Below are 72,089 nucleotides of genomic sequence, written 5' to 3'. Positions count from 1 at the left end.
GTTTTTCTTTTAAATTACTAACAATAGTTGCAAAGTAATTCAAATTTATCTCTTTAGTTATAATTAACAAATGTGTATCAGGAATTGGGGTTGGCTCAAGTGAAGAATTTAATTTTTCCTAGTAAAGTATATGGTTCAATCCTACTCCAAGGATTTGGGGGATGGGGATTGAAGGGTGGGGTCTGGCCGCCTGGAGTGTATGGTTTCTAATGAGTCTTTGGATAAGTGCCTTGTGTAAGGATATTCCAGATGAATTTCTTCCTATCTTACAAAAAAATTCAACATATATGTATAATAAGGGGGCGTTTGGTTCACTAATTTTGGGTTTCAAGAAACGGAATCAATTACCGATTCCTTTTTTTCTTGTTTGGTTCAACTACTCATCAATCCATTACCATTACTTGATGGTAATGGATTCCCCCAATTTGTTAATGGTAATGGATTCCCCCAATTTGTTACCTTCCCTCCCCCCTCAAGTAACAAAATCCATTACATGAAGTTAATGGTTACCCTTCATTTCCATTCCGTTGCTCAAACCAAACACTTAATAAAGGTAACCATCTTTGTTACCATTTCCCTCCTCTATTTGTATCCATTCCCTTTCCATTCCATATCTTGAACCAAACAACCCCTAAGCATATTTATGTTTATATGAGATCAATGAATTTGCTTCATTTGCTTATAATACACAGAAATATGCTTATTAAACACATAATTAAACCTTGCTACTAGAGTGAAAGCAAAGGATATATACGATATAAAGTTGAGCTTAAATTAAGTAATCATCTTTGTCTCTTATAATTTGTGTTTGTGATTCTTCTCATTTTCAGGGGGGAAAACTACTTTTTGTGTCACATTTACCAATTATTTGAATGATATATATTCCTATAAGCCAGACATCTCTATATATATTTTTCTTACATTATTGACTTATCTACACTATTTTTAGCTTTGCAAGTGCAGCACCTTATTGCTTTGGATAAAGTGGTGGTGCATATCCATATTCGAAGGCCATCTTGTATTCTTGTCTACTTTTCCCCTCATGCACATATCTCTTTCTTAAATAAAACGAACATTTGAATTTTGATTGTGTTTAGTGTATACTTACAATAATGTAAATTTGTTTGTGCTAATTAAATGATTAATATTCATAATCATTTTAACTTACTGAACAATATGAACATGATTTATAGGTTTAGGGTTACAGATAAGTATTATTTTAAGAATTTATGATATAAACACGCATCAATCGATGTAATTAATGCTTATATATTGTTCAATATTTTCATTTTAACATTTTTAACTTCTTATATAAAGTCCTAATTCCTATGAACTAAGGGTTATATCCAACATTTCCGTATATAAGAATCCTCATTATTGTTATGAGATAGGAGACCTTTACATGTGCTTGTTTACCTTCTAATGGGAAAAACAAATTCTGACTATTTGATTCTCAAAGTGATGCCTGATCGAATTCTTCTTATCTTTTGTGCATGAGTTTACAGTCTTCTTTTGCTCCATACTCATCTTAGTATTATTCTGGCATATTCCTCCAAATTATTGTCAACTTGATGTGTATATCATGATTAGATGAACTTGTTATGGACAAGCAAACATTAAATCATCTCTAGAAATATTATTTTCTAATATGTCATATGTAATATAACAATTAATTCTTGTTCATCGCTATTTATACTAATATATTGAAATGTGTTTTTAAATAAAGAACAATATCATACGGTGTTCTACATTAGGCTAATTTACTCCATCTAATCTATATATAATATTAAGAAAAAAAATTAAAAAATGCATTGCATAAGACAAATATTCTTCGAGATTATTGATTTGTAATGGATCAATAAAGGAAATATACTCATCCTTTTCCTTCATCCCATAACCTTGAACACCATTGTACGTTTTTCTTGAACGCGTGAATATTGAACTGAAATAACTCCTACTAAGTACTAACGACCTAGAACTACTCTTATTTTTTTTTTCAGGGAAACCCATAAGAAGGGATCATGTTATAATACGTAATAAATGCTGGATTTTGGGAAAGATTGTCAAGTTGTCATTAGTTATAAGAGTTCAAAAATATAAGGTAAATTTTTGAATAGCTATAAAAAAATATGTAGAAGTCAAAATAGTTATATATAACAGAATTTTTCACCATATACATCTGAGTAATTTTTTTTCACCGTATACCCTCGCACTCTTCAAAATTTATCATATACCTTTCAATATCTTTAAAATCCAATGTATCCTTAATGATTAATGATCGTCAATATGTTTAGTACTTAACCCCTAATTCTAATACTAAACCGTAATTGACAACTATTTGTGTCATTAAAATAAATTGACCACTATCAAAGCAACCATCTATTGCCCCTTTTATCTATCTTCCTCCATAATTCTTTTTCCTCTTCTTTAGCCATAAGTGATATTATTTCAATATCGTTTAATCTGAGTTAACGAGTTAAATATGTGATAATTAGGGGTTAATGACTAAAAGAAACGGATGGTCGTTAGTCCTTAAAGCATGCGATGGATTCTAAAGATATTGAGGGATATATGGTGAATTTTAAAAAGTGTGAAGGTAAAATAGGTAGGCAAAGAAATTTACTGATCTTTCTTAAAACGAGGTCCTATTTCCTTACTCTCTTGAGTAAGCAAGCAAACTACTAATAACTCCATTTCTTTTTAATTTTTACACGTTAACAATTTACACTATTTACAAATTTCATTTTGACCATCGTTTGTGATTTATATATGAATAAAAATATAGTCACATGGAATCTTGTTAGATTTATCTTAACATGTATTTTATTAATATGCAATATTTATAATTTTACAAATGCAAAACTGAAGATATATACATTGTCATGCGTGAAAAGGTGCAAGTTTAACAATTGAAAACAAACATACAAGGCATATGATAAAAAAAATTACTCATTGGTATATGGTGAAAAGTTCGTATATATAAGGATAGAGTATACACTGTTTCTGGGCCCTCAACCATCAACTTAAGCTTTTGATTGAGTTAGTCCTTTGACATGGTATCAGAGACAGCGTGACAAAAAAGTTACGATGTCGAATCTCATCCACCCAACCTTTCTCAGTGGAATATCTAGCGCCAATTATGAGGGAGGCTTGTGCTGCATCCACACTTCAAGTCCAAAGGGCTCTTACATGAAAGACCGTGATAGAGTATAAAATTATTTCTGAGACCTTAACCATCAGCTTAAGTTTTTGGTTGAATTTGTCCTTTGACAATAAATAATTAAATTTTAGGAGAAGAAGGTAGAAAGTTAGGTAGTATAAAAAAAAAGAACTTTTAGTTAGATTTTATAACTAAAAAACGAGATCATATGTGGAAACGTTAAGAATTTGGTATTGCTCCATAGGATGAGCAAGACTTTTAGGTGGTATCCTTAACATTACTCAATTTTGTGTTTATCAAAAGAGTGGCTTTTAGGTAGTATCCATGAAACTAGCACCGTATCATACTATCATGTGGCAAGTCAACCACCGCGTTATTATGTTTGCTTGCTTGTTCTTGTTCCTTCTCTTAATCATATATCGCCTTTCAATTCGTTTTGCTCGACCCGAAAAATTAACGGTTTTTCTAACCTACGTCCTATTTTAACAATATTTTCGGTGATGTTAGTAGGTGTTACTTGTTAGTCGAACCGATCCTTCTCTATTCAAGTCAGCATTTTTTATAGAGGTCATTATATCAGCAACAATGTCCCTACTTATGATAACTAAAATACGTGGTGCCTTAAAATTTTGATTTCAAATATATATATTTAGCTATTTGTTTCTAATTTTATTCAACAAAGTTGATAATTATGCATTTGGTGCATAAGTCAGAAAATTTCAAAAATTAATAAAGCATATTAAACTTTTTTTTTGGAAAAAAGCGTATCAAACCAATCTTAAAAGGTAGATTTGGAAATAAAATAGCAATCAAGTTTCAAGAGTTTGACGTGGTTTCTTCAAAAAGAAAAAAATGAGTTTGATGTAATTTTCTTAAACAGACATCTTAAATTCTAAGACTATATGTTAATCTTAGTTGTTCATTCAATATCTGTAGCCTCATCCAACAATTATTTCCGTTTGAAAAACCTAAATTGACTAATCACAAAAATTACTATAACATAATTACTAAGTTTTCTAAGAGATTAACGGTAATAAACAAAAGATAAGTAATTTATTGTCATTATTTTAGATTTTAGATTTTTGATTCATTATTTTTTATCGTTCTCACTTAGAATATTGACCCTATTCATACTTAGGGTCCGTTCTCCCAGTTTATTTTCAGTTCAATTAAGTTCAACTCCAATCAGTTCAGTTCAGTTGAGCTCCATTCTTTTATAACCATTTTGTTAAATATTATTATTATGTTGGTATACTTTATTTTACTAATTACTCTTATTATTATTATTATTATTTATTTATTTTTATATCATTACTATTAAGTATTATTATTGTTGTTGTTGTTGTTGTTTCTATATATTATTTTGTTTATTATAGCTTTACTCATTATTATTACTATTATTATTAGGAGAAACATGGTTTAGATCAAAGCATAAATAAACCCACGTTTTTTAGCCCATAAACCAATCAAATCGCGTCAAGACGGTTTATGATGTAATTTTCGCGGTCCAACCCAATCATTATTTTTATTACTAAATATTATTATATTATTAAAATAGTTATATTAATTTACTTCTTAGATATTATTGTTATTATATATCATCATCAAGTATTAATATATTAATACAAATAATATAAAATAATTATTATTAATTATCATTATTATCATTAATTATTATTATTATTATTATTAAGTTATCATTATTAATATTATATATTTATAATTATCATTTAAAAATATCCAAAATACTATTATTATTATTCATTATTATTACTTATCATTATAATTATTATTTAATATTTATATTATTATTGTTTAAATATTATTTATATATTTATTACATTCAATTCAATTCAATTTAATTTAATTCAATTGAATTTAATTCAGTTCAGTTCAGTTCATCTCCAATCAGTTCAGTTCAATTCAGCTGTTTTATGCCGGAGAGAACAGGCCCTTAGAGAGAATCTTCTCAATTTTTTTCAATTTATAAGAAAAAATATAGTCATGTGAGGTCTTGTTTGATTCGTCTCAATTAGTACATTATTAATGTTTTCAATCATTATAATTTTTGCTAATATATAATAAAAGATATTTAAAGTTCAAAGATGTGCATTGGGAGATGTGCACATGAAAGTGAGAAAGATAAAAAAAAACAGAGGGAGTATATCATTGGTTAAAGATAACTAATTTATAGGTGAACGCTTAAGTGATTCTTCGGCTCATACTTCCTCCGTTTAAAAATAGTTGCACCATTTGCATAGTTTTTACTATTCACATCTTACACTTTGATTATCTTTTGTGATTTATATTTTAGGAAAAAATATAGTCATATGGGATCTTGTTAGATTCACAATTTTTTTTAATATTAACTTTTTATAATTTTTACTAATTGATAATTGAAGATATTAACGTTTGAAACTATGCATCGACAAAAGTGAAAACATGAAACGGTGCAGTTATTTTTTTTTTTTTTTTGAGGGGAATAGTGAGCTTATATTAAATCAATCTCCACCAAAGTGGTGAGACTTTGAGGAAAAGAGTCCATCCAAACAAACTCAGTATTACGCTCACAATCCCAACGAGCTAACAGATGGGCAACCACATTACCCGCTCGTTTTACATGAGAAAAAGAACAAAACTGAAAACCCAAACATAAACTATTAATATCATCAAAAACATGAAATAGAGGTGCACTTCCCACAAGCTTGTTCTTTACTGCATTAATCACCACAAGAGAGTCTCCTTCGAACGTGAGCTTTGAGTAGCCCATTATGCGCGCCAATTCCACCGCATATAAGGCCGCCATAGCCTCCGCTGTCGTGGCGTCCCATTTGACCCCGACCCGTCGAACTCCCATCAGTACTACCTCGCCTCGCTAGTTGCGAATCACCACACCCAACCCCACATCCCCATTGACTGAAATATGAGCGTCAAAGTTTGCTTTAAGTATTTCTTCAAGGGGTTTACATCAGGTAGCCATAGAATAGGGCAGCCCACTTATAGGTTTAAACACATTAGCCGCATACACGCAATAATCAGTGACCAGCCGCACAAAACCCGCCGCCACACTCGGAGCATCAGCCACCGGCTCCTCAAAAATGTGTTTATTACGGCAGAACCACGACGCCCACAACAATGCGCATACAGTTGGAAGGTCCTCTCTTTTGCACTGATCCACCAGCCAAGAGAATACAGCCTCGAAGGGGAGAGAAGAAATATTTGAGATCAGTGGGCCGAAAGAACTAACCTCCCAAATAGCGCGTGCATAAGTGCATGAAAAAAGGGAGTGCACGATAAAGGATGAGGAGTTAGCTCATGTGGTAGAGCACTCCCCTCTGATCCTTGAGGTCAGGGGTTCGATCCTTACCCCCAGCATTATGTTGGGGTATTTCCTTAGCATGCTTTGCATGCTTTACCAGCCAATGTGCTGGTAGTTCCTATAAGGCTAGTAGCCTTGGTAGGGGTTAGCCCTTGGGCTGACTTAATTTCCTAATCAAAAAAAAAAAAAAAAAAAAAAAAAGGGAGTGCACGATAGTTTCCTCCGCCACCCCACAAATCGGACACCCAACATTATCCCTCACATGACGCCAACATAGCCGTTCATACACCCAAAGGGAACCCATACACGCTCGCCACAAAAAATGGTTGAGCTTGGGTGGCCCAGACACATTCCATACATCTCGCCATAGTTTCACCTCACCCTCACCATGCTGTAGTCGCCAAGTACGGGAGTGGCCAAGCATACCCAGCCAGTAGCATGACTTCACCGAGAACAAACCGTTCCGGGTCGGCCACCAATATCGACGGTCCTGTTGCCTAGACCGAGAGAGAGGAATACTTAGGATTTTATCCCAATCCTCTTCATAAAACACCTGCTGCACCAACTCCACATTCCACCCACCATACACCTCATCAATCAAGTGATTCACTCGTAACTGCATATCACTATCCTTTTTCAGAGTTGGGACAATGTGTGCCCCCTCCCCACTCATCCAAGCATCATTTCACACCCGTATATTCTCCCCCGTTCCCACACGCCACTTTAGGCCTTCAAGTAACAGAGATTTCGATCCCCAGATGCTGCGCCACGTAAAGCTCGGGTTATATCCCCGTCGTGATTCCAAGAAGCCCGTGTTCTTGTAGTAACAGGCCTTCAGGACCCTAGCCAAAAACGACCCACCATGTTGGCTCAACCTCCATGCTTGTTTTGTTAAGAGGGCCATATTAAAACAATGCAAGTCCCTAAACCCGAGGCCACCCATAGATTTCGGCATACATAAAGCCGCCCACCTATGCCAGTGCATCTTTCTCTCCACCCCATTCGAGCCCCACCAAAAACGAGCCAACAATGTATGGATTTCATCAATTAAGCCGCTCGGGAAACAAAAAACACTCATCATGTATGTTGGGATTGCCTGAGCCACAGACTTAATAAGAATTTCTTTTCCCGGGCGAGATAGTAGCTTCTCCTTCCATCCTTGTAGCTTTTTCCAGATACGTTCCTTGATACAAGCGAAAGTAGCTTTCTTTGACCGACCAATAATCGTGGGGAGACCCAGATACTTCTCCTGTCGTTCCACTTCCTTCACCCCTAACACCTGTACAATTGCATTGCGTCGCTCCCTCTCTACACCTCTACTAAAGACGACTTCCGTTTTGCTTAGATTGACTTTCTGACCCGATGCTCTTTCGTATGTACTGATAATCTCAGCCACCTTAGAACATTCTTGCACGGACGCTTTAGAAAAAAGAATACTATCATCAGAAAAGAAGAGATGAGACACCATTGGTGCCCCACGGCAAATTCTTGCACCATGAATTTTATTCTCAACAGCTGCTTTAGAGATAAGTGTAGAAAAGGCATCAGCACACAACAGAAACAAGTAAGGAGAAATAGGATCACCCTGTCGAAGCCCCCGCGAAGGCTTAAGCTCGCCCTCCACCACCCCATTCACCTTAAAAGTGAAGGAAACACTAGAGATACAATCCATAACCTTTGAAATCCACTCAGCATTAAATCCCATCTTCAGCATAACCTTCTCAAGAAACACCCATTCCACCCGATCATATGCTTTGCTCATATCAAGCTTTAAGGCACACACCCCATCCCCCTTTATATCTGGTCTTTTCATAGCATGAAAAATCTTAAAAGCCACCAGCGCATTATCAGTAATCAATCTCCGGGGGACAAAAGCACTCTGATTTGGGGAAATAATAGACGGCAGTAAGACTTTAAGCCTATTAGCTAATGTTTTAGATAGAATCTTATACAACACCGTACATAGGCTAATAGGGCGAAAATCCTTCATTGACTTAGGATGTTCACATTTCGGAATCAAGACAATGCAAGTTTTATTAAGGGAACTCAAATCACCATCACCATTTCACCAATCCTGTATAAACCGAATAACCTCCGAGCCAATAATATGCCAGAATTTTTGAAAAAACAATGCATGAAGACCATCAATACCTGGTGCCTTGTTAGGGTGCATGGCAAACAATGCCTCTCGAATCTCCTCTCCCGTGGGCGGTTGAGTAAGGCCCATATTCATCTCAGCCGACACACAGTGGGTTAGCCCATTCACCGCAGCCTCCATCTCCGTTGGTCTGTCTGACGCAAATAGATCCGCAAAGTAATTTTCCACAATCAACCCAATTTCTTCGCGGCCTTTCTTCCAAACACCATTCTCATCAAGCAAACCATGAATTGTGTTCCGTCGTTTTCGCTGGCTTGCCTTATGATGAAAATATTTAGTGTTTTTGTCCCCGTCCCGAAGCTCATTAGCGCGAGCCCTGGCATGCCAATAAGACTCCTCCAACCTATGAATCTCATCAAGTTCCGTAGCCACCGAATTACATTGGGAGAGAACCGAAGCATCCGGGTCCCTTTGTTGCAGGACCGAGAGTCGCTCAAAGGCCCGTTTCTTCCTCTTTTTCAACACTCCGAAAGTCTGATTTGCCCATTGTGACAGGCTATGGGAAACCACCTCTAGTCGAGCCGTAATCTCCTCCCCAGCCGAGCCCTTCCACGCTTCATCCACAACATTCCCATACTCTTCTTTTAATAACCACATCGATTCGAACTTAAACAACTTATTCCCACGACGAAATGCATCATTAATTCCAGTTTTCAATAACAGTGGAGAGTGATCGGAACGATATCGCGGCAAATGAACAACCTCCCACGAAGGGAACAAATCACACCACCCGTCATCAGCAAGCATACGATCCAACCTTTCACGAATCAAAGTAGAAGGAGAAATACCCCTTTGCCACGTAAACCGACTCCCCCTATATCCCAAATCCTTCACCCCACAATCATCGATAGCCTCTCGAAATGCATCCATAACACGTTCACTCCTGAAAACACCCCTCTCCTTCTCCTCACCACTTAGTATCTCATTAAAGTCACCAAAAAATAACAAAGGGGCTGCACATTGGTGCCTCACTTGACGTAACAATTGCCATGTTAAATGCTTACTCCCCGCCTCCGGCCAACCATACACACCTACTGCATTCCAGATTGGGTTTTGGTTTTCATCTACAACAATAGCATGAATATGATGGGCAGAAAAAGATAAAACAGACACATCCAAATCGTTCCACCACAAACCAATACCTCCTGAATTACCATTACTACTCAAGCCTAAACCATTAGAAAAACCACAACGATTTCGAATTTTTTCCAACACATGAGAATCCAACATAGTCTCCATCAAGAAGACCAAATTCGGCCGTTCCCTCCAGCAGAGAGAATGGAGGGCACTAACTGTCCAAGGGTTGGCCAGACCCTGACAGTTCCAACTTAACAGTTTCATTGCTCTTCACGGGGTTGGACACACCCAACCTCCATTACTTGAACCACAGCCTGGTCCTGGCATAACAAGTGACGTTTTTTTAAACTAACATCAACATCTAGTCCTTCTTCATCTAACAGACTAATTTCCGGACATTTTCTTTTACTGGTATTAATAGCACTAGACATTACATAGTTCTTAGTGGAAGTAACAGTGCTAAAATAAGTCTCATCCATAGGCGAGGGGGCAAGGATTGGGGGGGACAGCCCCTGAGCAGGTACCTTTTTCCTCATTTTGACTTTTTTTGAATGGGACTTGGAGCAGCCTATATTAAATGACTGGAGTTGTGGACCACATGAGGCAATGGCCACCTCATCAACATTAACTCCCCTCCTATCCCCATGCACAGACTCCACAATCCCCACGTCACCTACCCTACCAGCCGTCTGCTCCTGTCCAGCTGCCACCTCATCACTCTTGGCCCCACTCCCAACATCTCCATGCCATTCTCCAGTCCCCAACACAGCACAATGTCCCCTGTCTGTCCCCTTATCCACCTCCTTCTCTGCATCCAGAAACCCCTCCTTCATAACAGTTTCACCCACCACTACTGAACCTGGCTTTGGACAAGCAAAACCCCCCTCTTCATCTTCGCCCCTATAAAGATCCCCTTCCCCATCAACTGCTCTCCCTGCTTTCCACCACTTCCCTCCATAGCCATCTGGTTTTGTTTACTAACCCCCGTACCACCCACCTCTTTCTTGACAAAAACTATTTATTTCCGAGCTTTCATAGCCATGGCTTCCGCCTTATCTCGGCCCCGCCCTTTGTGAGGAGACGCCTTCAGCCAAACTCCCCACCCCAGTTCATTTTCGTATTCCTCCGGCAGCTCAGCACTACAATCCTTATCGCTATGTCCAAGGACCCCACACCTGAAACAGAAATGCGGAAGCCTCTCGTATTTGTATTCGACCATCGTCACAACCCCGTCTTTTCGCTTAATACGTTGCGTTCGTCGCAAAGGTTTATGAATGTTTAGGACAATTTTCGCTCGACAGAAACGCTCCAGTCCAAATTCGTCTAGGTCAACCTCCAACACCGGTCCAAGACACCCCGCAATCGCCCTCACCTCCCCCTCCGTTCGACAATTGAACGGCAAATTATAGATACGGACCCAGAAAGGAGTAGTATCAAGAACCACCTGCGATGGCTGTTCGTCCCCCACAACCTCATTTAACACAAGTAACTTTTGGTCAAAACTCCACGGCCTACCCTCCAAGATTTTGGTTTTGTCCTTCCAATGAAAGAATTGAAATACAAACGTATTCGAATCAACAGCCCTAACAACCATACCGCGGCTCAGCGCCCATATTTGATTCATAGTTCGCTATAAAGCATCGAGATTCACCGCCCTTTCTGAAATTACCTTACCCACCAGCATCAGAGACGTTTTCGCCTTCGATTGTTCGGAATTGACCGAACCAAGATCCACAATTTCGTTTTCATCGTTCACAATATTCAGTCGAGAACACCGTTCTGCTAATTCATCGGCCATCGTCGTCACAAACGGCCACACTAAGCGACGACGAAAGCCAGACACGCTGGGTTTTTTTGCCCTATCTCAGAGAGAGAAGGGAACTTGCCCTTATTAGACCTTATTACAACTTACAAGATGTACAAACATCATAGTAGTAATATTTGATGATACTTACAAGATGTGCAGTTATTTATAAATGGAGGAAGTATTTGGTAATTAACAATCTTTATACTATTTGATGATGACTCAAATGTCGGTTGGTAATTTTCAAACATCATAGTAGTAATATTTGATGATACTTAAATGTACAAACACTAAAATATCACTGTAAAATTAAACCTTTTGTTACATTACCCCTTCTTTCTAGTGTTTGCTTGATGCCAGGAAGCCATCTCGAGATAAATCGTAAATCTAATTAAAATAGGTCAGTTTTCGAGATAACAAACGATTAAGAAATTCTCGAGATGACAAACGATTAAGAAATTCTCGAGATGGTGAATCTAATTAAAATAGGTCAGTTTTATTAGTTGTAATACTTATTTTTTCTCAGTATGCACAATTTTCATCATTAATATCAATAAGAAGTTTAGAAGCTAAATTTATATATGTATGTTGAGACAAATTCAACGAGATCATATTTGATCATTTCTTATTTGCAAATAAGTACAAAGGGCATCAAGATCAATTAAGTTCAACCTTAGTTAGGGCATAGTCCAACTTCTTGTAACTTATTTCCAAAAAAAAAAATTGGATAAGTAAAACTTAATCGAGCAAAATACATCTTAAAAAAGAAAACAAATATTGCGACTAATAAAAAACTGTTCAATCATTTAATCCTCAAATACACCAATAGAAAGAGGTAGATTGAATCTTAGATATGTGTGTTAGCATTATAAAAGAAGAAGAATATAGTTTTCGTAATTTTTTTTTGGTACAACAAGAGAAGTGAGGACATCCTTCTCTCAAGAGAGTGACCTAATAAATCTAGAATTACGAAATAAGTAAGTGTAAAATCAGTTCTAGTGTCAACGTTCACCACCGCAACAGAAATAGAATGACTTTTAAATTATAGTTTTCGTAATTAGGGAGTTAAAAGAAGTTACCAAGTACCTCAAATATTCAACCATATTATACAGTTGAATTTTTTTTTGGATTATCTGGTCAAAGTAGGTGTGAATGTATGATCAAATCGTAAGAGTAACAAAAATGCTAAGATCCTTCATTCCATCTCATCTAATATCTTTCATTCCATCATCTCCCACTTTTTAATACAACCCACCTTTTTCTTCCTTCTTCCCCCTATTTTACCATTTCCCCATTTTCTTCCTCTCTTTCTTTGAGTTTTCTTCAGTTCAACCAAAGATATACTACACTTTCTTTCTCTCTCCTCTCTTTTTTTATGTTCTTCTGAGCTTTTTATTCTCTTTTATCCACTACCCCTTTTAACTAGAAGCAATCCCATCAAAAAATTTTAATACCCTTTTTCTGATTTTATGTATTGATTGTGTTTATTGATTAAAGATTAAATTTTGTGAACTGGGTTTTTGGTTAAATTCACTTTTGTACTTCTTACTGATTTTTTGAATCAGGAAAATAAAAAAAGAGTAGGTCTTGTATAGTTGACTAGGAGATGGGGTGTTTCTCTTGTTTTGAATCAAAGGAAGAAGAAAGATTGAATCCAACTTCTGGTGATAAAGATTACAATAAAGATGCCCCTTCTAATTCCAATATCTCTAAATTATCATCTGGTAAGTTTCAAATCCCACTTTTTTTTTTTTTTTTTTTTTTTTAAAAAAATTGTATTATTTCATTGATTATGTGATCTATTTTATGTGTTTTTATTTTCTAGGGGGGAGGGTTTGGTGGGTAATTTTCTAGTTTGCTAATTAATTAGGTGTTTTGTTTTGGCTTTAGTTTATGTCAATAGAATAAGATTGCAATGGAATTTGATTAGTACCCTTTTTGGTGGATTTGGAATATGATATGTTGAATCAATAATTTTGGATTGTATGGATTATTGTAAAGTGTATAAAGTTGATTTGGTTTTGTTTCACTGAATAAGCATCATAACTTAATTTGGTAAAATTTCTCTTTTTTATCCAAGTTCAGTAAGTTTCACTTGATCTAAGCAACTTTAGGTGGTCACATGTCTAATTACAACTGTTCTTGATGAAATTTGAATGCCTGATCAATCAATTATTGTAGTAAAAGAATGATAGACCTATGATTGGGGTGGAAAGATTAAATCTTTCTTTGATATGCTGGTGGATAACTTGTTTCTGCATCTCTAGAAACAATCTGGCTTTATTGTGATTTTAGTGATCTTATCTATTCGATATGTGGATGGATATGCAGGAGCTGATCGGCTGAAAGCGCGAAACAATGTTGGGCCAAGGCAAGAATCTTCAATTTCTAAGGATGGACCGGACACCAATATTAGTAGTAGTGCCCAGACATTCACATTTCGCGAGCTTGCAATTGCGACTAAGAACTTCAGGGATGAGTGCTTTCTTGGGGAAGGGGGTTTTGGGCGTGTTTACAAAGGGCGGTTGGAGACTGGTCAGGTAGTCATTTTTCCCAATCATTCATTATGCCTTTTCAAGTCTGCTGCTTTGATCCACCATTTCTTAATGTGGATCTTATAAACATAGAGCCTAGTGTTTTACAACGGATCTTTACAACCTATGACTTTTAGATGTAAGAACCTTATTAAGAAGTTTTATGTGCAGGGTAGATGTTTGGTTTTGTAAGATTTGAAGTGAATGACTTGACTTCGAAGTCCAATCCTATCTATATATTTGAGTTGCTTTTTGTGTACGGTTCCCTTTGCTAATTAATGTTCTAGTTTACATGATATTGATTAACCATTTCAATCAAACCTTTTGGCTGTGCAATTTGTTTTACTTAATTTCAGCTCTGCACATTTTTTGGAGATTAACAACTTAATTTACCTCCCATATCCTTTAAGTTCTTTTGTAAAATTGGGTGGGGTGATGGGGCCAGAGAAGAGGGAGAACTCGGATCTAATGAATTAATATCATTATATGTCATCGCTGGACTGCAAAACTGGAACATGTCTTAATTAGTGTTACCTATTTTGCGGCATGAGAATGGTACGGGAACACAATTTACTATCTAGCTTTTTAAAATTAGCCCAAAAATATGACAGTTGCATGTACAAAATCGACCTTTCTCGGATTGCTGTTCGGGGGGGGGGGGGGGGGGAGAGGGAGATGAAAACACTGGTCTTAAGTTTCAATTCTTCACTGCTGCTGTTAGAGGATGTAATTTTGTTTTTTTTAAATGAATTGCAACTACCATGCTATCTTGCTGCATATAATATCAGTATTGTTTTTAGGGGTCTATACTTCCAAAAATTATACTGAGATTCAAACTCTTATTTCAACCACTTGAGCTTCATATGATTCCTTATTTAGTACTATCAGTTATGAACACAGAAAGATGTTGGTTGCTTGTAGGTAGTTGCTGTTAAGCAATTAGACAGAAATGGTCTCCAAGGCAACAGAGAGTTTCTTGTAGAGGTTCTTATGCTCAGTCTTTTACATCAACCGAATTTAGTGAATCTGATTGGATATTGCGCTGATGGTGATCAGAGGTTACTTGTATATGAATACATGGCGCTGGGATCATTAGAAGATCATCTACATGGTAAATATTTTCTCATCCTACAGAATTACCATTTAATTGTTGATAAATTTCACCTTCGGTGATCATAACCTAAGTAGTAATTGACATAGAGTACACAAGGATGAGGCAGTAAAATTCTGAGCTGCTAGTTTGTAAATATTGTTCCTAGGGGATAAGTTCTCGAAGTTAGAGAATGTTTGATTGAGAGGAAAACATTTTCCTAGAAAACAGTTTTCTCATTTTCCTTTGTTTGTTCGCAAAGGGTGGAACAATAATTTTCCACGGATGAAAAGTAATTGTCCCCTTCTCCCATCAATGTTATTACAATCGCGATTCAAATCTTAAAATCTTATGATTTTACGATTCGATTCACGATTCTATACATTTCTTTTGACTAGCAAAAACCTCGCAAATTTAAAACACGCTAACAAAACAAATCATACATATATATGTTAGTTATTGTCAATATAGTGGATAAAGAACTATTTTTTCAATTTTAAGATTTTTTATAATTTTAGCATATTCAATGAAGATTGAGTGTAATATATTGATTATACGTGCTCATAGAATCATAAATTCCTTGATTACTCGTGTTCGATTATACTATTCGATTCTAAAGGTCATTTCCGATTCAAACTAAAATCTTGATTTTAACAACTTTGTCTCCCATCCATCATCTTCCCTACATTTTCATTTTAACTTTTCTCTCTAACTTTCTTTGATGAACCAAAAAGGAAAAATATTTTAAAATTGTCTTTCCCCTTGGAAATTCATGAAAAACCATTATTGAAATTGTTTTCCTTCTAACTAAACACTCTCATAATTCATGGCTTCATGTATCCACTTGTCCTGAAATTTGTTTATTATGTATGGACTTCACTTAGGAGTCTTATGAATAGGCTGTGCTAGTAGTTCAAATGCATAGTTATCTTTACTACAACATATATCTTGGTTTTTACTTCCTTAGTTTCTAAATACTTGCAACCTACGTAGAATGACGCGAAAATAAGGAGGAAAAAGATGTGGAAGGGGCATATGATCCCCTCACTTATGCTTGATAGAAAGTTGTTGGAGGGTAATTAAGTTCCTTTATATAGTAGGACATATGCGCCTTCGGCTTTCTCTTTTCTCCTTGATTTACGTGTCAAACTACTTTCAAGCTTGTTCATGTCTGATTCGGGTATTCATGTTGGACATGGGTACCTGTCCATGTGTCCGATTGGCTATTTTATAACAAATTTCCATGACTTTAGCTGAAAATGAAGTGTCAAAGTCTGCATACGCATGTCATAGGGTTGACGATTTGACACGGGTAATTGAGGTAAAATGAAGAGTCTGAGTTACGGAACTTATACCATGGAAAAATCCAATGTTACTGAATGGATTTTGTTTCCATCAAATATTTCTGGATTTAGTTCGCTAGCTCATGGATTTAGAACTTGACTAATAGGTCAAACTTGTCCTTGTAGATCTTCCACCCGATAAAGAACCACTTGACTGGAATACCAGGATGAAGATTGCAGCTGGAGCAGCAAAAGGTTTGGAGTACCTCCATGATAAAGCAAACCCGCCAGTTATCTACCGAGATTTCAAATCATCTAACATATTGTTAGATGAAGGGTTCCAGCCAAAGCTTTCTGATTTTGGGCTTGCTAAACTAGGACCTACTGGTGACAAGTCACATGTTTCTACTAGGGTGATGGGCACTTATGGTTATTGTGCTCCTGAATATGCTATGACAGGGCAATTGACTGTGAAGTCAGATGTTTATAGCTTTGGAGTAGTCTTCTTGGAGTTGATAACTGGTCGTCGAGCCATTGACAGTGACCGACCTCATGGAGAGCAGAACCTTGTAGCATGGGTAAGATAATAGCTCTGCAACTAAGCTCCTCTTTTTCTGAAGTCGTTTAATTCTGAATACCTATTATATAATTTTTTATTTCCAAAAGAATTTGTCTTAGACCACTTTTTATTTATGCCAATGCCTATGCAACAACAATATGTTTTACTTCTTATGAACAAACCGACCTTGTTAGGTAAGTGTCAAAATGTCACTTAAAATGAACAAGCAAGGGGATTACAAAGGGTTCAGGGCTGTTAAGTATCAAGCTGTTTCAAAAAGTATAACATTTGTAGTTTAATGGAAAGTTGAAACATCAAAGGTTGTTTTATTGTTGATGATTTAAGTATGCATGGTTTAATATTACAGGCACGCCCATTGTTCAATGATCGCCGGAAATTTTTGAAATTGGCAGACCCCCGTCTACAAGGTAAATTTCCAACTAGAGGACTTTACCAAGCTTTGGCGGTTGCATCTATGTGCATACAAGAAAACGCAGCTGCTCGTCCTCTTATCGGAGATGTTGTTACCGCACTCTCGTATCTGGCCAACCAAGCATATGATAAAGATAGGAGCAGAGATGAGAACGGTGGGAAAATTGTGAGGGGTGAAGACGGGGCAACTTCAGGTAGAAAATGGGATTTGGAGGGAGGCTCAGATGATTCCCCTAGAGAAACAGCTAGAATGTTGAATAAGGATTCAGAGAGAGAACGTGCTGTTGCTGAGGCCAAAATGTGGGGTGAGAATTTGCGGGATAAGAGACGACAAACATTGGATTTAGAGGGCGGATCTGAAAAAGACGATTCTCCAAAAGAAACGGCAAGGATGTTGAATCGAGATTCGGACCGAGAGAGAGCAGTTGCTGAGGCCAAGATGTGGGGGGAGAATTTAAGGGAGAAAAGAAGGCAAAGCGCTCAAGGCACAGATGACAACTTGGACGGGTGATTCTGATTCACCCTTTCGAGCTTGTACAGTGTCAGAAACCAGGCCTGAAGTTGATGGTCAGGGCAGGCTAACTAGAGGGTGTACTAGTCTATGCTATGCCCTCGGGTTGCCACCTTTTTTTGCCTTGCCAAATTTACCAAACTTAGGAAAAGAGTGAGGCTAAATGGAGAACGGTTCTCCAGCGTACAGGCTAGTGAGGGCATTTTGGTAAATCCACTTGGTGTGGGCCGTAGACCAATTTTGTTCTCCATTTAGCCTTTTTTCTTACGGAAATGTGTCGAGGCTGTGTATGGAGGATCAGAATTGCCCACCATGTATGTTTGACCTTAGAATTTTTTTTTTTGGAATTTATATTTCTTGATAAGATTGGCGGATATCAGGAAAATGATGTTGAAGGGGGGGTATAATGCATAGAAGAATCAGAGTGTACATCTTCGGTATGAAAGAACAGGCACCTTTGGCTCCTTGTAAAACATTTCAGAATTCAAGAGTCGTTTTGCCAAATTTGTTTCTTTTTTTTTGAATCACATATTGGCATTAGTCCCGCAACTTTTAATCCCTCAGGAAATGCTCAAATGTTTGGTATAATGCATAGAAGAATCGAAGTGTTTTGATTAATACATAAGCTTGAAATTCTCCTTAAGACATTCATACATGTACCTAAGCTTGAAATTCTCCTCAAGACATTCATACTCCTTATTTAAATGCAACATTCTCCGTTTTGGGTTGGATTTTTGTTAGCTACTAGATGGTTCACTAAGTCTTTCGATCATAAGAAGTGAAAATCAACTTCGAACTTCTTTTTCAGAACTCGTCTCTTTACTATTAAATTTTCAATAGACATAAGCATTTTGATTTTCATCGGATGAGTCTAACTATTCACAAGCTTAACAGGGTTTCATTATAAAAGCAATTGACACGAGGGGGAGTAACACACGAGTTACTCATCCTTCTCTTTGTTTCTCAAAGCAGAACAACCGTTCTCAACTTATGTGGGGTTTTTCTCTTCAATACTTTTCTTTTTGACATAGACGACACACATGCTTTTGTTTTACTAATTAAACCAAACAACTAAGGACTAGGCAAATCTTATGATCCTTTCATTTCCCCATAGTTGAACCGGGAGCAAGCTTGCATCACCCATAGTATCATTATTTACTTTCTGATCTAGAAGTATTTATTTTTCTCCGTTGCATGCAATCCATATAGTTTTAATGAAATAAAGACGATTACTTTCTGAGTAGTAACTCTTTACGCAATTCATGAAAGTAGATAGCAGCAAGCAGAAGAAAATCAGGTACTTGCATTTAATATGTATCATAAATAGTTGTTGGAAGAAGAAGCAAATTAAAGCACCTAGTGGTTAGATGCTTTTGATCTTACCAAAGGAACCTTATGGTAAAATTATACTAGTAGTACAAAGATACATGACCAAAATTTTGAGGCTTATATTACTTTGGATGATACATACATATATATATATAGAGAGCCAGTAATACGGTAGCTACTAAAGCGTAAACTGCTCGTTTTTGCTTCCCCGCGATATATGTATATATAACAAAACTCGTAAGTATTTCATTCATAGGGAGAGAAATTTCATGGACTTTTAGGATTTAGAGTGCAGAATTAACAGTTGAGAGTTTACTTTAGACTCTATTACTTCTGTCCTGTGCTGCTTATATGTGTTGCTGACCATTTGCTTGTTGTTCAGAGTCTAATTGATGATGATCAACAGTTGACAAGTTTCCATTGACACGGTTGGTAGGATTGCCCATATTCTTGTGAGCTTCTTTTGAGAAGCAGCAATGTTTGCACACTATGTATAATACCATTTGGAGTAGTCCCAAGATGAAACCAAATACGTTCGGAATCTGATTTAGATAAGAGTGATAGAATATAAATATAGTCAGGATATATATTGTTCCTAGAATTATAGTTTGGCCAAATCTAGCAAAGAGAAAAATGAGTCTAGTGACTAGTTGTTTGGAGATAAATTTTGGGTTCGAATGGGGTGGGGGGTTATTATAGTATTTTGATATGTGCTAATCTTTTGTTGTGATGGGTTTCTACAAAAGTTTGGGTTAAACAGTTTGACGAAAGGTCTAAAAGCATTTGATTAAACCGATATTAGTCACATAACAAACAATAATATAATAGCTGCTGAGCAAAATAGGTAAAAAGTTAAATTTTTTTATTTAACCTGGTTTTATCATCCGTTGCAAAGAAATCGATTTTGTACATGGTAATAAATTTTGCTTTCATAAAAATCATCTTTACAATACCAAACAAACATGAGGGTCAATTGATAAAAATGTAAGGTGTCGATAAATGATTGAATCTATTGTTAAAATGAGGGTGCATATTGTTGCATATATTGTTGTTGCTGTTCTATGTCAGCAGTAGTGGTAGCATTCTCTAATTCCTAGGTTGATACTCTTTATTTTTTTGTCTACTTGTGGGACAGTTGTCATGATATGACTGGTCCTGTCTTGTAACCTAGGGATCCTAAATGATATATATAGGATGTAAGGCCTTGTGTGTCGTTCAAGAGAGAATGAATGAAAGACAAAGCTCAGTAAGAGAGCATGAGAGAAACAATGTGTTCATGGCAATGTTGTCAACATGATATCAGAGCTAGGTCGATGGCTGCTCAAAAATTTCTGCCATTGTCATGAAGCTTGTCATCAGTAAGTAGGTGTCATTCCAAAAAAACTTAAGCCTTAAAGTTTATGTCTTTGATATTTTTTTCTTCTATTTTTCTTTCTCTTTCTCTCCCCTGAGTCCCTGTGTTCAGTTTGAATAGTTGAGTTCTAAGATAAATTTCTCTTAAAGTTCCTTACTTTTCTGATAATCATGAGTCCTATAAAATCTACTAGTCCCCTGTATCTGCACCTCTCTGACGGGAGTAACTTCATTAGTGTTGACAAGCTCCAAGGACCAGCTAACTACAGATCATGGAAGCGTTCTTTGAAGATAAGTCTAGCCTCAAAACGAAAGCTAGGATTCATAGCTGGTGTAGTGAAGAGAGATGTGGCAAATAAGCTAAAACAGGAGGCTTGGGATATATGCAATAGTATGGTAATATCTTGGATATTAGCCAATGTAACCGAGTTTATTAAAAAGTCTATTATGTTTGTTGAGAGTACTTCAGCTATTTGGAAACAACTTGAACAAAGATACACAGTAGCTAGTGGTTCGAGAAAATACAAGTTAAACAAGATCATTTATGAGACTAAACAAGAAGGGAAGTGTGTAACTGACTACTACACTGATCTGAAGGGTCTATGGGAAGGACTAGAATCTTTGAATGGGCTACCTCCTATTACAAATGTGAATGCAGAAATAAATGCATTTGTGTCTGCCCTCAACAATCAGAAGGAGGAAATGAAATTCTTTCAATTCTTAAATGGCTTAGATGACACATACACAACTAACAGAAGCCACTTGCTCATGATGAGTGTGCTTCCAAGTGTAGAAGAGGCAGGTTCTTCTTTGCGGTACAAAGAAAATCAAAGAGACATGCTGAAATCTATGAAAGAAGAAGTGGAGAGCAGTGCCATGTACAACAAGAGTACTGACCTGAACTGTAGTGTGTGTGGTAAGACATGACATGTGAAAGAGAGGTGTTGGAGTGTAGTTGGGTATCCACCTGGACATCCCAAGCATCAGAAAGATGGCAAATTCAAGCAGAAAGAATTTGAAAGCTCCAGTAGAGGAGGAAGATGGAATAGAGGAGGTAGAAATGGAAGAGGTGGCAGAATAGGTGGAAATAGCTCCTACAAGGGTGAAACAGCTGCAAATATGAGCAGTGGTAGTGGCATTACACCAAAACAACCGGAGCAATTGATGAAGCTCATGCCTGCTCCTTCCAAAGTCACCCCTGATACAGAAGATGAGATGGATTATAGCGCGCTATGCAGGGATGGTAATATGCAACTTTGCTGGAGCAATAAAGGAAGAATGGATAGTGGACTCTGGTGCCTCAAATCACATGACAGGCAACTTTGAACTTCTTGTGAGACCATTCAAGATGAGCAAGGACCAGAATATAAATTTGCCTACAGGTCACACTTCAAAGATTACATATTGTGGAGATGTAATACTTGAGAAAAAGATAGAGCTGAAAAATGTGCTATATATATACCTGAGTTCAAACATAATCTTCTTTCAGTGCAAAAGTTGGCTCAGGACACCAAATGGAAGGTGAACTTCCATAGGACCTACTGTGTAATATATGAAAGTGTGAAGAATGAATTAAAAGGTGTGGGGAAAGCTGTGAGTGGGTTGTACTATCTAATAAACCAGCCAGTGAGTGTTGTGATAAAGGAACGGGAAAGTGAAATCAAGGGAGAAAGAAGTACAGTAAAAGAAAAAAAGGCAAAGATAGCACAACAATGAAAATCAACTTAAGCATGGATGTTCCAAGAAGAGTGAAGAGCCTCAAAAAGGTCATAGGAAGTGAGTTGTGGCATTACAGACTCGGGCATGCCCCAATGAAGAAGATAGAAAGATAGAGGGTATGAAAGGGTATATAGAAAGTGATGATGAAATCTGCTTGACATGTCCACTAGAAAAATTCATTAAACTTCCCTACAATGTGAGTGAATCTAGAGCTAGTGGAGTGTTTGATCTAGTGCACATAGACATCTGGGGTCCCTACAAGGTGAGCACTAGACATAATCAGAGATATTTCCTCACAATAGTTGATGATCACTCAAGAGTGACCTAGGTGAACCTATTGAAATACAAATCTGATGCATTCATAGCCCTGTAAAATTTTGTGAAGATGGGAAAGACTCAATCTGAAAAAGATGTGAAGGTGATCAGATTTGACAATGCAATGGAATTTCAAGACAAGCATTGCAAGCCATTCTTTGCAAAGCTTAGTATAGTGCATCGGACTTCCTGTATGGATATACCACAACAGAATGGAAGAGCTGAGAGGAGACATATAAATGTGCTCGAAATGACTAGGGCCCTAAGATTTGAAGCTGGCCTTCCACTCCAATATTGGGGTGATTGTGTGATGTGTGCAGTGCACATAACTAACAGATTACCATCAAATGTGTTAAATGGTAAAACTCCATATGAGGTACTCTTTAAACACCCTTCTGTCTATAATCATTTAAAATTTTTTGGGTGTTTGACTATGGCTAGTAACCCAAGTAGCGTGTGTGATAAATTTCGTGCTAAGGGAGTTCCATGTGTGTTTAGGATACCCACAAAATCAAAAAGGATACAAATTGTTGAATTTAACCAACAATGTGATGTTTGTGAGCAAAGATGTAAAGTTCTATGAAGGAAATTTTCCCTATAAAGTGTTTTAAAGAGATGATTTGAACACTGAGAGAAACATAGTTGTTAGCTCTCTGCCTGATGATATGACTGATGAAAAAGATAATGATGAAAATCATACTGAAATTGTAGCTGAACCCACTTTAGGAAAACCCTTAGACCAACATGTGGAACATGATGAACCTAAAAGATCTACTAGGACACATAAAAAAAACTTCCTAGCATCATGACTACATTGTGTCAAACTCAGCTACAAACACTAGCAATAACCTACCTAATCCAAGCCCCACAAAAATCCTTGATACAACTACAGCCAGTGTATCCAGTGCTTTCACCTGTTTTCTAGCCCGCACTTGTGACAATACTGAACCTAATACCTTCAAAGAAGCAGTTAAACACCCTCAGTGGGTAACTGCAATGAATGAAGAGCTTGATGCTCTTGAAGACAACCAAAACTGGGAAATAACTAGCCTACCACCAGGAAAACAAGCCATAGGATGCAAATGGTTGTACAAAAACAAATATGAGCCTGATGGTACCATTAGCAGACACAAAGCAAGGCTTTTTATCATGGAAAATAGACAGAAATATGGGATAGACTATGAGCAAACTTTTGCTCCAGTTGCCAAAATGACAACTATGAAGTCTCTCCTTGCTGTAGCTTCTATAGAGGGATGGTTCCTCCATCAAATGGATGTTAAAAATGCTTTATTGCATGGTGAATTGCAGGAAAGTGTTTACATGAAGATGCCAGCTGGTTACAGCAAGTATGGAAGCAGAGTTCACGTTGTCAAAGAGGGGGAGTTAAAAGCAGAACTGAAGCATGATGAAGGAGAACCATAAGTGTGCAAGTTGCTTAAGTCTTTGTATGGCTAAAAGCAAGCTCCCAGGAAATGGTTTGCCAAGTTAAGCAATGCTTTGAAAGAAAATGGGTTCACTCAGTCTAAGTGTGACTACTCCCTTTTCTTCAAACACAACAAGGACAATTTCACTGCCATACTAGTGTATGTGGATGACCTGATCTTAGCAGAAAACAACATGAAGGCTATTGATGAAAGCAAGAAATTTCTTGCAAGCCAGTTCCAAATGAAAGACATGGGAACTCTCAGGTATTTTCTGGGAATCTAGAAGTTGATAAATACAATGAAGGACTCTTTCTGTGTCAAAGAAAGTACGTATGTGAAGGATCTAGTTGGTCAATATGGGCTAAGAAACTGCAGAGCTGTGAGACTTCCTATGGATACACACATAAAGCAATCTGCTGATAGTGGTGAGCCTCTCCAAGAAGCTGATGTGTACCAAAGATTGGTGGGAAAGCTAATTTACCTGACCATTACAAGGCCTGATATTGCCTTTATAGTTCATGTTCCGAGCAAATTCATGCACTGCCCCACTAACATACAGTTACAAGTTGCAAAGTGAGTGGTGAGGTATCTCTCAGGTTCTATGGATCAAGGAATCTTGCTTGCTAACAACTCAAGTGCTCAATGTCAGCATTCTATGACAGTGCTTGGGCAGGTTGTGCTACAACCAGGAGGTCAACATCAGGGTTCTGTGTTCTTCTTGGGAACTCTCCCATCTCATGTAAGTCCAAGAGACAGTCTGTGGTAGCTAGGAGCAGTGCAGAGGCTGAGTACAGATCAACGGCACTTGCAGTGTGTGAAGTGATGTGGATCAAGCAGCTTCTCAAGGATTTGGGGATTAAGAACTCTTCTGCTACTTCAATCTATTGTGACAATCAAGCTGCCTTAGCTATAGCAGCAAATCCAGTTCACCATGAAAAAAACGAAGCATGTAGACATTGACTGTCATTTTCTGAGAGTTAAGACTAATGAAGGTGTAATTCAACCTGCCTATGTGCCATCACAAGAACAAGTTGCTGATGTGCTTACCAAAGTGCTTCCAATTCAACAACATGCTACTTTACTATCCAAGTTGGGAGTTCAGCATCACTCTTCACTCTCAACTTGAGGGAGAGTGTTGAAATGAGGGTGCATATTATTGCATATATTGTTGTTGTTGTTCTGTGTCAGCAGTAGTGGTAGCATTCTCTAATTCCTAGGTTGATACTCTTTATGTTTTTTGTCTGCTTGTGGGATAGTTGTCATGATATGACTGGTCCCGTCTTGTAACCTAGGGATCCTAAATGATATATATAAGATGTAAGGCCTTATGTGCCGTTCAAGAGAGAATGAATGAAAGACAAAGCTCATTAAGAGAGCATGAGAGAAACAATGTGTTCATGGCAATGTTGTCAACATCTATCAACTGCAAATCCTTGTTCCATAGTTCAAATCCGGGTGTTGCCTAATATTCTAATAAAAAAAAGACTCGAAATCATGAATATTTTAGAATCCATATTATGCAAGAGACATTCGTTAGCATGATTACTTATCAAGCAATCAAAAAAGCTAATTTTTGTACTTCCTCCGTTCCAAATTAGATGTTACACTTTCTATTTTAAGAAGTTTCAAATTAGATGTTACACTTTCATTTTGGGTAATAATTTCTCTCTATCTCTCTCCTATCACATGGGACCCTTTTGTTTTCTTTCTCTATCTCTCTCTTCTACAAAAGTTATCTAGGAGTCCGTGATTTTAAAAGTGTAACATCTAAAAAGAAACAGAAGAAATATTTGTTTTTCATAATCAGTGGTTGAACATGAAAACCTAAAAAATAAATTGTTTATTTTTTTTAATGTCTCAAGATTCTAAAATATGGCAGATAAAATTACTTACGGAAATAAAGAGGTCCCTCCGTAATAACCCATATACAAACCATATGACTGCACATAACGTGAGGCAAAAGGATAAGGTAAAAGGCATGAACTCAACACTCCTTGTTCGGATTACTTTCACCTGAAAGATTGAAAGTGTATAATGAAGGTTAGAAAAATCTATGCACAAAAATCTAATGTTGTGAAATGAGTGTAGGGAGCTATGCAAACAAATCCATGTATTGGAGATCAACCATATCTCGAGGAAGTGCAACCAGATGGAGACATTCTAGCTAAAGAAGCGCGAAGTTTAGATGTTTTCCACTCCTCCTAATTTTTTTTATGAATGTGTATATCTCGGATTGTAACACCTCTACTTTAAGTGCTATCTATTATGTTTCATTGTTCACAAAAAAAGAAAGGTGTCTTACCATGATTGTCAAAGGTGCTGCAAAAACAGTAGTGGAGACAACAGCACAAATAATACCAAGCACTTTTATCCGACTCTCTGAGGTATCACCCAGAATTAATTGAATGATGAGAACAATAACACCAAAAATCACCAAATTAAGTGAAAATACTAGCGTTGCAGTAAAAATCTGCAGCAAAGTAAAAGGATTGAAAGGGGTTAAATTCATTATTAAGAGAGCTTCCTAAAAAAATTTAAAGAGTGTTAGATTGAGAGAAAAATATAAAAAAACATAGCCGAGCATGTTGTTTGGTATGTAGTAGGTTTGAAATGTTTTTTGGTGATGGAAATTATTCTCTTTTCCAGAAGAATAATACCACATTGTTGTCTCAATCCTTACTCTAATTCATCTTTAAATAACCATGATAAAAGCTAATTTAAAATTTGCCTTCCATTGAGATATGATACCCAATTTTCCATGGAAAAACAATTTCTAACTAAATTAAACGAATTCTTTAATTTTATAGATACTTCCTCTATTTTTTTGGCTTTTTAATTGGAACATTTTAGTATTATGAATTTCTTTTTTGTCCTTAAAATTTGAGACATTATTTGATCCTTTTTCCTTAAAAATATTGATTCAGCTAATAAATAAGCAAAAAATAAATAAATTATGTGAGTCAACTTTTGTTTCTACTTTATTTTATTCTCCTTCTCTCCATTTTTTCTAACTAAACGAATTTTTATATAGATACATCCTCTATTTTTTTTTGGCTTTTTTAATTTGGACATTTTAGTATTATAAATTTCTTTTGTCCTTAAAATTTGAGACATTTGCACAATTTTCCTTAAAAAAGTCGATTTAGTTAATAAATAACCAAAAAAAAAATTACGTGAGTCAACTTTTGTTTTTACTTTACTTTATTTTCCTTCTCTCCACTTTTAACCCTTTTACCTTGGTCTAAGTCCCAATTTTAGATAATAATGAAGGGAGCATATATATTATTATGAAAATTAAAAATTTGATTATTGCAAAGGCATTGATGTATACCCTTGTCTTTTTGGACCCATAAGCATAGTGAACCGCAATATAAAGTGTCTCAATAAAGCAGCCAGCTGAATTTATGCTAATGAGGAAAACATCCTTCTCCTTGAGAAGTGCATAATATAACCAAAGCATAGCACTAAAGAGTGCTACCACATAAGGCAATGGTTGGAACCCCTCTGTCGATTTTTTCTTATAAATTCTGCGATATGTAGGCCTGCGTCACAATAACATTTCATCGTCAATTTTTTTTATATATATATGAGCTACGAAGTCAGTATAAAGTACAAAGAATGGGAGAGGGGATTCGATCCTGTTATTGAGCTGAGTGTGCAATTAGCCTCACTAATATGGCTTCATATGTCATTAATGTTAATGTTGTTCTAGGAAACTTTGACTTTCATATCATTAATGTTTTTGTGCTTGTATGCACTAATTGTCCAGGCTGTAGCAGTACTATGTACTAGGAATCAGTCTAGGGATCAGTTATTTTGTCTGTTTCCTCTCCCACTACTCTAGCTGCTGATTGGCTATAAGATGTATGAGGGCTGGTTCTATTTTTCTCACGCTGCTCTATTTAAAAGACAGCTGAGCTCAGAATGAAAGATATACAAAAACTAGGAGAACAAAACTCTCTCTAAAAACCTCTAATTGACGCTATTTTATCAGTCACTAAATGGAAGATCAATGACTCAAAAGTCATCATGGTATCAGAGCTACAGGTTCTCTTCTAGCTTTCCTCATTCAAAATCTGATAGAAACTATTCTTTACCTAAGTAGAAATATTCTGTGGTAAAGTTTCTTTGATTTTGTGTCAAGTAGGAAAGTTGATATCTTTCATTTATTTATGAGTCTTTCTTTGCGTCATTGTCATGGCAGGAGGTAGTAATCCTACTGTGATAGAACAAACCAACCCCTTATACTTACATCCTTCAGATGGATGTAACTCCATTAACATAGAAAAACTGCAGGGTGCTTCCAACTACAGATCTTGGAAGAGATCTCTTGAAATTAGCCTAGCTTCTAAAAGAAAACTAGGTTTTGTTACTGGTGTTGTAAAAAGGGATGCAAGTAATTCTGTAAGACAGGATGCCTGGGACACTTGCAATAGTATGGTGATTTCATGGATTATAGGAAGTGTATCTGAACCTATCAAAAGGTCCATAATGTTTGTAGAAAATGCTGCTGAAATTTGGAAACTCCTTGAAAGGAGATATCTGGTGTCTAATGGTTCAAGAAAATATAAATTGAACAAGGACATCTATGAAGCAAGACAGCAGGGAAAAACGATCACAGATTATTACACTGAGTTGAAAGGAATGTGGGAAGAACTTGACTCTCTAAATCATCTTCCACCCATTACAACTATGACCGCTGAAATAAACACATTCATCAGTGCTCTAAATCAATAACAAGAGGAACAAAAATTGTTTCAGTTCCTCAATGGATTGGATGAAGTGTACAATCTGCAGAGGAGCAACTTGCTCATGATGAGTAACCCGCCTAGTGTGGAGAGTGCTTGTAGCAGCTTGCAGCAGAAAGAATCACAGAGGGAAGTGCTGAAACCTGTGAAACAAGAAATGGAAGCCATGGCTATGTTTAGCAAAGGTGAAGTGGTGTGCACTGTGTGTGGGAAACTAGGGCATGTGAAGGAAAAATGCTGGTTTGTTGTTGGGTATCCACCATGGCACCCCAACCATGAAAAAGATTACAAGGAAGGAAGAGATGCTCAGAGAGGGAAATGGAAAGAGCAGAACAACTACAAAAACCAAAAGTGGAAAAAAGGAGGAAAAGGTGGTAAACCTACTGGGAAACTGGCTGCAAATGTGCAGGGAAAAAATGAAAACACTGCTCAGAACCTTGCTACCATTACCCCTCAACATCTTGAACAGCTTATGAGGCTTCTCCCAACACCATCAAAAACTGGTGGATCTGAAACAGATGAAGAGATGGATTGCTCCTATGCAGGCATGGTCAGCTGCTGCTTTGCAAACACCAGAAGCTGTGAGTGGATCATTGACTCTGGAGCGTCAGATCACATCACAGGTACATTTGAATGCCTCATAGAACCTGAGAGAAGTAAAAAGGAACCTAAACTGAACTTGCCTACTGGTGATACCTCCTTGATAACTCACTGTGGGAAGGTGATGCTTGCTAACAACTTAAAACTTGAAAATGTGCTGTTTGTACCATCTTTCAAGCATAATTTGCTTTCTGTTCAGAAACTGATAAAGGATACAGGGTGCAAGGTGGAGTTTCACAAGAGTTATTGTGTGATCTTGGATCCTGATAACTCAAAAATCAAAGGTATAGGTAAGGCAGTGAGTGGACTGTACTACCTGGTTAATGCTGAAATGAGCAAGATCATGAAAATGATGAATACAAGCAATGTGAAGGCAATGAGTGCTTCATCAAGCTTGCAAATGCCTGATATAATCTCTGATGCTCCAAAATCAAGCAACACCATCTTATGGCATCAAAGACTAGGGCATGCTCCATTGGCAAAGTTGAAGAAAATTGAGCAACTGAAGGGACTTGATGAGCATAATACTGACATATGCCTCACATGTCCTATGGCTAAGTTTACCAAACTTCCATATCAACTGAGTGAGTCTAGGGCAGCAGAAGTGTTTGATCTTGTGCATATAGACATATGGGGGCCATATAAGGTGAACACAAGAGGAAACCATAGGTATTTCTTGACTATGGTGGATGATCACTCGAGGGTGTCATGGATACATCTACTGAAACTCAAGTCTGAAGCCTACAATGCCATTCAAAAATTTGTGAATATGGCAAAGACTCAGTTCAATAAAGCTGTGAAGACAATCAGATCAAACAATGCTTTGGAGTTTGATGACAAGCAGTGTAGACCCTTCTTTGAAAATCTGGGGATAACTCACCAAACATCTTGTGTGGATAGGCCACAGCAGAATGGCAGGGCTGAGAGAAAGCACAGGAACATCCTTGAGATGAGCAGGGCCCTCAGGTTTCAATCTGGCCTTCCACTTCAGTTTTGGGGAGACTGTGCTCTAACTGCAGTACACCTGATCAACAGGCTTCCAATTCCAATCCTATGCAACAAGAGCCCTTATGAGGTACTATTTAAAACTGCACCTAAATACAATCATTTGAAAACATTTGGATGCTTAGCCATGGCTAGCAATCCAAGCTGAACAAGTGATAAATTTCTTGCTAGAGGTGTTCCTTGTGTATTTGTGGGCTACTCACAAACACAAAAGGGCTATAGACTTTTGAATCTCACTAAAAACATCATATTTGTTAGTAGGGATGTTAAGTTTTATGAATCAATCTTCCCTTACAAAATGTTAAACCTCTCTTCTTCAATCACTCACAGTACTAACCAAAACCTCCCTAGGGAAATGTCTCACACTGACTATGAAACTGAACCAATAGTTATGACTTCACCATCTGCTGATACTCCACCTTCTGAACATCCTATAGCACCACAAAATGAGCCCCACACACAAACAGCTGAACCATATGTTAGAAAATCTGACAGAATCCACAAACAACCTCAGTGGCTTGCAGACTATCATGTGAGTAACCACATTAATACTAGTAATCCTGCTTCTATAAAAAGAGTAGCCAACTCACTTGTTACTTCTCAAATCTATTGCTTTATGAGCACTTTAGAAAAGAATGTAGAACCTAGAAATTTTAAAGAAGCAGTGAAAAACACAAAGTGGGTACAAGCTATGAATGAGGAGCTTGATGCCTTGGAATTGAATCACACTTGGGAAATCACATCTCTGCCTGCAGGAAAGGTTGCCATAGGTTGTAAATGGTTATATAAAACCAAATACAACCCAGATGGAAGTATTGACAAACATAAATCTAGGCTTGTGATCCTAGGTAATAGGCAAAAATTTAGAGTAGATTATGACCAGACCTTTGCACCTGTGGCTAAAATGGCCAAAGTAAGATCACTGCTTGCTGTTGCAGCCATAAAAGGCTGGTTTATACACCAAATGGACGTTAAAAATGCCTTCTTGCATGGGGACTTGCAGGAGACAGTGTATATGAAGATGCCTCCAGGTTATAGTCATCAAGGCTGCAGGATCCAAGTACAAGGAGAGGGGGAGCAACCATCTCAACCATCTAACCCTCACAAGGTGTGTAGGTTGCTCAAGTCTCTGTATGGCCTGAAGCAGGCGCCCAGGCAATGGTTTGCCAAACTCAGTTCAGCATTGAAAAGCTACAACTTCATTCAGTCTAGATCTGACTACTCTTTGTTTGTCAAGAGTGAAGGAGAAATATTCACTACCATCTTGGTCTATGTGGATGACCTTGTTATAGCAGGAAACAATATGCAAGCTATCACTCAAACCAAAGTCTTTCTCTCATCTCACTTTCATATGAAGGACATGGGTGAGTTGAGGTACTTCTTGGGCATAGAAGTAGATAGACAAACTGAAGGGATCTTCCTTTCACAGAAGAAATATGTTTTAGATCTCCTTCAGGACTATGGCATGACCAAATGCAGAGCATTAAAGCTTCCTATGGATACTCATCTCAAGCTCACCAGTGATGTTGGTGATATGCTGCCTCACCCTGAAGAGTATCAAAAACTAGTGGGAAAGCTAATCTACCTCACTCTCACTAGGCCTGATATAGCTTACACTGTCCATGTGTTAAGCAAGTTCATGCATCAACCAACTACAGTGCATTTCCAAGCTGCAAAAAGAGTACTAAGGTATCTCTCTGGGAGTCCCAGTCAAGGCATCATGCTGACTACTCAATCCAAGGCTCAATTGACTGCCTTCTGTGACAGTGATTGGGCAGGGTGCCCATCCACTAGACGGTCAACTACAGGGTTCTGCATTCTACTAGGGGAATCACCAATTTCCTGGAAATCCAAGAGGCAATCAGTGGTTGCAAGGAGCACTGCTGAGGCTGAGTACAAAGCCATTGCAATGACTGTATGTGAAGTCATGTGGCTCAAACAATTGCTCAGGGACTTGAGTGTCAAAAATCTGGGCAACACACCTCTCTTATGTGACAATCAAGCTGCTCTTGCTATTGCCACCAACCCTGTTCATCATGAAAAAACCAAGCACATTGACATAGATTGTCACTTCATCAGGGATGCTACCAGCTCTGGCATTATCTCTGCCACTTACATTCCTTCCTGTCATCAAGTTGCAGATGTATTCACCAAGGTGCTTCCTACTCAGCAGCATCAGCACCTACTGTCCAAGCTAGGAGTTCAGCCTCCACCTTCACTCTCAGCTTGAGGGGGAGTATTGAGCTGAGTGTGCAATTAGCCTCACTAATATGGCTTCATATGTCATTAATGTTAATGTTGTTCTAGGAAACTTTGTCTTTCATATCATTAATGTTTTTGTGCTTGTATGCACTAATTGTCCAGGCTGTAGCAGTACTATGTACTAGGAATCAGTCTAGGGATCAGTTATTTTGTCTGTTTCCTCTCCCACTACTCTAGCTGCTGATTGGCTATGAGATGTATGAGGGCTGGTTCTATTTTTCTCAGGCTGCTCTATTTAAAAGACAGCTGAGCTCAGAATGAAAGATATACAAAAACTAGGAGAACAAAACTCTCTCTAAAAACCTCTAATGGACGCTATTTTATCAGTCTCTAAATGGAAGATCAATGACTCAAAAGTCATCATGAACTATCGTTCACAACACCTCAATCTTAACCACTAGGTCAAGACATCCTTGGTTTCAACGTCAAATTAATTCTAGATGAGGTGTATCTCTTACCTTTTATGTACTATACCTCCTCGGTTTTATTATTATTGCGACATAACTCATGTTAAATTTTAAAAAAACCCATGTGAAGAGGAGAAAGATATAAATAGATAAAAAGTGGGATCCATATGATAGGAGATCAGAGATAAGATATTTCTAGATAAGGGAACGTTGCAATTAATATGAAACTGGCACATAAGTAAAAAATTGCAATTTAGAGAAAATGGAGGAAGTATATTTTTGTCCAAATTTTTTTTCTATTTTCTAAATTTGATAACTAATTTTAGTATAGAGCATGGATTTATGTTAATATGATAGTATCTTGTTGTATTGCAAAGTACAAGTGAATAATCAATCAACATTGAACTAAATGAAACATGGTAATTAGAGAACTTACAATGGAGCTAGGTACACTAATCCTGATATTATGTTGCCTGAACCAATATATTTAAGAGGAAAAATAAAAGATGTTTAATTAGAACCTATAAATTTCATGATGAATACATATATACTATAAAAGACATGACTTATGCAGTTATGCTTATGTTTTGGAGAATTTATTTACTGAGAACGCAAGTTACCATGGCAATATATTCTTTGCAAGTGCCCTCAAAGACATGTTTGACTGACCTTGCCTAACCCAATATTACTGTTAGGTGCGTGCTAACAATAATCATAGTCACAAGAAAACTGTTGTGGATCAATAGAATCAGGTAATAATCATATTCTTAACCTACCAACATGATAGGTAACGAGCTAATTTTTCTTCTGATATATATATATATATATATATATATATGTGCGCGCACATGTGTGTGGAAGAGGAGATAAGTTACTTTTCAATTAACAAAATGTAAATAATGAAGAAAAAAAAAATACTTTAAACCTACTATCCAACTACATACAACCTGACAATTTTACATATGCATGAAGATACAATCTAAAGAATATAAGGAGAACGTTACTAATATAACCTACGTATGAATTGAGCCTTAAGTTCTATAATGATAAGAGGGAAGTGTGATTTATCTTGATACATGAGTTTAGAATATGTTAATTATGCTAATAGATATCAAATTATCTCTCTTGATTATCGAAAAGTAATGCTAACAAGAGAAATGATGGATCGATCCTTAGAAGTGAATGAATCATAAATTATATCATTTCATGTTATGATCAATTCATTCATTAAAAGTTGAATGACAAAACTTTTTTAACGAGAAATCATTTTAGAAGAGTATGTAGATCTTTTATCTGTCCATTCCAGACACTTATTTATATAAGATATTTAGATTAGGAAAAAAATGTCACTTGTAGTTATACACTTATACATGCATGCATATATAACTCTTGATGCTAAGAAGTGAAGATTCGAAATAGATTTTTCAATATATATTTAATTATTTATGTATGATTACTAAGAAAATACCAATTATGTATTGAGATAATAGAAACTTATGCATGCATGAATTTACCGAGAATGCCGACTATAGTGATTGACAAATTCCCATGTTGTGCCATATGTTGGTCACCTTTGTATAAGTGTGTAAGAAAATGAGGTGTATATGTTACAACTTCTCAAGAAGAAATCCCTAATAGTTTTATTGTCTCTCTTCTCTTTTTTTCTTCTGAGAAAAAGTAAACACTATAATGGAAAATGAGATATCAAGTGTTTAGTCATTTAAATAGAAAAAAAGGAGTAAGAGAAGTGTGTTGTGTGTGTGCTAATTGCATATTAGAGTCATCTTAGTTGCATGACAGATAAAGGCTAGGTAGGTTATGATGTGGCTCATGTCATACATTCAACTTTATACTTGTACAGTTATACTTCCTCCATTCTAAGATAAGTGAGAAATTTTTTTTTATATGAGAAATTTTTAAAAGAAGTGTTTCACCTATATCTGAATAGAGGAAGTACATAATTTAATTATAAATTTTTATAGTTTTTTTAAAAAAAAAAAAAAACCATTTAACTTAAGTTAAATCATGACAATATTTAATCATGTTTAAAAATGAGTTATATCATCCGAAAGAAAGAAAACAAAGGAAACTCCACCCAATAACTCACATATAATAGATTTCGAACCCCAATCGTCTCCAAAATAAGAGGTAATTAAAGTTGTAGAGATCGCACTACTTACATTAGGCGTGCTTGATTATATGTGCATTACATGTAGTTCGACGTATTTTAAAAATAGGTTATTTTTCTTACCTTATTTGCCATCTCATGATTTTTTTTACGTTCCATCACCATATATAGATCATGCATATCATACATAAATATTCAGAGTTGTGCTGTTGTGCACGATCAATGGTTGAAGCTGGCAGTTTCTATACCTTTTCTAATATATTTTCATTTTTTAAATACATATGTAGTATATTTCTACCTCACTTTTTAATTAATTTCTATATCAGACAGTGTTTTTCAGAGTTAACTACCCAATAAGGACCTAAACTATGCGAATTTTTTCTAACAAGGACCTCAACAATTTTTTTGATCTACTAAGGACCTCAAATTAACCATGGTTACATTTTCCATCCAATAGGTTACATTTTCCATCCAATTTTATTAACTTTGTTTATGTTTTGTTTAAAAAATTAAAAAGACCCACCAACTCAATTATTCTTTATCGCTCTCCATCTTCCTCCTAATTTGACGTTAACTCTTTTTTCATAAAACTATGAGTATTTTTGTCAAATTAGTACTTTAAGATACATTCAACTTTTGTCTTCATTCCGGAAGGTTACAATTGTTCACGTCTATCGGGAAGCCAACCGGGTTGCGGATTACCTCTCAAAGATTGGGCACCATCTCCAAAATCCATCTCAATTAGTTGATGTTCAGTCCGATATGTTTTTCAATTATTTAGTTACTTTAGATAGTTTAGGGTATACTCTTGAAAGAAGAGTTCCCTAAACTTTACTTGTATCTTTTCAAAAAAAAAAAGATAAAATTTTGAAAAATACTGTTATACCAGTATCACCATTTTTTAAAAATGCCCACATTGCGAGAGGATACATTTTAAAATTTGCACTATCAATGGAAAAAATTAGGCTAAAGAGGAAAAGAATTTTAACTTTTAGGATAAATTTTGGATTTGTAAAGATGGTGGATGAGAGCTACGACCTACACAAACATGATATATTTTAAGAGAGAGACAAAGGGTTGGACGGTTGTGTAGGGTCTGATTAGTAATTACCAAATGAGTATTTTAAAATATAACTTCTCGCAGTAATTACCAAAGGGTAAAGAATTGAGAGAGATATAATTATCGATTCTTTAGAGTTATTCTGAGACAATTACTCTAAGAATATATAAGATGTAAATAGAGGTGAATATATAACATTAGCTAAAGGGCTTATATGGTCAATGAAGATTTATTAAATACTTATAAGTAGTCCAAATTTTAAGAAATACTCATATGATTAAAGAAAATCTTTGAAAATACACACATGTGATAATTTTTTAAAATATGTTCATGTGATTAAATAATGTATCTTAAAGTACCAATCTGATAAAAATACTCATAGTTTTATGGAAAAAAAAGTTAAAGTCAAATTAAGAGGAATATGGAAAGAGATAAAGAATAATTGAGTTGGTGGGGCCATTTCAATTTTTTAAAACAAAAAGAAAACAAAGTTAATAATATTGGATGGAAAATGTAACCATAGTAGATATGAGGTCCTTAGTAGATCAAAAAAATTGTTGAGGTCCTTGTTGGAAAAAACTCTCATACTTGAGGTCCTTACTAGGTAGTTAACTCGTGTTTTTCACAAGTGTTGTGAATTTGTTATTCATCCTAATTAAGATACTCCCTCTGTTTTTTTTTATCTTTCTCACTTTCCATTTACACATCTTCCAATGCACATTTTTGAACTTAAATATCTTTCATCATATATTAGTAAAAATTATAACGATTGAATATTAATAATGTACTAATTGAGACGAATCAAACAAGATCCCACATGACTATATTTTTTCTTATAAATTGAAAAAAATTGAGAAGATTCTCTCTAAGTATAAATAGTGTCAAGATTCTAAGTGAGAACGATAAAAAAAAACAGAGGGAGTACTAGCTAATAGTCGAATACAATATTACTTTTTAGTTCTAACTTTCAAATACCTCCATGCAATAACTAATACTTACACATGCACTTTTTAGAGAGTATTTCAATTTCTATTTCAAATTAGTGAAATACTAAACCTTACACAGCTGACAGCACTGATATATGTGTGTTTCTAGATCAAACATGCCTTTTTACTTCTTTTCTTAGATGTTCGTTTTATTATTAAGATTTTGACTTCTGAGAGACTAAAGAAAATTTTAAGTAATTACGTACTATTACACATCAAGCTTTTGCATGGGTATAAAGCAGCATCAATCATGTGACACGATGTGCACATATCCTATCACACTCAGGTTGATATGGTGGAGTAGTGGTACGATATTGCTTCCTGTTTCAATCATATTCCTGAGATATAGGGATCAAATCTCATAGAATTCATTTGAGTAATTCTCCTTACCTCCCTCAAATGATAAGCCCCCTTCATCTTAACTTAAAAAAAACTATCATACTCTGATTTGAGTACTTGTAATATAGGTCGTGATCAGGTGTATCTTCCTTAAAATATACTGCCTGGATATACAATAACTTACCGATGATGAGAAATAACGTAGATTGCCATGACCTAATTCTTCTCTACAGAGGCGGAGCTAGAGTGGGTCACGTGGGGTCACGTGACCCCTCAAATTAAATAAAAAATTAAAGATTTTTCGTAAAAAAAAAAAGAAAAAAAAAAACAAACTAGCAGCGCAGCAGCAGTACAGGCGTGCAGCAGCACCTAACGACTTATGTTTCTGCTTCTTTTTGGAATTTGGCCCACTTGCATATATTAATATAGTGGTCCCCAATTTCCCAACTCCCAATTCTTATCTGATTTAAAATTAAAAACCATTTAATTTTGAAAACTATCAATTTCTCTCTCCTTCCTTTCCCAATTCTCACGCTTAAATTTTTTTTTACCTCACTATCACTGAGTCGCTGCCCAGTGCTCAGTCAACATTCAGGCACCGGCCCACCGCAGCCTTCACCGCCGCACTGCACCACAGCCTCCTCCGACTTCCGACCAGCTGGCAGCCATCACCCATCAGGCATAAGGTATTATTATAAAACTATTTACAGAATTTAAATTTTAATTCTTTTACATTATTTATTTTCTAATTCCTAAATTGTATATTTAATTAAAATCTTATTTGGTTGATATTAATTGTAATATTTGCATATATGTGTGAATTTTCGAATTTGTAAGGTGTGACAAGTGATTGATGCATTTAGTTAGTTTGTTGTTTATTTTTTTGTGAATGTTGAAATTGTGAGATGTAAATTTGTATAAATTAGGTAGTGTTAATTAATTTATAATTTTCTATGATGATTTAGTTTCTTTATGATGGTAATTTATTGATTGATTTTCATATAGTTTAATAGTTAGTTCATATGTGTTAATTCGTATTAAATAATGAATATAGGAAAACCTATATAAAAAAAAATCAAAGGCAATGGGAAAACAACCCGATCTTCGACAATTATATTCAAGAAAATGAAATTTCAATATTGAATATCTTTTGTCTTTTTTTGTGACCCCTCAATTTTGAAATCCTGGCTCCGCCACTGCTTCTCTACATGCTACTCTATGTGGCATGCGCAATAGTATTAGGTTGTGTACTTGTGTAGGACACTTGCATGAATAACCAAAAAGATACTACGTAAATTACACCTCAAAGTGTACATAAACTGCAAAAGGTGGGGTGTTCTCCTATTCTCCATTTATACGTAAGATCATTTTAGAAAGGTGTCTTTTGAAAAGGTTTGATTTTGGTAAACCACAAAAGTTCCCTTTCAGTGAGGTATTAGTGTATTACTTTCCACATGATCTATCTCATCACTCATTTTAAGCACAACTGAAGGCCTCTTATTACGTTGGCTTCAGGTTTTCATAAAACTATCTACAAATATCTTAAATTCTTTTACATATTAAGTGCTAGATTTAAATTTCACATCTCAAATAACTCGTGTTAATTTTGACAATTACGTACATTAAGTATAAAGACTAATTTATTCTTGTCCCGAGCCATATCCCGGATTATTTACCAACGTGCATTTGAAGCTTTCAAATATAGAAATAGTATATTGTGTTTAAATGATTTTTCCCCTCACAATCAACGTGCATTTGAAGAATATTAGCATATCAAATGAGAGGTCATGGGTTCGTGATAGGAATATATATTTAGCGACAGGAGCAAAAGTCTCAGTGTAATCAATACCAGCCTCCTGATGATTACCCTAACACAACCAGGCGAGATTTGAGGCGCTCAACCTCACCAGTAGAAAGAAACTTGGTGCGATACACCCACTGACTACCCAAAGCACGTTTGCCAGGACGAAGCTCCTCCAGTGTCCAGGTACCATTAGCCTGTATATCATCCTGCATGGATGCTTTCCAACCATCACATCGCATAGCCTCCTTGAAAGACCTCGGTTCAGAGATAGAAACAACAACTGCAACAAACTTCAAATAATTTGCATAAAATATTTGTACAATTTATATAATGAGCTATAGGATAAGGAGTACCTGAAGGAGAAGATGGAGAGGAAGTAGAGAGAGACGGGCAATCGGAGACAACAGTGTGCGTAACATAATCTTTGAGCAAAACCGAAGGGACCTTAGTCCGTAAACCACGGCCCAAATCGGGAGAAGGGGCTGAAGTGACAGGCGGCCTAGTAGAGTCGGCTGGACCGGGCGAAGACAAAGGGGACGACCCAGACGGACTTAGCGAAGAGAGAGGAGATACGGGTGGGCTGGGCGTAACAATAATGGGCTGGACAGGCTCATTTGTGGGCTGAGATACGGTAGAAGCAGGGCGAGATTTAGAGAGAGGCGTGGGCTCAGTTGTGGGCAAGGGAGACATGGGAGAGTTTGGGCGTGGCATAGGCTCAGTTGTGGGCTGATTTGTGGGCTCATGCGGAGGCTCATTGGCGGGCTCATGGGGAGGCTCAGTGGTGGGCACAGTGAGAGTAGGAGACAAAGGAGAGATAGGAGCAAATTCAGCAAAATCAAGGTGTACCAAGTCATCATTATAAGGCACCAAATGTTGAACATCAATATTAACATCATCAGGAGAAGCAAAGGGATATACATCTTCAAAAAATTTAACGTCCCGAGAAACAAAAAATTCTTTGGTGTCAAGATCAAACAACCTCCATCCCTTCTTCCCAAAAGGATAACCAACAAATACACATTTCCGACTACGACTAGCAAACTTATCACCTTTAGTTTTGTGATTGTGAGCAAAACAGAGGCACCCAAAAGTACGAATAGCAGCATAGGCAGGAGGAAAGCCAAATAGAACATCAAAGGGAGATTTGTTTTGTAAGAGAGGAGAAGGAGTACGATTAATTAAATGAGCTGCAGCAAGAATGCTTTCTCCCCAAAAATAAATAGGAAGGTTAGCTTGAAATCGTAAGGTACGTCCGACATTTAATATATGTTGATGTTTGCGTTCTACTCTCCCATTTTGTTGAGGAGTAGCAACACATGAGGTTTGAAAAATAATGCCGGAAGCAGAAAAATAGTCAAGCAAGCAATTGAATTCAGTTCCATTATCACTTTGAACAACTTTGATAGTATGAGAAAATTGTCGATCAACCATGGCTACAAAACTCATAAACATGCCAAACACCTCAGTTTTATCCTCCATTAAATAAACCCAAACAGCTCTAGAGAAATCATCAACAAGAGTAAAAAAATAACGAGCACCACAAGAGGACACATGCCTGTAAGGGCCCCACAAATCACAATGAATCTTTTCAAATATTCGACTAGCTTTATTATCACTCAAAGGAAACTTGTCTCTAGTGTGCTTAGCACGAAAACAAACTTCACATGCTTTATTGGACAAACTACCCACATGACCACAAAGAGGAGGAAGTAACTTCACCACTTTCTCTGAAGGATGACCCATACGACGATGCCACAAATCGAACTCCGTAGAAGCATCAGTCACAGCCGCTACATGCACACTGTCACCTCCATTGAAGTAGCAAAGCCCATCCACCCTACGACCCGTTCCAATCAGCTCCTTCATGCGGTCCTGTATAGCACACATGGAAGAGTTAACTTGAACAAAACACTGCAAATCATTAGTCAGTTGTGCAACCGAAAGTAAACTACAAGTAAACTGAGGAACACGAAGAACATTAACAAGAGTAATAGAATCCGACAATCGCACCGACCCCTTTTGGTTAGCCACAACAGTACTACCATTAGGGAGACCAACAGGACAGGGAGAAATAGAAACCAAATCAAACATGGCAGAGATATCACCAGTGACATGATGAGTAGCGCCACTATCAATAATCCAAGAAGTGGAAAGAAACGTACCACTAAGACGATCATCAGAAACCTTAGCAGAACCAAATATACCAGCCAAAGCTTTCCACTGCTCGGGAGTGAAAACAGTAGAAGCATCAGTCGAAGAAGAGGTAGACACGGCATTTGCCGTGGCCTTAACTACTCCACGCCCACGACCGAGAGACGGCTTAGAGGCACGAGCCTTAGGATCCATACCCTCAGGATAACCCACCAATTCATAACAAGTACTAACATCATGCCCATGCTTTTTACAGTGAGAACATGCTAACAAAGTCCAACAACGAGATACGTCATGACCCATTTTGTGACAGTGAGAACACGGTGCCCGGTCCGTAGAACCCCTGCCACGGCCAGCAGTGGCGTGGACAGAGAACCCGAGAGCAGGTGGGGCTTCATCCACCATGGCCTTGGCCGTGCGTACACGCTCCTCTTGCACCACTAAATGGTACGCACGGTCAAGGGAAGGGAGAGGTTCAGTAGACAAAATTTGAGTACGCAAACGAGCATAAAATTCAGAATATAAACCCATAAGAAATTCATGTAATTTCTGTGTTTCCCGGCGAGCCTCATGATCGGCCCCCGCGTGACAAGCCGCACAACAAGTACAGGTAATTAAGGGTTCATGTTTTGATAATTCCTCCCACAATACATTCAATTTGCCATAATACGTGGAAACACTCATAGACTTTGTTTGTTCACACTTTGCAATACTAGATTTAAGTTGATGAATTCGGGGGCCATTAAGAGTAGCAAAGCGAGTTTTAAGATGAAGCCATAATTTACGAGCCTCACGAAACTTAGTAAGCGTACCTTTAACCTCAGGATCAATAGTATTCATCATCCAATAGACTAACATCGCATTAACCGTGAGCCAATCTGACTCGGTATAGGGGGCGACGGGACCGGTGATGGTCCCGTCAAGAAATGACATCTTGCGCCGGGCTTGAAGCGCGAGCTACAGATCCCTAAACCAATCGTCATAGTTGTCGTGCCTAAGACGGGTTGGGGTGATATAATTGCCTGGACGATCGCCATGGCTGAGAAAAAACGGGCTAGTAATATCGAGTTTAGAAGAGGAAGACTCGCCGGATTCTTTGTCGCCGGCCATGAGACGGCGGCGGCGTGATATAAACGGCGAAAGCGAGAGAGAAAAAAAATATTTAGGGCTCTGATACCATGTGAAGAATAATATTAGGGTAAAAAGCTTGCCTTCTCATTCATGACTTTATAATATATATATGTGTACATAATAGGAAATCTCTATACAAAGAATATTGTCTACAAGGAAACTTGCCGCTAAATATATATTCCTATCAGTTTGAGTCTTGAAATAAATATGTTTATTTCTTAATGTCTCATTTGATTGTGTTGGGAAGAGGAGAGTATATGTGGCAGCATGACATTATATATACTAGAATTTTTTGCACGCGATGCGTGCTTGAATTTTTTTCGAAACAGAAACTCGATTTTCTTCGGCATAAGATTCACAATTTGAACATTAGACATACGAAGTATAATTGTTTTTAGTTGCAAAATTTGATCGGTTTCGTTTCTGTCACTTAAGTCTCTCACCATTCTTTTTTTTTTTTTTTTTTTACTTTTCAAAGTTAAATTCTATGAACAAAATAGAAATTTTATTGAATTTATTTATGATTTTTAATATTATAATTTTTTACTTGATTTTTGAATTAAGTACAGTATTTCATAAATTGTAAGAAAGTGGACATTTTGATTTCAAGTCAATTTTTTCATAGGTTGTACTCCCTTCGTCCCAATTTATTTGCTACATTTTGCCATTTAGGGGTGTCTCAATTTATTTGCTACATTTGCAAATATTTTCATATATAGTACATAGGTCCCACACTTTATTTACAAATTTGTCATCACTCCCTTCTTGATTTTGTAAATGTTTCCATATATAATACATAGGTCCCACAATTTACCTATTTGTTTTTTTGTTAATTCCATTAATGTCAATGGTCCCCACTCCCTCCTTGGTCTTTGTGAAAAAGTGCTTGTAGCAAATAAATTGGGACGGAGGGAGTAGTTTGTAAGTGAATTTTTATGTTTTTGTAAAGCTTCCTCTTTTTATTGATTTGCATAACGCAAATCATGCAATTTTATGATTTTAGTTGACTTGTGAGTGATTGTTATAATTATATTTTTGGTATTTTTTTTAAGCCCCCTTTGATTTGTAAGTGAATTTGTAATTTAGAAAGGGAAGGGGGGCAAAATAGGCATTTCAAAAAAGGACATTATTGTTCCCCCACTTCCCTTATATAATAGAGATATATAGGGTCCCGTGAACGAGAGCCACGAGGAGCAATGGTTGAAAAGATGCTAGACCAGCGAGCCATAATGGTTGAAATAAAGACGCTGGACCAGCGAGCCATGGTTGAAAAGATGCTGGACCAGCGAGCCATAATGGTTGAAATAAAGACGCTGGACCAGCATCTTTTCAACTGCATATAAATCTCGACAACGTACACTGACCTGCTGAAAACATAAAATCAACAAAAAAGATGGAGTCGGAAAGTGAAAGTCCATTGAAATTCATCTTCCTCCCATTTCCAACACCAGGCCACATGCTTTATATGGCAGACCTTGCCATAACTTTAGCTTCTCATGGTGTTGAATGCCACATTATCACCACCCCAGGAAACGCACATATATTTGAAACCTCCGGCAACAACCCACCTATGACAGTCCATACCCTCAACTTACAAAGGCCATCTGTAGGCCCTGATGCCGGCGTCGAAAACTTCCGCTCTGCAACCTCTAATGAGATGAGAGCCAATCTATATCACGCCATTTCTATGCTTCGTAAACCAACTGAAGATTTGATAAAACAACTATTACCTCTAGATTGCATTATTTCCGACATGTTTTTTCCTTGGACTTCGGATTTAGCCCTTGAAATCCAAGTCCCAAGGGTAGTTCATCACTCTAGCATCTTTAATAAATGTTGTGCATACAGTGTTACACTCCATTATGCACCACATGAGTTAGTAGAAAAGGATGATGATACATTGCTAATCCCTTCTTTACCTCATAAAATAGAGATGAAGAAATCCCAACTCCCTCAATGGGTTCGTGTTCCAAGCCAGTATACCCGTTTAATTGAAGCGGTTCGAGAGGCCGAGCTCAAGTGCTATGGGGTGTTGTCTAACACCTTTTGTGATCAGGAAAAGGAGTATGAAGAGTATTACTACAAATTAACAGGCCTTAAGATTTGGAACATTGGCCCTCATTGTCTTAGGGTTAACCGCAAAGAAGAGAAGGTGGAGTCTTCTTTTTGGAAGGATTGCCTCAAATGGTTAGATCAAAAGAAACCCAACTCAGTGTTGTATGTTAGCTTTGGTAGCTTGACTCGATTCCCAGATCATCAGCTCCGAGAGATTGCAGCAGGGTTAGAAGCCTCGGCTCATGACTTCATTTGGGTCGTAAGGAAAAAGAAAGAAGATGAAACAATGGAGGAAGATAATGAAGGTTATTTTTCAATTGAAGAATTCAGGAAAAAAGTGGAGAAAAGTAACAAGGGGTTGATAATAGAAGATTGGGCACCACAGTTGTCTATCTTAGAGCACCAAGCTATAGGAGGAATGGTAACACATTGTGGGTGGAACACGATACTAGAAGCAGTTAGCATTGGTGGAATACCACTAATAACATGGCCATTGTTTGCCGAGCAGTTTTACAATGAGAGGTTGGTGGTGGATGTGCTTAAGATTGGAGTTGCTGTAGGAGTGACTGTATGGTGCAATGTAGATGAAGCTGGAAAAGAGATTATAAGCAGAGAGAAAGTGGAGCTTGCTGTCCGATTGTTAATGGATGATGGCGAAAGCGCGGCGGAGATGAAACGGAGGGCGAAGGAGCTCAGTGAAGGTGCTAGAAGATCTGTTCAAAGTGGTGGTTCATCTCAGACTAACTTAGTAGCCTTCCTGGATGAGTTGAGAACAAAAACTCGTTCAAAGGTTGTCTAAAATGTTATAATTTGTTTACTTCTTTGACTTGCTTGTTCCATTACTTTTCTTGTTTCGTTTGTCGTAATTCATAAAAGATTATGTCTTATAATGGTTGATGTTTGCCAACCCTTGTGGCTTTTAATCATATTTGTATTCTAAAAAATAGAAAAAAAAAAAAGAAAAGGGAGTAACTACTTACTTTAATTAAACAAGTAAAAAAGAAACTACCTGCTACTTAATTAAAAAAAAGTAAAAAAAGATTTAAGAAAAAAAGCATTACAAAAAGAAAACCAACAACTCAAAAATCCCTAATTTATTATATATAATTAACAATTAATTTAGTTTTCAACATCCCCTAAAAAAAATCTACGTATTCTCGCACACAAAAACTAGTAATAAACGAATGCAACTCCTCTGTTTGTGTTAAAAATTAGTCAACTTGTTGTTTGAAAGTTATCTGTATAATTTCCCTATTTTTTAAAAATTGCAGTATTTTGACTTTTATATTTGCCAAAGTACAACTCTTGCCACTTACCTGTCTAACAATTCATTATTAAAAATTATAAAAAGCTAATAGTCCCTCAATCATAAAATGAATGCAACAGTAAGGCTCTATTTTTTTTTTTTTTGGCTTGAACTGAACTGAAATAAACTGAAGTGAACAGAACTGAAATGAATGAAAATTATATATGAGAGGAGATTAACTATACTGAACTGAAACAAACTGAACTAAATTGAATTGAATTTTTATCAATTCAGCAAAAAAAAAAAAAAAAACAGAGCCTAAAAGGAGTGATTGGAAAATTTAACTTGTTTATTTACCTTGTTTATCATATGCTTCTAAAACTCTATGTGTGGCAAACCATTTAGTTGTAAGTCTGTTTTTTTTTTTTTTTTTTGATAATCTATTAGTCAAGTATGAAAAAGAGTCCCCTCTAGGTTTCCTTGGGAGGGTTTGTTAGAGACTGTTCTCTAGGGTTCCCATTGACGGGCGCTTCTCGAGTTTGCTCGAGATTTCAGAGCACTGAATTATGACTACGGAAAACAATACTGATTTTGATTCCTCTCATCATGAGGAGTCAACTGAAATAGTGACGAAGACACAAAAGAGAGACGAGGGAGTTAGGGCTTCCATAATGGAACGCGAAAAAATAAGCGACAGCGATCCGATTGAATGGGTCGATGATGCTTCAGACGAGGAAGATGCTAGAATGGAGTTAGGGTTGGTTGGTCGAATATGGACGAAGCGGCATATTAATCAGGCTGCCTTTATCTCTACTATGAAAAATATATGGCAACCTAAACATGATGTTGATTTCAGAAGTACGGGTAAGAACTTATATGTCTTCCAATTTCACCACTGGCGAGACAAACAACGAGTTCTAGATGGACAACCGTGGCATTTTGACAGGCATATTATTCTCATGAATGACATTAAAGGACAGTGTAAACCCTCGGATATACCTTTGTTTGAGTTCCCAATCTGGGCTAGGGTCTATAACCTTCCGTTTAAAGGTAGACTAAATAGTATGAATATGAAAGCTATTGGTGATAAAATTGGCACCTTTGTCAAGATGGATCACACGGGGGCGATGGGCTTAGAGTATTACATGATGTGCGGAAACCTTTAGTACCACAGGTTCGAGTTAAGATGAAGAATGGCAGTGAGGAGAATTTTGATGTGAAATATGAGAGGCCCCCTCTCTACTGCTTTTTCTGTGGATTGGTTGGTCATGGCACTAAGGATTGTGATGGGGACGATGATGATACTGTTCAGGAAGTGAAGTATGGAGGATGGTTAAAAGCGTCTCCGTGGAAGATAGGTGATACAAGAGATCATGACCGGGAGAGGGAGGGGGGAAGCTCCTGCGCAAAAGCTCTTTTTATTACCAAACGAAAGCCACAGCAAGAGAGCAAGCAAGGTGGGAATGTGTTTGAGGTGGTGGAGAGGATGTCTACTTGGGATTTGTGTGACGAAGGGGCAGGAAGTAGGAAATTTTTTCCTCATAATGAAGTAGCTCAGGGGGGAGGAGTAAGGCAGGAGGAAGTCAATGTGGAAATAATTGCTGGAGAAGGAAATAAGCTAGGGGAGGAGGAGGCTACTGGGGGTGATATATCTATGCGAAATAAGGAGGCTGTAGAGAAGCATGCTGATAAGAAAAAAGGAAAGACGTGGAAGCGAAAGGAGATAAAAGTGAACAAACAAAAGGGGGAGTGCTTTCAACAGGTAGGACAAAAAAGAACTTTTCGTGAGGTGAATACTATTGGTCTTGACGAGATGGAAATGGAAGAGATGCGCACATTAAAGAAGGTGGGTATTGATCCTTTAAGTAACTTGGCGGGAGGAATTATGTTAAATGCTGAACAAGTGGCGGGCCCCACTGATAGGGCTCTCGATGGTCAATGACATACATCTTATCATGGAACTGCAGAGGGATGGGGAGCCCCTCTGCAGTGAGTGCTTTGAGGAGATTACTCTCCTCTGAAAATCCTCATATTGTTTTCTTATCTGAAACAAAACTGAAACAAAGTGAAATGGAGAGTGTTAGGAAAAAGCTTAAAATTGACAGAATGATTGTAGTTGATTGTGAAGGGGAAGGGAGGAAGAGAAGGGGGGGTCTTGTTTTATGCTGGAAACAAGAAGTAGATATTCATGTTACCACTTTCTCCCAAAATCATATTGATGTTAGAGTGATTGAAACGGACGGAACTGAGTGGCGTTTCACAGGTATACATGGATTTCCGAAAGAGGAAAATAAGGTGAAAACTGGTGCATTGATGGAAGCCCTGGCGAGAGGGAATTCGTTACCTTGGGTTTGTGGGGGAGATTTTAACCTTATGCTGATGGCTCATGAGAAAAAAGGGGGAGATGATTTCAAGGTACATGAAGCTGAAATTTTGTGGCGTGCGGTTGATGCGTGTCACCTTCATGATATGGGTTTTGCTAGGTATGAATTCACATGGACTAACAACCGTGGTGGAGATGCTAATGTTCAAGAGCGTCTCGATCGGTTTTTTGCTAATGAGGCATGGAAGATGAAATTTTCGGGGTCGCATGTTACACATTTACCTAAAAGAAAATCGGATCATGTCCCATTGATACTCGAAGTTAAAGGTTGTGTTGGACGAGATGGAAGACGAACAAAGACGAAGCAATTTAGATTTGAGGCTATGTGGCTCAGGGAGGATGAGAGTGAGAATGTGGTGATGAAGGCTTGGAATAAGGGTGAAGACGCCAACCATAATTTAGCTAGAACCGCGAACCAACTGGCCATGTGGAGTAAAAAAACTTTTGGAAATACAGCAAAGGAGATTCGGAGGTGCCAACAACAAATGAAGGAGTTGATGGAACAGGAGCCTACTGTGGATGTGGTGGAGAGAATGAGGGCTACTGATATTAGAATGGAAGAATTAGAACGTAGAGAGGAGGTCTACTGGCATGAACGTAGTAGACAGGACTGGATAACATGTGGCGATAAAAATACTTCTTTCTTCCATCAGAAGGCCAATCAACGAGAAAAAAGAAACCGAGTGCAGCGTATTAAAAACGAAGCGGGGACTATTTTTGAAGACGAGGATGAGATTGCAGAATGTTTTGTCAACTATTTCGACAATCTTTTTCGTTCAAACCCAGGTGGTGAGACAGACCCGGTGGTGGACTTGGTCGAAAAAATGGTGAGTGAGGATATGGTGACTATGCTGGCAGCACCGTTTCGGAGAGAAGAAGTAATTTTTGCGCTCTCACAAATGCACCCAAATAAAGCCCCCGGGCCGGATGGTATGAATGCCCTTTTTTACCAATCTTTTTGGAATATAATTGGGGAAGATGTGATTGATAAAGTTATGCTGTTTTTGAATAACATTGATGATATTGGTGCTGTAAATCATACCCATCTAGTTCTAATTCCTAAAAAACAACAATGTGAGTCCCCTATAGATTTCCGTCCGATAAGTTTGTGTAATGTTTTATATAAATTGGTGTCGAAAGTCCTTGCTAATAGAATGAAGCATGTTTTGCCTGATGTGATTCATGAGAGCCAGAATGGTTTTGTGCCAGGAAGGCTAATTACAGACAACGTTTTAGTGGTGTATGAGTGTTTTCACTTTTTAAGAAAAAAAAAGACGGGCAAAAAAGGTTTTTTGGGGTTGAAACTGGACATGAGCAAAGCTTATGATCGAGTTGAATGGGGTTTCTTAGAAAAGATGATGTTAAAATTAGGCTTCCCTAGAGGATATGTCCAACTGGTGATGAAGTGTGTTTCTTCTGCTACATTTTCTGTGTTGGTTAACGGTCAACCTTCACGGAGCTTCACTCCTTCTAGGGGGCTCAGACAAGGAGATCCATTATCTCCGTTTCTTTTTGTCCTGTGTGCTGAAGGATTGTCTACTCTTTTTAGAGATGCGGAAAAAAAGAAGCTAATTCATGGTGTAAAAATTGGGAGAAGAGTGAGCCCTATTTCTCATTTATTTTTTGCACATGACAGCTTACTTTTTATCAGAGCCACGGAAGAAGAGGTGGATAATGTTCTTGATGTCCTCTCTACCTATGAAACTGCGTCTGGTCAGAAACTGAATATGGAAAAATCGGAGATGTTCTATAGCCAAAATATTGAGCTGGACAAGATTAATATGCTTCAGATGAAGTTAGCTTTTAAGGCAGTTGAGGGACATGACAAGTATTTGGGCCTTCCTACTTTTATAGGAAGTTCAAAGAAAAGAGTTTTTCAAGTTATTCAGGATCGTGTCTGGAAGAGGTTGAAAGGATGGAAAGGTAAATGTTTAGCTCAAGCTGGAAGAGAGGTGTTAATAAAAGTTGTAGCTCAGGCAATCCCAACGTATGCAATGCAATGTTTCCGTATTACGAAATGCATCCTTGATGGGATTGAGAAAATGTGTCGAAGTTTCTTTTGGGGCCAGCAAAACGAAGAAAAGAAGATGGCGTGGGTAGCGTGGGAGAAAATGTTTTTACCAAAAAAAGAGGGAGGCCTCGGCATTAGAAATTTCGATGTATTTAATCGTGCTCTTCTCGCAAAGCAGGCATGGCGGCTTCTTTTAATGCCGGAGTCTCTGATGGCTCGGGTCCTAAAAGGTAAATATTTCCCCTCGAGAAATTTCCTTGATGCCAATATCAACTCAAACGCCAGTTTTACATGGAGATCTATATGCTCAGCTAAAGATGTTTTGTTGAAAGGAGTGTGTAAGGTGGTCGTGCAATGGTAAGGACACGTATGAGACCGTGTGCCTAGCCCGGAGAACTCTAGACTCCTTCCTCGTGAGAATGAATCGATAAATGATCATGACCCTTACTTTGTTAGTGATCTATGTTCAGAAGGGAGATGGAAAGACGATATTTTAGAAAGCCATTTCAACCCATGGGAAGCTCAAGCCATCAAGAAAATACCCTTGGCTATGCACGATATGGCTGACTCGTGGATGTGGAAGCATACAACTTCGGGGCACTTCACTGTTAGGAGTGCGTATTACATAGAAATGAGTGCTGAGCGCAAGAAAAAACCAACGTCGTCATCAAGTGCGAATCAGCAAATGTGGAAGCGGTTGTGGTCTCTCAAAATTCCGCCAAAAATAAAGATGTTCGAATGGAAAGTTATTCATAGCGGAGTTCCGGTGCGGTTAAATCTGGTTAAAAGAGGGATGAATCTAGACCAAACGTGCCCGAGTGGGGAGGCAGCTGAGTCCCTAGAGCATATGATGATGTTTTGCGACATTAGCTGTAGGTGTGGTATCTTTCACCACTCAGACTTGATGTTACGAAGGTGAAAGGAGGACGGTCCGTGATTGGGTGGCTTCACTTGAATTGAGTAAAAAAGAAGATGGTGTGGGCATTGTTTTGGCTGCTATGTTGGAGCATTTGGATAGGAAGAAACGCTTGGGTGTTTGAGGGAGTGTTGCGTGAGCCTCGGGTGATCATTGAGAAGGCTGTGCAAGGGATGCTGGAGTTAGGGAGAATAAATGATGCAGTTGAGCGAAGGGTGGGAAGTCTCAATTATGTGGCGCGATGGACTGCCCCGATGGAAGGAGTGTATAAGCTTAACTCGGATGCTGCTATGTTTGGTGGGAATCAAATTGGGTTGGGAAGTGTAGTGTGTGTTTCGAGGGGATGTGATGATGGCCATGTGCGACAGAATGAATGGCATCACTGATGTAGCGCTTGCTGAAGCGCTGAGTGCTCGCAATGGTATAAAACTAGCTCTGGAGGCTGGCTTCGTGAACTTGGTGCTGGAAGTAGACAATTGGCGCCTCTATAAAAGTCTTAAAGATGGCACGGCTGAGCCATCTCAGTTTGGTAGTATTATCAGAGACATCAGGCAGTACGCAGTTAAATGCTCTCATATCTCCTTTTCCCATGTTAGGAGGTTAGGTAATTCAGTTGCTCATTGTTTAGCAAAACTCAGCAATCAATCAGAGGGGTTATTAGTGTGGTTGGAAGATTACCCTTCTGAAATTGCAAGCCTTGTATCTGCTGATAAATTTCATGAGTAATACAATTCTATGTGTTTCTTGTCAAAAAAAAAAAAAGTCTGTTTTTGAAGAGACTGTCTCATGTTAGTGTTAAAGTGAGACCAGTTCATGTCATGCTGACATCACGCACGTGCATCAGACCAGCACCGAAATTAGTTAAGCGCTTGAACATATTAGCTATGCTAGCCTTGAATTATTTCTGGATGAATTAGTTAAGTGTTGAAGTACATTAGTTAAGCGGTGAACTATATTAGTTAAGCGCTAAAATATATTAGTTATACCATAAAAATCAAATTATAATGCATTTTATTTGTATAATCATAACAACACCACATAATATAAGTACATGTGCAAAAGGTGGACTAGATTTGCAAACAGCGAAGTGTGGAAAAGAGTAATGAATATAGAAATCTCTGGAGCACTTACAAACAACGTAACCCCATGGCGATACAAAATCGCAAGAAAGTTATTCTACAATCTCATTCTCAAAAGTCAAGATAATGAAGATGCAAGACAGGTACTGCAAGAAGTCTACAAAAATACTGATGCAAGTATAACCAAAGTCTTAATACAAAACCAATTATAGAATAACAATGCTCATCAAGTACAACTACATTGATTATTTTATACTCGGATCATGCGAAAATAAATTATACCAACATAATAATAATGAGTAAAGCTATAATAAACAAAATAATATATAGAAATAATAATAATAATAATAATAATAATAATAATAATAATAATAATAATAATGATATAAAAATAAATAATAATGAAAATAAGAGTAATTAGTAAAATAAATTATACCAACATAATAATATTTAACAAAATGGTTATAAAAGAATGAAACTGAACTGAACTGAAAATATGTTGGGGAGAACAGACCCTAATTATAGAACAACACTAACTAATATACTGGATATGTTAACTAAAAAATAATGTAAGTCTATATATAGATTATCAGCTCTAACCTATTGTGCTAATTTATTTAACTAATTCGCCAAAAATATTAACTAATTCGCCAAAAATATTATCATGAGAATTTGTGAGACGCAACCCGTTTTTGAAAAACATATATCTCTTGGATTAGACTGGTCTCACATTAAGACTAACGTGAGACCATCTTTTCCAAGAATTTGCGTTTAGTTGTAACTAATAAATAAAAAAGGTAAGTATATTAATTTTAAAATATGGTATCTAGTGCAAAAGTCATAATGTATCTTCGAGAAAAGTCATTGTCACGATTCTCACAATCTCTCAAAAATTTTGGAGAATATAAGGAACAAGAAGAAGTGGGTGTATAAGCCATTATTTAATACTTTCTCTGTTTCTTTTTACTTGCAACAATTTGACTTTTACACTATTTACCAACTCTACTTAATTCATCTTTGATAACTTATACTTAAGGAAAAACATATTCATGTGGGATCTTGTTAGATTTGTCTCAAAAAATATTTTGTAAATATCTACTTTTTATAACTATCAGTAATTTAAGTTATTAATGATTGAACTTATGCGTTAGCAAGCATGAAAGTCAAACGGTTCCAAGTAAAAAGAAACAGATAAAGTACTATAATCTTTTATCCAATTCATAAAAAATAAAGCAATAGTACAATAGTATTGTAATTATTTATATAATAAATATCACGTGGATATTTATATGGTTGTAGTCTTTTAGACTTGTAGTATAGGTTGGCATTTTCCTTTGTTTTTAAACAAACTAGTTTCAGACACTTGCAAAAATGCACGAAAAGTTTAGTTTTTGAGATAATTTGTTACATCAAATATAATATTTGTATATATGTTGTTATATATTTTAAATCACTGAAAGTCTTGAATAGGAAACACGAAAAAAACGTATTTAAATGAAGTTGATGAATATTACAAATGAAATATATATTAAATAACAGTACTAATAAGAGTATTTATTAAACATTTTGAAGTACTTCTTTGTACACTTCATTTGTAGTAACATTTTAGGTTTCATGTTCTTAATCGGCTATTAAAATTTACAAACCCTTTTTGCTCGTAACTCTTGATACAACTACATATAGTTATCCGTGGCTGGAAACTGGCCAAGGAAGATGTAACCCAACATGCAAAAGAGATTGTTTTTTACTATTATTGATTGTCATTACAAAGCACACAACCTAAGGACATTGCCTACTTTGGAACTTCTTGATGGGAAATTTCATTGCATCTTACGGTGTTAGTATCATTCGTGGAATGAAAACCTTGTCACCCATATCACTTCCAGATACTACAGCTCTCTCAATAATGTGATCGCCTAAGTGCTTAACAATCAATTTTGTACCATTACATAGCCCAAAACTTCGATCAATATTTCTTAGGACTTAGGAGCATCACTGGTGCCACAACCTTGAGTCATATACTATAGTTTGGTAATCCTTGATACGTCTATTTTATATACCCTTGTCCCTCGTGAATTATTGGTCATAATTGCGCTATTCGGAGTCATTTTTAGTACTAATGTGCTCCTTGCAGTGTGTCTGTAGTCTCAGATTGATTATTATAGAAATTAGCATGTTTTGGTGCATTTCCTATTCTTTTATACCACTACAAGAGATTATGTATTTTTGGGAGCATGATCACTTTGCATGAGTTATTGTATTCTATGGTTCAAGAGCTTTCCAAGGACTTGTCATCTGCTTGATTCCGACAAATAACGCAGAAGTTGTGATACTTTGAAGATCGGATTTTGGGCGTCAAAAGCTGATGACGGCCCGACCGGGCGACATTCACCCGGGTTAGTCGGGCGACTTAACTCAGCCATATTTTGAGACTTGAAAGAAGCCTGAAAATTCTACTTGTGGACCCGACCGGCCGAAATCCGTCCGGGTTGGTCAGGCGAGACGAGAACTGAAATGAAGAAGTTGGAATCCGCCCGTGGTCTGGCGTGACGAAGCAATTGAAAACCTGATGACCGCTCGAGTTAGTCGAGCAGGATCTTTTGAGGCATTTTTGAGCATGTGTTGCGCTAGTTTTTGATGGATATATAAATACTTATTCTTTTAGAATTAAAAGACTACGTTTTACTAAGATAGTTTCCACTTTTAGTTTTCGAAGCACTTTTGAGTTACCTAAGAACCCTACTATTGTTTTTTCTCATTTTGGCATTGAATTTTCAATAGAAGCGTTGATTTAACAAGATTGATTCTATAATTGGTATTCCTTTTCTTCTCTTATCATTCTTGTTTAGTTCTTAATTATTTATTCATCATGTTTTTTTATTTCACCTTGAGTATGTTTGCTTCAAATATGATTGCTCTTATACCCAAAGTGGATAGGCCTGATCAAGTAAGTCAATTCCGACCCATTAGTCAACATGTCTAGCTGCAGTATTAATTATTGATTGTTGTGTTTCATCCTGGATTATTGTTTGTTGGTGAACCCATACCCTAGGCTCTTTATTATTAATATTCTTGATATAGTTATTGTCTAGTTTAGTATAATAACCAACAACACTCGTTCCCTATAATCTAGATTTGACTGACAATTAGGAAAAGAACACTGTTTTTTCCTGTGGATTCGATCCTACTGCCCTGACTACTATTTGTTAGAGGACTTTAGGATTACTTTTGATTAGGTGATACGACTTTAGCCTGTCAATCCTCTACATTTAATTGTATTTAAGAACTCAGTAGAATACATCTCATTTATTCCAAAATTTCGCTCCTCCACTGAAACTGCAACTGAACTCAAATAAATTCTTTCATCACCTGAAAACTGAGATAACTTATCATTTATCCTATGTACTAAATATAAATCAATTAAAGTGAAAAGATATTTTCCAATTGAGTTTAATAAGTTTTACTCAATAGCTTATTACGTAGACAATACATCTCATTTATATCTGACATTCAACTACTACTTTTACAAATTGAGATCAAGATTTCATGCATGCACCAACTCATTTAATTTCATACTGGTATAACATGTAGTTTGCTTAAAGGGAAAAAAATTCGTAACTTATATCAAATGAATGAATAGAGCAACATGAGTAATTTGGAAGTTATAGGCTTTAATCATTATGTTCCAATGAATTTATCAAATGAATTTTCTAAGTTGTAGTGTCTATGTTCGATTTTGATGTATTAAATTAGTGTTAAACTACTAAAACCGCAAAAAAAAGACCTTCTCGTTACGTTGTGGAAAGTCTATGGATGTTATGCCAAAGGTGCATGCTATGATAATATAATCATGTATATATGGTACCCCTGCCCCATTACCAAAATAAGATTCTTTGGAGAAAATACATGAGTGCTTATATAGTGTTTGGATCCTCTAGAGTTGTAAAATGACTCTACAAGGTAGAGTTTGAGCAATATCAACCACTGAATAAAAAATCAATGGCTCATATATTCTCTTTCCAAAACCCCCTATTTTATCTCATCAAAATCCACCCCTAATCTTTCACTTCCAACAATATGAGCCCTTGATTTTAAAATGTATGACTCAGATACAACTCTACCTTGTAGAGTTTCACTAAAACTCTAGAGGATCCGAACTTGCTTATATATACCTATACCCACATTATCATTGGCCTCAGGCATGCAATAAAACATACCCATGGGTCTATGTATAAAAAAAGTGATGATTTAAAAGTTAAAAATAAAAAAAGACAAATTCATATTAGTTTAGAAAGGTAATTCCAATCTAGCCTTCCCTATAATAGACATACTTCCCTAAAATTGACACTAATTAGCAGAAAATACCTACATCCGGTCTCCATGTTATTAAATTTTCTCTTGCAAATTGAAATCCGGTGAGAAAAAAGTACTTGAGTTATGACTACGCCTACATTATCACTAGTTTTTATCATACCAGAAACCACACCTATATATAAAATTTAAAATATGGAAGCTAATTAAGAATATAGAGCAAAATACATATAATTAGTTTGAAAAAATATAAACTAAGGGCCTGTTCTCCCCAACTTATTTTCAGTTCAGTTCAGTTCAGTTCAGTTCAGTTCAGCTCTAATAAGTTCAGTTCAGTTCAGTTCAGTTCAGCTCCAATAAGTTCAGTTCAGTTCAGTTCAACTCCAATAAGTTCAGTTCAGTTCAGTTCAGTTCAGCTCTATTCTTTTATAACCATTTTGTTAATATTATTATTATTATGTTGTATAATTTATTTTACTAATTACTATTATTATTATTATTATTTAAATATATATCATTACTATTAAGTATTATTATTATTATTATTATTGTTGTTTCTAATTATTATTGTTATTTCGCGGTCCAACCCAATCATTATTTTTATTATTAAATATAATTATTAAAATAGTAATATTAATTTACTTCTTAGATATTATTTTATATATATCATCGTCAAGTATATATATTAATACAAATAATATAAAATAATTATTATTAATTATCATTACTATCATTAATATTATTATTATTATTAATTTATGATTATTAATATTATTTATTTATAACTATCATTTAAAATATTCAAAATACTACTATTATTATTATTCATTATTATTACTTATCATTATAATTATTATTTAATATATATATTATTTTTAAAATATTATTTATATATTTATTACATTCAATTTATTTCAATGTAATATAATTCAATTCAAAATTCAATTCAATTCAATTCAATTCAGTTCAGTTCAGTTCAGTTCAGTTCAGTTCAGTTCAGTTCAGTTCAGTTCAGCTCTGATAAGTTCAGTTCAGTTCAGTTCAGTTCAGCTCCGATAAGTTCAGTTCAGTTCAGTTCAGCTTTGATAAGTTCAGTTCAGTTCAGTTCAGTTCAGCTGTTTTATGCCGAAGAGAACAGGCCCTAAGGGTCTGTTCTCCCCAGCTTATTTTCAGTTCAGTTCAGCTCCAATAAGTTCAGTTCAGTTCAGTTCAGCTCCAATAAGTTCAGTTCAGTTCAGCTCCAATAAGTTCAGTTCAGTTCAGTTCAGATCAGTTCAGTTCAGTTCAGCTCTATTCTTTATAACCATTTTGTTAAATATTATTATTATTATGTTGGTATAATTTATTTTACTAATTACTATTATTATTATTATTTAAATATATATCATTACTATTAAGTATTATTATTTATTATATTGTTGTTTCTATATATTTTTTTTATATAGCTTTACTAATATTATTACTATTATTATTAGGAGGAACATGGTTTAGTCAAAGCATAAATAAACCCACTTTTTTTAGCCCATAAACCAATCAAATCGCGTCAAGACGTTTATGATGTAATTCTCGCGGTCCAACCCAATCATTATTTTATTACTAAATATTTTTATATTATTAAATCTAATTATTAAAATAGTAATATTAATTTACTTCTTAGATATTATTGTTTTATATATCATCGTCAAGTATTAATATATTAATACAAATAATATAAAATAATTATTATTAATTCTCATTATATCATTAATTATTATTATTATTAATTTATGATTATTATATTATTTATTTATAACTATCATTTAAAAATATTCAAAATACTACTATTATTATATTCATTATATTACTTATCATTATAATTATTATTTAATATTCATATTATTATTGTTTAAAATATTATTTATATATTATTACATCAATTTATCTCAATGTAATTTAATTCAATTCAATTCAATTCAATTCAATTCAATTCAATTCAATTCAATTCAGTTCAGTTCAGTTCAGTTCAGTTCAGTTCAGTTCAGTTCAATTCAGTTCAGTTCAGTTCAGTTAAGCTCTGATAAGTTCAGTTCAGTTCAGCTCCGATAAGTTCAGTTCAGCTGTTTTATGTCGAAGAGAACAGGCCCTAAATCTGTTATTGATAAATATATAACACCTACATATAATGTACCTAATTAATTTTTTTTAATATACCTACAAGATGGGTTCAGGCATATATTACATGATAGTATGATACATTGGCATATACAGAGTATTAAGATAAAATTATGTTAATTTTTTTTCAATTTTGACCTTGAAACAAAAGAAGTGAATGGAGTTCGAGAAATAAATACTTTTCCATATCATTATAATATTATTGATTATTTTTACGCTATCGAACTTTGAGAACTACATGAAAATAATTCTATCTAAAATATAACAGTAATAACTTGTAATTTAAATTTTATGATCTTGTATTGAGAATAACTAAAAATGGCTTACGTCCCGTGTATTATAATATAGTAATAACATGCATTCGAAGTCTTCAAAGATAGAAATATTATCTTGTCTTTAAATGATATTAACTAGTTTGTCTTCAAAGAAAATGGTAATATATACAATACAAACACTCAAGGTTTATTGGTTATAAACCGAATTGGTTACTATCAGGATAGGATTGGAAAGGACCTAAAATAATTGGTTTAAAAGGATATGAGAGTTGCAATCAAACTCATGGTGGTTAGTTTTGATTTGTGTGGGGAAAGAGAGTTTTAGACGATTAAATTGACTAGACTATTTAATTTGAGAAAAACGATTATGGCTTTGACATACATATAAGCTTTATAAAAGATGTAAAAGTTAGTAATGATGTAGTTTGAAAGTAAAGTGATCACATATGTATTCCAAACTTCTATCTATTTCAAATAGTAATTGAACTTTTTTTAGTATTACTTTAACATCCTACATATTCAAAATCGAGTTAAAATTGTCCTATTTCAATGCGAGAGGGACAATGACTTCACAATATTGGCATTCTCACCAAACACGAGATAGAACATATAAGATTTCTTTTTGTTGATAAGAAGAATAGATAAGATAACCAATACTAAGCTTGTTCTAAAAATAATCCCACCTTTTCTTTCCTCGTAATTTTTTAGAAAAAAGACCCCACCATTTCTTAGCCAAAACATGTTATCATTTTGGTATCTTAGATATAATTGTTACTAATAGGGTGTGTATCGACCCGGAACTGTACCGGACAGGAACTGGATGGATCGGAATCTGCCTTTTTCTTGGATCGGGGCCGAAATTTGTCCGGTCTTGGACCGGTTGGAATGGAATCTATATTTTTTTTGTAAAAAAAACTTTGTATTTTATTTAAATATATTTATAAATTGGATATATTAAAAATTAATATTTTTAATAACAATAATCCCAAAGTAATAAACAATAGGTTTTTAAATTTCTAACTTCCTACCTTTTTTGACTTTTTTTAACATATAAATTTTTTTTTACTAAAATAATAGAAATTTCGATCCAACCGGTCCGGATCGGAATTTTTCGAGTTTGGACCGGGCCGGAAACTCGGAATCGGGAATTTTTGTGGACCGAGGATCGAACCAGAATCTTCGATCCGACCCAAATTTCGGTCCGGTCTGGTCCAAATTCCAATCCGAATCAATTTGTGCACATCCTAGTTACTAATAAAGAAGTGCATTAAGGTTACTTCAAGAAAAAAACATCACTGAATCTCTACATGTCCTTAAATTAAAAGTTCTGCAAGTAGACAACGATCATAGTCAGAGATCCAAAATTGTGAAATAAGGCATGGACAATTCAATTCACAATTTTAAGAATTATTTTGAACAAATACTAGAATATTCAACTGTTACTTTTCCTAACATTTGGAGAGTGCGGACCCAAGCTCCTCCCATTGTAAGCTTTGATCCAATTTTATGGGAACTTGAGATGATATTTCAAATTGTAATTAGTTAATTTTAATGTTAAATCTTACTAAATTTTGGTCATTTGATAATGTAGTGGGCTTTAGGTTCCATGTGAATCTATAAAAATATATTAAAAGGCGTGTGTGACAATGTATATGTACCACGTGGCACCTCTGTTACTCCACTAGAATTGTCCAATGTGTACATAAGTCATGTCAATTAACAAAAGTAAAGTTAGCTTGCAAAAACATTTGAACTCGTGACCTCTTGCTACTATACATGACACAATTACAATCTCAACCAACTTTTAATCATGCTTTAAGTATCCACATTATTTCCCTTCAAAAAAACAAGTATCCACATTATTATATTGTACCTTTTAAATGTTGAGTTTTCCTTAGTATATTTTTAGTGGGAATGGAAAAAAATGCACATCAAGGTCGGAAACACAATATCAACCCGGGGCAATGTCCGGGCCCAAATACTAGTCTATACAAATATATTAAAAGGCGTGCGTAATAACGTCGATGCGCCACGTGGCACCCTCCTCCTGCCATCAGAATTTTGCCTCATGTCTGTTAACCAATGGGGTAGGAGCGGGTGGGGGTAGAGAGTAGAGGGTAAGGTAGGGGTAGAGGGTAGGTAGGACGGGGGTAGGGGGTATGAGGGGGGGTAGGGGTAGAAGGCAGGTAGGACGGGGGTAGGGGTAGAGGGTAAGGGTCTAGGGTAGCAGCGGGATAGGGGTAGAGGGTAAGGGTCTAGGGTAGCAGCGGGATAGGGGTAGAGGGTAGGGGTAAAGGGTAGGTAGGACGGGGGTAAGGGGTAGGAAGGGTAGGTAGGACGGGGGTAGGAGGAAGGACGGGGGTAGGGAGGGTAGGTAGGACGGGGGATAGGGATAGAGGGTAGGTAGGTAGGAGGGGTGTAGGGGTAGAGGGTAGGTAGGACGGGGATAGGGGTATAGTGTAGGTACGATAGGGGTAGAGGGTAGGTAGGACGGGGATAGGGGTATAGTGTAGGTAGGATAGTGGTAGAGGGTAGGTAGGACGGGGGTAGGGGTAGAGGGTAGGTAGGACGGGGATATGGGTATAGTGTAGGTAGGATAGTGGTAGAGGGTAGGTAGGACGGGGGTAGGGGTAGAGGGTAGGTAGGACGGGGGGTAGGGGGTAGGGTAGGGTAGGAGGGGGGTAGGGTAGAGGTAGCAGCGGGGTAGGGGTAGAGGGTAGGGGTAAAGGGTAGGTAGGACGGGGGTAGGAAGGGTAGGTAGGACGGGGGTAGGGGTAGGAGTAGGACAGGGTAGGTAAAGGTAGGTAGGACGGGGTAGGGGTAGGAAGGGTAGGTAGGACGAGGATAGGGGTAGGTAGGACGAGGGTAGGAGGTAGGTAGGAGGGGGGTAGGGTAGAGGTAGGTAGGACGGGATAGGGTAGGGTAGGGGTAGTAGGATGGGGGTAGGAGGTAGGAGGGGGTAGGGGTAGAGGGTAGATAGGACGGGGGTAGGGGGTAGGGTAGGGGTAGGAGCGGGTGGGGTAGAGAGTAGAGGGTGGGGTAGGGGTAGAGGGTATGAGGGGGTAGGGTAGGGGTAGGAGCGGGTGGGGGTAAAGAGTAGAGGGTAGGGTAGGGGTAGAGGGTGGGTAGGACGGGGGTAGGGGTAGAAGGCAGGTAGGGCGGGGGTAGGTAGATGGTAGATAGGACGGGGGTAGGGGTAGAGGGTAAGGGTAGAGGGTAGCAGCGGGATAGGGGTAGAGGATAGGTAGGACGGGGGTAGGGATAAAGGGTAGGTAGGACGAGGGTAGGAAGGGTAGGTAGGACGAGGGTAGGAAGGAGGGGGGTAGGGGTAGAGGGTAGGTAGGACGGGGATAGGGGTAGGGTAGGGGTAGGTAGGATGGGGGTAGGAGGTAGGAGGGGTAGGGGTACAGGGTAGGTAGGACGGGATAGGGATAGGGGGTAGAGGGGATAAGGATGAGGGTAGGTAGGATGGGGTAGGGAGTGGGTAAGGGTAGGAGGGGGATAATGGTAGAGGGTAGGTAGGACGGGGGTAGGGTAAGGGTAGGAGGTAGGAGGGGGATAAGGGTAGAGGGTAGGGTAGGTAGGACGGGGGTAGGGGGTAGGGTAGGGGGTAGAGGGTAGGAGGGGGATAGGGGTAAATGGTAGGTAGGACGAGGGTAGTAGGTATGAGGGGGGTAGGGGTAGAGGGTAGTAGCGGGGTAGGGGTAGAGGGTAGCGGTAAAGGGTAGGTAGGACGGGGGTAGGAGGTAGGACGGGGGTAGGGATAAAGGGTAGGTAGGACGGGGATAGGGGGTAGGGGGTAGGAAGGGTAGGTAGGACGGGGATATGGGGTAGGTAGGACGGGGGTAGGGGGTAGGTAGGACGGGGGTAGGAGGGTGGTAGGGGTAGAGGGTAGGTAGGACGGGGATAAGGGTAGATGGTAGGTAGGATGGAGGTAGGGGGTAGGAGGGGGATAGGGGTAGAGGGTAGGTAGGACGGGGGTAGGGTGGGGGTAGGGGTAAAGGGTAGGTAGAACGAGGGTAGGAGTTAGGAGGGGGTAGGGGTAGAGGGTAGGTAGGACGGGGGTAGGGATAAAGGGAGGTAGGACGGGGGTAGGGGGTTTAGGGTAGGTAGGAGGGGCGTAGGAAGGGTAGGTAGGACGAGGGTAGGAGGTAGGACGGGGGTAAGGATAAAGGGTAGGTAGGACGGGGGTATGGGGTAGGAATCCTAAGCCCCTCCTACACCCCTACCCCTCCTCCTCCTACCCTGTCCCCCCCTCCTACCCCTGTCCCTCCTACCCCCCTCTACCCCTATTCTCGTCCCATACATGTCCCCTACCCTTACCCCCGTCCTAACTACCCTCTACCACTACCCCAATCCTACCTACCCTCTACCCCTAACCTCATCCTACCTACCCTCTACCCCTACCCCCGTCCCCCTATCCCCTCCCATCCTACCCCTACCCCCTACCCCTCCTACCCCCTACCCCCCTCCTACCTCCTTTCCCTCCTACCCTTACCCCTACCCCCCTCCTACCTCCTACCCCAACCCCTCTTATCTTCTACCCCTTACCTACCCCTACCTCCTCCTACTCCTCTACCCCCCATCCTTACTCCTATTGTCCTACCCCCTCTTACCTCTTACCCTACACTATCGTCCTCCCCTTACCCCTCCTACCTGCTATCTTACCTACCCCTATCATCCTACCCTCCTAGCCCTATTGTCCTACCCCATACGCAATACATATACTCATACACATACACCTGCCCCATACACCTACCCCATACCCTATACACCTCCACCTACAACCAAATTCCCATTGCCCCATACAACATACCCATACCTACCCTCCTACTACCTCTTACCCCCTACACCTATCGTCCTACCCTCCTAGCCCTATTGTCCTACCCCCTACCCCATACGCAATACATATACACATACACATACACATACACCTGCCCCATACCAAATTCCCATTAACCCATACAACAAACCCTGAGAGTCTTTGATGACTATTTGCCGACTTGTATACGGAAGCCATAAACAAGCACACGCATATAACCTTCAAGAGTGGTGGAGCAAGTTAAGGATCCCTGACAATCTTGGAATCTAATTGATTCTAATATGGTTTCAAACCAAACCAAGTGAAGGCAAGGCAAGTCCAAACTAGGCAAAACTAGAGCATGTAAGCAAGGCAAGGAAAAAACTATCAAAAAGTTGGAGTCAGGCTATGTAAGCTTGAAAGCTGAAATGAAGTTGAACAAGGCAAAGTTGTGAAAGTGAAGTCAATCTATGCAAGCTTTGAAGCTGAAATGAGGTCAAGCAACGATCGTGTTGAAAATATAAATTGTGTTGTCGAAAATATTGTTTTAAACAAATAACAAAAAATGCAAAATGTAGTAAATGGACGAATGTGACTTTACAAAAGCTGGTTGCTGGTAAAGTTTCTGTATTAGTAATATTACAGAAATGAGTTTTACCTTGCCATAGACATTCTTGAAGCATCTGTCTAAAGTTTCTAGAAAAGCTGCAAGGTCATGTAAGGACAAAGGCTTGATGAAGTAAGTAAAGAGTAAGAGACACATTGACCAAAAAAATTCAGATGTTAGACTTGTAGCAAAGATAAAAATGGAGCAAGTGGAATAGAGGTTTTTCCTCTGCTAAGGTCATTTTCAGCATTGTCATACACAAATACAAAGTAAAGTACACAAATACAAAGTAAAGGGTTAGGGTTGCATAATGCTTGTAAACGAGTCTAGAATCCTGCAAATGAGAAAAGATTTATTAGGAACGAACGGGAGTAGGTTATGGAGAATAATACTACATTTACTACATTTATGCCATAAGTGCAAGATAGGCTTTTGTAGGAGAGATTCAAAAAGTAAGCCAGAGAAATAAAACAAAGAAAAAAAACACTTATTACACTTCACGCATATGACATGACAGAGGAAGGGGGGTTGAAAACACATACAAATGGCAAACTTGCCGGAGTTTCCAGTGTAAACATATTGCCACCTGAATGATTGCAAAGCCAATTCACAATATGGACTTTATTCAGAAGAAGTGAATTGCAAGGTTCACCGATACCCTCAATCAAAGTACTCTTTCACATGCCCCCCTCCCCAACTTAGCAGCTTAAAAGCTTATATACCAGTGATTAGTTAATCTTTCAAATCCAAATAAGCTTTTAAACCCGCTGCATCCTAATTGTAATGTCAACCTTGTTAAACTAGGCAGAGGTTATTCATCAAAAGTCAGCCTAGGAGGCAGCAACACTGGAAAGGAAATTCAAATTATGGCAGATTGACCATGTATAATTTGAAGGAACAAATTTAACCAACATTTTCAGAGTCAGTTGTTAATGGTTTGCTTTTGTTCCCGTCCTGACAGTATATACAAGTACATCCCTTTTATTGGTAACAAACACTCGGGTCAATTCATAAAGAAACATAGAACTATTGGACTAATAGAGTAATCGTAGGTCGTTGAAGGAGATAAAATAAATTAATAACTAGAAATTTGGAAGAGAAAATTATACATAAAAATTAATCGCGGATAATCAAACAACAAGAAACTTACACAAAAAATTAATGCATAAATGTAAGTAATTTTAACTTTCGGAGAAGAAAAGACGAGGACAAAAAAGATACGAACCGGACCAATATGGAATCGAAATTCACAAAGTTGCTAACATTTTCAGGCCTACTGCATAATACTAGATCAAAATATGTCAGAAAATTAAAACCTCAAAATTTGAAATTAATAATTCTGACTATGAATATCATAAATTCATAGATGATAAAGGAGAAAACCTTAGTATAGAGTACGAATTACAACAAGAGAAAATATTGACAAGATGAAATTAAAGCGGAAAATCGATCAAATTCGAATTTAATTTAAAAACTCGATAGAAATGGCGAAAATCGCAAGCATTAGATAGCAGAAATCAAGAAAGAAACAAAACCTGGAAATCGTAGAATTTACTAAGCCGAGGCTTTCCTTGAGTATTCATCATTGGTGTTGAACAATCTTGTCTTACTTGTTCCGTTTCGTTGTAAACGCAACAAAGGGGTATTTTTCGTGAGATATAAATATTTCTTTGTTGCATTTAAAACAAAAGGGAGAAAGTATAATATTCCAAATCAATCTTTGATTGATTTAAGGAACCGAATTACCTTTTATCATCAATTTACTGTAACTAGTTACTGATCCAATTACTTTTCATTTTCAAAACTTATATGGATGTTTGGCAAAACAGAGGTTTCCATAGAGTTTTGATATTGAGGCAGCGTTTTCTTTACAATTTCAGCCAAAAAACTATTTCACCCATTCTAAATTATCATTAATGAATTATTAACCCACCACAACACCAAAAACCAACAATGACCCCCACCTATGTTTCCACTACCGATTGCCGCCACCACCCACTTGTCGAAAGCACATCACTACCCCCACCACCGAGAACAATCCACAATCAACCACAACCCGAATCAAAAACCCACAAACCACAACCACCCAAATCGAAAACCCACAATCAAAATTCAAAAACCAACAACCCACAACCACCGAAAACCCACAAACCACAACCACCCAAAACCGAAAACCCACAAACCACAACCATCCAAAATCGAAAACCCACAAACCACAACCACCCAAATCGAAAACCCACAATCAAAATTCGAAAACCAACAACCCACAACCACCGAAAACCGAAAACCCAAACCACACACCAAAATCGAAAAACAAAACACAAACCACCCAAATCGAAAAGCACAATCAAAATTCGAAACAACAACCTACAACCACCGAAAACCGAAAACTTACAACCCAAACCACCCAAAATCGAAAACCAACAACCCGAATTACCAAAATGATGGAAGAGAGAGAGTAGGATGAAGATGTTGTGTGGCCTTGATGGTGATTGCGTGGCCTTGATCGAGATTGTGTAGATTTGATCTTGGTTGTATGGCCTTGATCATTTGTGTATCTTGATCGTGAGAAAGAGAGAATATTGATGGAGGGGTGAGGAGTAGAGATGGCAATGGGTAGGATCTGGACAGGGTCCTCTAGGATCCAGATCCGTTTTTTAGGCAAAGATCCATATCCTACCCGGATCCGCTGGGTAATAAGAATGAGGATCCAGATCCAGATCCGTATGGATCCTACGGATCCGGGTCCTAAATGGATCCAAAACGGATCCTTGCTTATTGTCTTCAAACTATCCTAATTTTCACAATAATTAAAGATTTTAAACAATAAAGTGATCTAATATAAACCAAAAAATACATTTTATTTTTGAAAAATAACCATTGTAACTACTTACAACTATTCAATTATCAAAATGTAGATTAGTTATCAACCCAATTTTCGAACTTAACTATCCAGTGAATTCGCACAAAAATCGCACATTAATTGGAACAAATCCAAAATTCAAGCGAAAATCCGTTTTACATGTAATAACTAATTTTATCAAAATATAATATTAAATTATAATAATATTATAAAAACGGGTAAACGGATCTGGATCTGGGTAATTATTTAGGACCCGGTTCAGATCCATATTTTTCGAGGAGGATCCAGATCCTACCCGGATCCATAGGGTCCAAAATTTGAGGATCCAGATCCGTCAAAAATGGATCTGGATCCACGGATCCGGGTAGGGTCCATTACCCACTGCCATCTCTAGTGAGGAGAGAGTGTGGCTGTGTGGATAATAGAATGAGGCGGTGTGGTAGTAGGTGGGGAGTGAATATATGGGTTAGATTAATAGTCTAAATTAGTTTTAATTAGGGGGTAATCAAGGCATAGTTTATATTTAGTAAGGGTATTTTTGTCATTTTCACATCATAAAATATTTATCTGTTTTTATCAAATAGTTAAGTGTTACCAAACACATATATATAAACAGTAGTGAAATCTGCAGTCAGATCCCCTGAATAAAAAGTTAAAACTCTAACAACAAACTCTAAACTCTAAACTCTATTTGCCAAACAGGGCCAGTATACTAGTTGCATATGCACACGATGTGTGCGTCGATAATCTTATGTAGTTATATACAAATGGATATTTTTTTATCTAAAATTATTTTGATAGTGAGTAAATTATTGAGGTTCTTTTGTAAATGTTATTATCTTTTTAAAATAAAGGTGAATGATTTTTAACTGTTCAATACTGTCACTGTAAAATTTGGTCGACGATTTAATGATTTTCTTTTTAGCGACTTTAGTATAGTTCTTTAACAATTATAAATGTTAATAAATCATATTGTTTGAACTTTGTAAATATGAAATATTATGTTATCACGATATATTGCTAACTTTTTTTGGTTGAAGATTCTAATTGATTTCGTGAATTGATTGTGTCATTCTAGTTTGTCAAGTTATTAATGATATTGCATATTTCATTTTTGACCCTCTCATATGACAAGTTTCATTGATTCTCATTTTTCAATTTTTTATAAAAAGAAAAACATTGTTTTAAATTATTAGAGGGTATTTTAGTCACTTCAAAATAGGACACCAAACCTTCTCCCTTGGCTTATATATACTAGCATTTTTTGCACGCGATACGTGCTTGATTTTTTTTTAAGACAGAAATTCGATTTTCTTCGACGTATGTAAAAGTCAGAATTTGAACATTAGACATATAGAGTATAATTGTTTTTAGTTATAAAATTAATTGGTTTAGTCTCTGTCACTTAAGTCTCTCACCAGTCTTTTTGGTTTACTTTTCAAAGTTAGATTATATGAACAAAATACAAATTTTATAGAATTTATCTATGATTTCTAATATTATAATTTTTTTAGTTGGTTTTTGAATTAAGTATACTACTTCATATATTGTGAAGAAAGTGGACACTTGGATTTCAAGTCAAATTTTTGTGAGTATGTATTGACGTTGTAGTGTATTGGTTGTAGTTTGTAAGTTAATTTTCTGGTTTTTGTAAAGTTTACTCATTTGAGTGATTTGTATAATGTAAATTATGCAATTTTATTATTTTAATTGACTTATAAGTGATTGTTATAATTTTATTTCCAGTATTTTTATTTGAATCTCCCTTTGGTTTGTAAGTTAATTTTTAATTTAGAAAGGAAAAGGGGTAAAATAGTTTTTTCATTCGGGGACATCATAGCTCCCCCCTTCCCTTATATAATAGAGATAATAGAGATGATGATTTTTGAGAACAATGATTTGTAAGTGAATTTTGTGAATGTTTTTGTATGTATTGACATCCTAGTATATTAGTTTTATTTTATAAGTTAATTTTTTGTTTTTGTAAAGTTTCTGATCATTTGAGTGATTTTCGTGATTTTTTTTTATTTTCTCAATTCTATGAGTGATTTGTAAAGTTTTTTTATATAAGTGATTTCTGAGTGATGTTGAAATCTAATTTTCGGTGCCTTTGTTATAACCCCCATTTTGGTATTGACATTCCTTTTGTAATTTAGAAAGGGAAGGGGGTAAAATAGGCATTTCAAAAGAGAACATCATTGCTCCCCTTCCCTTATGTAATACTAGCCTTAAATGCATGCGATGCGTGCGAAAGTATATAAAAAGTTAAACTGATTGTGTAATTAGATTTAATAATCTGAAATATTGTATAAAAAATTACTCACAAACTCTCATTAAAAAAATATTATTAATGCAATAATGTAATAATAAACAAATATCTAAAATAGTATAAAATAATATAATAATGTATAATATATTTACCTAGAACCATAATCTGAAATATTCTGAATATACTTATTCATTTGTATAATATATTTACCTAGAACCATGATCTGAAATTTCTTATACAATAATATAATAACGTAAATATTTAAAAATATATTCATTTGCTTTCACTATACAATCAATAAAACCTTGACCAAATTTTTGCCAACAAATCCATAAATGTGCATTACCCTTTCGCCTCAACTACAAACTAAACAAATTCCACAGATAGCTAAGACATACAGTTATTGAGAAGTGAAAGTATTGGGTCAGACCGTCTGACCCAATAGCTTCCGTCGGACGGGCTTAGCCATCAAAAACGCGCGGGCTTTCTTTTTTTTCATATTTGTTTTGTTGATCAGCAGTTTTGTTTATTTTTAGAAAAAACATATAACGGTTATTAGGTCATTATCTTTTTTCGATTTGAAACTGTTTTTTGGATTTCTACTTGATTCTCGCTAGTTTTAAAACTGATTCTTCTTCATTTCAAAGAAACCGATATATTATTTACTGATTATTTCTAGAATTTTTCTGCTTCTCTGCTTCTCTGCTGTTGAAACTTAGCGTGTTTTTTTGTTCGTAATTCATTACGTTTGCATCGCAAATATGGTGAAGAGGTAGAGATGATGATTCTAGGTATAATTTCGTTTGTTTTTGCTGCAAATTTTCTTTTGTTTTCAAAATTTGAGCGTTTTTGTTGTTGTAATTGTGATGTAGCCCGAAGTCGAAGAAGGTGAAGAGTCTCGCATCTTCAGGAAAAATTTTGGCACTGTCTACTGCTGGGAAGAAGAAAGAGAAAGATGGTGATTATGATCCAAGGTAGATTTCAAGTTCTTAGAGTAGTTTAGATATTTTTTTTTTCTATTTTTGAATGTTTTCAGTTTATCAGAGTATTTATTTCATGTTTTTAGGGTTTGTGTTTAGTTTTTGTTGTTTTATACACATGTTTTAGTTGTTGTTGTTTTTCAGTTGATATTTATATTCTTTCAGTTGATTATAATATTCTTTCAGTTGCTACTTGTATTCTTTAGTTGATGTTGTTTTCAGTTGATATTTATATTCCTTCAGTTGATTCTTGTATTGTTTCAGTTGATTCTAGTATATTTTTAGTTGCTTCTTATATTCTTTCAGTTGATTTTGTTTGTTTCATTTAGACATTTCTACCTTTCTTTTGTTTTTTTTATTTGTTTTTTTTACTTTTTTTTTAAATAAAATAATAGAATGAGTAGTGTAACTGAAAAATGAAGTAGTGTAACTGAAAAATGAAGTAGTGTAACTGAAACAATGTAAATTGTAACTGAATATTTTTAGTCTAATTGGAAAACAATGAAATAAAGAGTCATTATACTAAATGAAGTAGTAAGAAGACCAACTGAAAAATAAAGAAGTCTAGCTGACAACTAAATAAGACTAACTGAAAACTAAATAAGTCTATCTGAAGCACTATATAGACTAGCTGACAACGGAGAAGTCTATCTGAAAAACAAACAAGTCTATCTGAAGCACTATATAGACTAGCTGAAAAACGAACAAGTCTATCTGAAGCACTTATATATACTAGCTAAAAACGAACAAGTCTATCTGAAGCACTTATATACTAGCTGAAAAACAACAATTATCTGAAGCACTATATGACTAGCTGATAAAAGAAACAAGTCTAACTGAAGCAATGTAAATTTTCAATGAAAATTTTAAGTGTAATTGGAATAGAATGAAATGAAAGAATAATTATACTAAATGAAATAATAAGGACTAGCTGATAAACAACAAGTTTAAGTGAAGCACAATAAGAAGTTACTTTGAATGACTGTAGAGACTAGCTGAGAAACAAACAAGTCTAACTGAAGCACTATATAGACATCTGAAAAACAAACAAGTCTAACTGAAGCACTATATAGACTAGCTGAAAAATAAACAAGTCTAACTGAAGCACTATATAGACTATCTGAAAAACAAAACAAGTCTAACTGAAGCACTATGTAGACTAGCTGAAAAATAAACAAGGCTACTTGAAGCACAACAAATACTAGCTGAAAAATAAAGAAGTTACTTTGAAGGACTGTAAAGACTAACTGAAAAATAAACTAGTCTAACTGAAGCACAATCTATATAAGCTGAAATGCAAACAAGTCTAACTGAAGCACTATATAGACTATCTGAAACACAAAGAAGTCTAACTGAAGCACTATATAGACTACCTTAAAAATAATCTAGGCTATTGTTTCAGTTGATGGTGGTCTGCTTTTAGTTGATGTTGGTATTCTTTCATTTGATCTTTG

General features: G+C 36.6%; 3 protein-coding genes across 3 annotated transcripts; 2 read left to right on the top strand and 1 right to left on the bottom strand.

The window, feature by feature from the left end:
• The first annotated feature begins 12,714 nt into the window (after window positions 1-12,714).
• LOC104897507 (serine/threonine-protein kinase PBS1) lies at window positions 12,715-18,431 on the top strand. Its single transcript, XM_010684392.3, has 5 exons — window positions 12,715-13,242; window positions 13,850-14,058; window positions 14,974-15,163; window positions 16,612-17,003; window positions 17,352-18,431. Exons 1-5 carry the CDS (start codon window positions 13,125-13,127, stop codon window positions 17,925-17,927), a joined length of 1,485 nt encoding a protein of 494 aa, XP_010682694.1. The 5' UTR covers window positions 12,715-13,124; the 3' UTR covers window positions 17,928-18,431.
• A 1,172-nt stretch (window positions 18,432-19,603) lies between these two features.
• On the bottom strand, window positions 19,604-34,649 carry LOC104897506 (bidirectional sugar transporter SWEET15). Its single transcript, XM_057395853.1, has 6 exons — window positions 34,604-34,649; window positions 33,526-33,562; window positions 27,399-27,609; window positions 26,370-26,537; window positions 25,961-26,080; window positions 19,604-19,798 (listed from the first exon to the last, which is right to left on the bottom strand). Exons 1-6 carry the CDS (start codon window positions 34,647-34,649, stop codon window positions 19,604-19,606), a joined length of 777 nt encoding a protein of 258 aa, XP_057251836.1.
• A 9,432-nt stretch (window positions 34,650-44,081) lies between these two features.
• On the top strand, window positions 44,082-45,542 carry LOC125498467 (soyasapogenol B glucuronide galactosyltransferase-like). The gene has a single exon (XM_048646678.1). The coding sequence runs from the start codon at window positions 44,082-44,084 to the stop codon at window positions 45,540-45,542; it is 1,461 nt and encodes a 486-aa protein (XP_048502635.1).
• Window positions 45,543-72,089: the final 26,547 nt, after the last annotated feature.

The sequence above is a fragment of the Beta vulgaris genome, chromosome 6, assembly GCF_026745355.1.
Source record: "Beta vulgaris subsp. vulgaris cultivar EL10 chromosome 6, EL10.2, whole genome shotgun sequence".
NCBI classification, from domain to species: Eukaryota; Viridiplantae; Streptophyta; class Magnoliopsida; order Caryophyllales; family Amaranthaceae; genus Beta; species Beta vulgaris.
The sequence above is the reverse complement of the archived record's forward strand: the minus strand, read 5'-3'. Positions and strand labels throughout refer to the sequence as shown.

Coding starts and splice junctions, on each gene's coding strand:
- LOC125498467 (XM_048646678.1), top strand. CDS start 44,082: ATGGAGTCGGAAAGTGAAAGTCCATTGAAATTCATCTTCCTCCCATTT.
- LOC104897506 (XM_057395853.1), bottom strand. CDS start 34,649: ATGGCACAACATGGGAATTTGTCAATCACTATAGTCGGCATTCTCG. Junction 33,563..34,603: donor CACTATAGTCGGCATTCTCG/GTAAATTCATGC, acceptor ATATTGGTTCAG/GCAACATAATATCAGGATTA. Junction 19,799..25,960: donor GGAGGGACCTCTTTATTTCC/GTAAGTAATTTT, acceptor TATCTAAATCAG/ATTCCGAACGTATTTGGTTT.
- LOC104897507 (XM_010684392.3), top strand. CDS start 13,125: ATGGGGTGTTTCTCTTGTTTTGAATCAAAGGAAGAAGAAAGATTGAAT. Junction 13,243..13,849: donor TATCTCTAAATTATCATCTG/GTAAGTTTCAAA, acceptor ATGGATATGCAG/GAGCTGATCGGCTGAAAGCG. Junction 17,004..17,351: donor AGCAGAACCTTGTAGCATGG/GTAAGATAATAG, acceptor TTAATATTACAG/GCACGCCCATTGTTCAATGA.